The sequence below is a fragment of the Mustela lutreola genome, chromosome 6, assembly GCF_030435805.1.
Source record: "Mustela lutreola isolate mMusLut2 chromosome 6, mMusLut2.pri, whole genome shotgun sequence".
Lineage (NCBI taxonomy): Eukaryota > Metazoa > Chordata > Mammalia > Carnivora > Mustelidae > Mustela > Mustela lutreola.
In genome coordinates this window covers 19,130,423-19,202,511 of record NC_081295.1, presented here as the reverse complement: position 1 = coordinate 19,202,511, position 72,089 = coordinate 19,130,423, and the positions used below count along the sequence as shown (strand labels likewise).

Genomic DNA, 72,089 nt, shown 5'->3' with positions numbered 1-72,089 from the left:
ATTACCTCAAGAACTTTACTAGGCAAATATCATTCTCCACATTTTATAAATTAAAAAAAAAAAATGGGTTTGGGCAGTAACTGAGTACAGAAAGATCATTTACTCTCCCCATTCCATTATTGGGATACTTCTACAAAACAAAATGTAAACATAACTCTCGTTATGCTGTTTCCCCTTCTCTGTTACCCCAAACAAAAATGTATTAAGCTAGCTCTTTTCGTTCTGCTAATAGAGAGAGGTAGTGCTGCAAATAAATCAGACGGTACATATTCAAATGAATGCAGAGCTGTTTTCATGGACACCCACCCATTCCCATCCCCGTTAATTCCACTCACCTAGGGCTTCTTCCAGAAAGTGAGGAAGCATCATGCATGTGCCTGCTGTGTGGGTGACATTTTTCTAAAGATCATGTAAAGCCAAAATTGACATTATTCACTTATCTATATCCTTAACTGCGTAAATACCATTAATTAGACGCCGCCCCCTCCTCCATGCCACCTTATTGAGCTCTTCCTCCACTCCCCCATCCTGAGACATCACCTCCCTTAGGCTTCAGCATGAAATCAAAAAAACATCCCAGCCTGTTGGATTTAATCTTTAGTCTTCTGAAAACTGGGAAACTTCAGCTGCCCTCACCAAACATTTGTTTACTTTATTCATCATTTGCTGGAACATATGTATTGCCTATTATTACTCTTACCCGTCTGTTACCTACTGTTGACGCACTAACAGGTGTCTGTTACTGGTGATCACATACCATATATCATTACTGGTGATATAAGATTATTTGGAGTTTAACAAGGGACATGCCTTAACTCAAAGAATGAATATTAGGCATTAATGAGTGAGCTAGGGGCTACACATTTGGATGGAAGGCCTCCCTGGTTGCCCTCAAATCCTACCTGGAAGCATTGATCTACATGTTATTCCAGCCTGGATCATCCACCTCCACATTCACTGACACCTTCTCAAGCAGGGACTCCTACTGCTACTCTTTCTTCCTTTCAAGATTTCATTTAAGTTTTCATCAGTTCACATACGGTATAGCATTAGTTTCCGGGGAAAACTTTAATGATTCATCACTTGCATATAACATCCAGTGCCCATTTCAAGTGCCCTCTTTAAGGCCTATCACCCATCTGCTCCCTCCCCCCACACCCCCCCCCCCAGCAACCCTCAGCAACCCTATTGTTAAGAGTCTCCTATGGTTTGCCTCCCTCTCCATTTATATCTTATTTTATTTTTCCTTTCCTTCCCCTCTGTTGATCTGTTCCGTTTCTTAAATTCCACATATGAGTGAAATCATATGGTATTTGTCTTTCTCTGACTGACTTTTCTTGCTTAACATAATACACTCTAGTTCTATCCTCATTGTTGCAAAGGGCAAGAATTCATTTTTATGGCTGAATAATATTCCATTATATATGTACATGCGCATGCATGTGTGTGTGTGTGTGTGTGTGTGTGTGTATACAAACCACATCTTGTTTATCCATTCATCGTTGGTGGACATTTGGGCTCATTTCACAGTTTAGCTATGTGAACATTGCTACTATAAACATTGGGGTGCATGTGCTCCCTCGAATCACTATTTTTGAATCCTTCGGCTAAATAGCAGGTAGTGCAGGGTAGTTCAATTCTATTTTCAACTTACTATTTTCAGCATACTGAGTGGCTGCACCAGTTTGCATTCCCACCAAGTGTTCCCCTTTCTCTGCATCCTTACCAACATCAGTTGTTTCTGAGTTGTTCATTTTAGCCATTCTGACTGGTGTGAGGTGACACCTCATTGTAGCTTTGATTTGTATTTCCCTGATGCCAAATGATGTCGAACATTTTTTCATGTGTCTGTTGGCCATCTGTATGTCTTCTTTGGAGAAATTTCTGTCCATGTCTTCAGCCCATTTCTTAACTGAATGTTTTATCTTTTGAATGTTGAGTTTGATAAGTTCTTTACAGATTTTGGATACTAGCCCTTTATCCAATATGTCATTTGAAAATATCTTTTCCCGGGACGCCTGGGTGGCTCAGTTGGTTAAGCAGCTGCCTTCGGCTCAGGTCATGATCCCAGCGTCCTGGGATCGAGTCCCACATCGGGCTCCTTGCTCCGCAGGGAGCCTGCTTCTCCCTCTGACTCTGCCTTCCACTCTGTCTGCCTGTGCTCGCTCTCGCTCGCTCTCTCTCTGACAAATAAATAAATAAAATCTTAAAAAAAAAAAAAAAAAAAAAAAAAAAAAAAAAAAGAAAATATCTTTTCCCGTTCCACTAGTTGTCTTTTAGTTTTCTTGATTGTTTCCTTTGCTGTGCAGGTTTTTAGCTTGATGATGTCCCAAAAGTTCATTTTTGTTTTTGTTTCCCTTATCTACCAAGAAGTTGGTACAACTGAGGTCAAAGAGGTTGCTGCTTGTGTTCTCTAGGATTTTGTTGGATTCCTGTCTTACATTTATGTCTTTCATCCATTTTTAATTTATTTTTGTATGGTGTAAGATAAGAGTCCAGTTTCATTCTTCTGCAGGTGGCTGTCCAATTTTCTCAATACCATTTATTGAGGAACTTTTTCCTACTGGATACTCTTTTCTGCTTTGTTGAAGACTAGTTGACCGTATAGTTGTGGGTCAATTTCTGGGCTCCTTATTCTTTTCCATTGATCTATGTGTCTGTTTTGTGCCAGTGCATCCTGTCTTGATCATTACAGCTTTGGAATACAGATTGAAATCTGGAATTGTGTTGCCACGAGCTTGGTTTTCTTTTTCAACATTCCTTTGGCTAATCAGGGTCTTTTCTTGTTCTATACAAATTTTTAAATTGTTCTAGCTCTGTGAAAAAGGCTGGTCTCATTTTGATAGGGATGCATTGAACTTGAATATTGCTTTGGATAGTATAGACATTTTAACAATATTTGTTCTTGAGAATAGAATGTTTTTCCATTTCTTTGTGTCTTCTTCAATTTTTTTCACAAGTGTTCTATGGTTATCAGAGTACAGATCTTTTGTCTCTTTAGTTAGGTTTATTCCTGGATATCTTGTTGTTTTTGGTGCAATTGTAAATGGGATCGATTATTTGATTTCTCTTTCTGCTGTTTCATTATCAGTGTATAGAAAAGCAACAGACCTCTGTGCATTGATTTAATATCCTGCAATGTTGCTGAATTTCATATCAGCTCTAGCAATTTTTTAGTGGAGGCTTTCAAACCCCTTCTTTTAGAACGATCTTCCCAGTCCACCAGAATGTGGATGTATTTAATTTCTGTTCAATTACAACATGGAAGGTATGATTTTTTTTTTAGTAACAGGACATGCTGAGAGCAAATTTCTGGAAACAGGTCTTCTCCATACTATGTTATTGATGAAACAACTTTCTGTAAATAGTTCTGGGAGTGAAGGGAGAGAGGTGAAGAACAGGTGAAAAAGTAAGACAGTTGTTTCCTTGAATGGAGTCCGTGATGTTGAGTCCACAATATTGAAGGAGAGGCAGATATTAACATACATTCACTAATACTCCTAGAAAGTGATAAATAAAGGAGACAATGGGGAATGGTGCTGAGTGTGAATTAAAAACAGAAGTGTCCCGCCTCAAGGTCATATTTGGAGTTACTGCTCTTCACTCCTTTTTCCGAGGGTGTGGCAGTGGATAACATTAATATGTTTATTTTTTGCATGTCTACATTTTACTAGTCAGCCATCTTCCTCCTAGACTTCATGACCTTCAGTACCATCTACTATGCGGTGGAGTTACAATGGGATCCTGAATGGTTTCTAAACATAACGCTTATGGACCACATGCCTGAGAGTCACCTAGGACATCCATTGAAAATATGGCTTTTCTACTCCACTACAAACACATGAATCACTGGGACTCTAAATCAGCATTTTAACATGTTCTCTAGATGTTTCTAATGAACATCAAAGTTTACAAACTACGCTAAGAACAGCATTAGACTAGAATCACTAAGCCCTCATTTAGTTCATATCTAAAATTAAGAGTTGGATTAAATCTAACATCCATCCCAAATATTTCATGATTCTAGGTTAAACATTTTTATTGTCCTGTGTATTTCTTTTGGATATTTTGTATAATTTTTCTTGGTTTATTTTCCTCCAGTGTTTAATTCTGTGAAGCTTTTATTGCCCCTCAATTAGGATGTCTCTTAACATATGATTATGAAAACAACAGGACAATATGGTTTACTTTGGACATTTGGATAACCTTATATGTAACTGATTTATGGAATAATGGAAGCACACTAGACTCTGATGGAAACATTACTCCTGAAAAATTCATTTGGTTTAAACCCAAAATCATAAATTTTCAGATGCGGAACAGAAGAGGAATTTTTACTTATGCTCTATTTATTACGAATCCAACCCTCTAGGACTTGGACTTTATTTGCCCTTTGTCTAAAATATGGGTTCTAAGCACATAATTAATAAATAAGAGATGTTTTTAAAACAGGTATTTTAAGCCATCTCATCAGAATTAGCTCTGTTCTTGTTAAGCTACGAGACTGTGCATTCCACCAGACAGGATACTCAATTTAAACAATTAAAGGTTTTCCAAATGAGTGTTATTAATTGAGCCATAGCATTACAACAAAGTCCCTTTGCACTTCCTCTTGTCAAACGTATTGAGGATGCAATGCAGAGCTATTTGGCAGGTGGCCACACTGTAAAGCAGCAGGACATACTTGGCAGATTTATAAGTCGCCAGACTTTTGCCATTTGGCTTGCTATCGTGCTTTCTATTTTTTTTCCTCTTTCCTTTTTTTTGTCCTTCCCATAAAAATATGGTGTTTTTTTTTCTCAGCAGAATTATAGTTCATAGATATAATTAGCATCATGTTAATTATCAATAATTAAATCAAAACATGATTTTGCAAAGTTTTTGAAAAGCACACAATTCTTTCAGGAGAATTTTTCTCAAGATCCCATAGGTAAACTTCAACAGGAATATGTGTAGTATTGATCTACAAATATTAATTGTAGATGTCCGTGTTCTAGGCACACACCCCATTTACCTCTAAAACATGTCCATTTTACTTTACATAAATGAAAATCATATAACAATATCTATGAAGGAAACCAAAATTCCTTTTTTTTTCCCTAAAGGAAATCTGAGTTTCAGTGAGTTTGACCTTTTCCATCATTAATATATGTTTTGACTGAATGTGGCTGTATGTTGGCTTCCCAAACTGATTTCTTAAGCCTTCTGCATCATATTTAATAACAAACAAAAGAATAACAAAACTCTGGCCTGAAACCCTCAAGAAGGGTCCCTGCCTTGAGCCCTGTATTTTAAAGGACTCTGCATATTACAAACGGAAAACAAAAGTGCGTAAAGGAAACATTGTCTCTGTCAATCAGGGTGCAGAGCTCAGTTCCAGAACCTGAGCTACGCCTGAAGCCTAAACACCTTCTTTCCTAGCTAACACTATTCAAGCCCTAGGGAAACACTTCATCACATCTTTTGCTCTATATCCTCAAAAGTCTGAAGTGCGCCATGAGAGGTACGCACTGCTTCAAAGTACGGTTCAGGAGCAAACACACTAAGTAAAAAAAAAAGATAAATGATTAATTTACCAACTCCTTCCTCTCAGCATAAATGCAATGAAGTTTTTCATGACAAAATATTATTTCCCAGAAGTGCTGACAGCATCCTTTTATGCTTCTTTTGTGTTCCAGTTTATGGTTTTAAGGTACTTGCAGATTAGGTTACTATACACCAAAGTTGCATGTGGTAACTTTTGCGATAATTTAGCAATATTAAATAATTCCTATTATCCTTATATGTGTATAGATGTAGTCAGATAACATGTCTAAGGCATCATATTGACTCTACATTAGAAGCCAGGTGGCTACTGAATGCTTGAGTATTTTAACAAAAAATATATGTATATAGATATTTAACAAGTTTCAACTAACTTTTTTAAATAAAATTTTTAAAATAAAATTTAAAATATTTAAATAATTTTATTAGTACATTCATATATGTAAATCTTTTAAATGTGTATTTGTCTTTAATTTTAGATAAACAATATTTTAGACACAAAATAAACTTTCTTAAAATCATATATATATACTACTTTTAATACTTTACAATTATTTTATTTTATAACCTGACTATAATGTATTGAATGTATATACTTCTAATTCTTTATATCATTATTACCAATACACAAAAATAACTTAAAATTTTTTATTGTAGTAATATAATTAGAACTGAAATGTTCTGAAATAAATAATATATTTATATTATTACCCATGAAAAAATCTGATTCATAAGTAAAATTCTTAAATATGCACAAAGCTAATTAAATTCAGCTGTCTTTCATATTTTCTTAACTTTCAATATGTAAAAACCAGAGCCTTGCACAAATTCTTCTTTGGCATTAAAATATATTTGAAAAAGTAAGAGCATTGAACAAATTTAATCAAAAGTGTGATACCTCAGTTAATATCTTTTAAATATTTAGACAAACAGTGTATATCTAATATATAATTTTATTCTTGTTCTCCCTTCTCCAATATCAGGGAAGGTCTGTTTAACAATGTAAATGTTTACCGTCTATGGATATGGAGTTTCAAATTAAGACCATCTTGTATAAGTGGAATCCTTATCCATGCTTATTCTTTCATTCAAAATACGTGCATAAACCACATGGAGAAAAATCACAATATATAGTACTAGTCCAATTTATTCCTTTAGTACATGTTTTATGGCAAACACTCATAAATAGCAGACTCGCATTATTCCTAATAGACACAAATACTATTCAAAATCATGAAATTACCCAAAAGTTGGGGCTTAAATATTATTTTCACAATATTTTTATCTAAAAGCCTCTTCTCAGTTAACCTCAGTTCCATTTTAGAAATCTTGGTCTAGGAAAAGTCAGTTAATTGGCTAATGAAACGTTTATTGGCATGTTCAAACTTCATAAGAAACTTTTTCCTCTATGTTATTATGTGTCTTAATTATGCTTGGTCATCTTTTTTAGAGCAATCATAACCCCCAAGGCATTAGGTTAATAAAAATGGATACTTTAAAAGATTGAAAAAATAATAAAAATAAAACACTATCAAATTTTGTCACCTAGAACAGCATTCTTACAAAAATAACCCATCATTTAAAAAAAAAAATGACTGCATTTTCAATGACTTAAGTATCCAATAGTGGATCCGAACAGATATAAATTAATATAGACACAACCACCTGAGTTGGAGAACTGTGAAACAAAGCAATTATTTTCATAAATTAAGAATAAATCCTGACAAACCACAAAGGACCTCAAGTAGCTAAAGCAATCTTAAAAGAGAAGAATAAAACTGGAGGTATCACAATCCCAGATTTCAAGATATACTACACAGGCATAGTAACCAAAACAGTATTGTACCTGCACAAAAATGGATACATAGATCAGTGAAACAGAATAGAAAGCCCGGAAATAAACCCACACTTATATGGTCAATTAATCTCCAACAAAGGTGGCAAGAATATGCAATGGGAAAAAGACACTCTCTTCAAGAAATGGTGCTGGGAAAACTGAACAGCGACATGTGAAAGAATGAAACTGGACCGCTTTCTTACACCAACACAAAAATAAACTCTAAACGGATTAAGGACTTAAATAAGTGAGACCTGAAACCATAAAAAATCCAAAGGAGAACATAGGCAGTAATTTCTCTGACATCAGCTGTAACAACATTTTTCTAAATGTCTCCTGAGGCAAAGGAAATAAAAGTAGAAATAAACTACTGGGACTTGATCAAAATAAAAATCTTCTGCACAATGAAAGAAAAGAATCAACAAAACTAAAAGGTCACCTACTGAATGGGAGAAGGTATTTGAAAATGACATATCTGATAAAGGGTTAGTTTAAAGAATATAAAGAACTTGTACAACTCGGTACCCAATAAACAAAAAATCCCATTATAAAAAGGAGCAGAAGACATAAACAGGCATTTCTGCAAAGAAGACATACAGATAGCCAATAGACATGTGAAAAGATGGTCAACATCATTCGTCATTGGGAAAATGCAAATCAAAACCACAACGAGTTATCACCTCATACCTGTCGTGTGTCTAAAATCAAAAACAAAGAAACAAGTGTTAGTGAGAATGTGGAGCAAAAGGAACCCTGTGCACTGTTGATGGGAATGCAAACTGGTGCAGCCACTGTGGAAATCTTGAGATTCCTCAAAAATTAGAAACAGAATTACCATGTTATCTTGTATTTCAACTACAGGGCATTTACTTGAAGAATACAGAACCTCTAACTCAAAAAGATATATGTACCCCTATGTTTATTATAGCATTATTTACAATAACCAAGTTATGGAAACAGCCAAGTGTCCATTGATAAATGAGCAGGTAAAGAAGAAATGGAATGTATATGTACAATGGAATAGTACTCAGCCATAAACAAAGAGTGAACTCGCCATTTGCAACATGGCTGGATCTAGAGGCATAATGCTGAGTGAAATAAGTCAGTCAGAGAAAGACAAATACCATATGATTTCGCTCATATGTTTCAAATCAAACAAAGAAAAAGAAAACAACCATAAAACAGACTCTTAAATGTAGAGAACAAATTGATAGTTATCAGAGGGAAGGTGTGTGGGAGGTCAGATCAAATAGGTGATAGGGACTTAAGAGAGCATGTATCATGACGAGCTCTGAGTAATGTATAGAATTGTTGAATTACTATATTCTACACCTGAAATTAATATAACACTGTATATTAACTACACTAGAATTAAAAAATTAAAAGAATAAAACATGTGGAAAAAAATCCTAATAAAAATAGAGGTCTCTCAAACCATAAGAGACTATTAATGTCACAAAACAAACTGAGGGTGGCCGGGGGAAGGGAGGTAGGGAGAGAGGGGTGGGGTTATAGACATTGGGAAGGGTATGTGCTATGGTGAGTGCTGTGAAATATATAAACCGATTCACAGACCTGTACCCCTGGGGCTAATAATACATTATATGTTTATAAAAAAATAATTTAAAAATTTTAAAAAATAGAGGTCTTTGAAAGCCATATTTTAAAATGATATTGTGAAAATACCCATAGACTACCGAAAAACAAAGGATGTGATTATTCAACTATATGAAAGAACACACACACACAAACACAAGATAGTGTACAGTTGGTTATTTGAAAATAACCTACAATGATTATTCATTCAATCCAACAAATTATTCTCTTTTTTAAAGAGATTTAAAAATCTTAGACCAAGTTAGTGTAATATTCTTGGATTTTACTTTGCTTTGTATATCACTTCAGCTCATAAGAAAGTAAAAATTTTAGAAGATATTCTCCTCATCTGTTCACAAATGCAATTTTGTTCCGACCTCTCTATTTCAAAACACCCCATGAATATATCTGATGTAGGCAAGAGGTTGGTCACTTCATTTTCTTTATTTGCAAACTCTTTCTTTTCTCTAAATCCTAACATGACTCTGTGACAGTTAGTCACCAGAAAGTACTCTCATTTTGCAATAATCAGATTTACTATCATTGGAAAGAATAGGAAATGATATGAACTAAAAAGAGATTCTATCTTAAACATTTTGGAAAATGAAAGAAAATTTCAAATGACATCTTCAGAGAGCTGGAAAACTAATGTCATGTGTTCATCTTGAAAATTTTGATAAATGTTACATTGTTGAATGAGCATTCTTGATACACTTTATAGTCAACACATAAATAAATGTACTAGAACCTCTTTATCATTATTATTATTTTAAAAATCCTCTTAAATTGACAGCATATAATTTCTATCAATCAAGTAAGTTTTTCCAATACTTATGCATACTTAAATGAACTTTCATGCCATCATTTATTCTTTTTAAAAATTTTTATTTATTTTTAAAATTTCTTTTCAGTGTTCCAGAATTCATTGTTTATGCACCACACCCAGTGCTCCATGCAATATGTGCCCTCTATAATACCCACCACCAGGCTCACCCAACCTCCCAGCTCCCACCCCTTCAAAACCTTCAGATTGTTTTTCAGAGTCCATAGTCTCTCATGGTTCACCTCCCCTTCCAATTTCCCTCAACTCCCTTCTCCTCTCCATCTCCCCTTGTCCTCCATGCTATTTGTTATGCTCCACAAATAAGTGAAACCATATGATAATTGACTCTCTCTGCTTGACTTATTTCACTCAGCATAATCTCTTCCAGTCCCGTCCATGTTGCTACAAAAGTTGGGTATTCATCCTTTCTGATGGAGGCATAATACTCCATAGTATATATGGACCACATCTTCCTTATCCATTTGTCCATTGAAGGGTATCTGGGTTCTTTCCACAGTTTGGTGACCATGGCCATTGCTGCTATGAACATTGGGGTACAGATTGCACTTCTTTTCACTACATCTGTATCTTTGGGGAAATGCAATTGCAGGGTCATAGGGAAGCTCTATTTTTTATTTCTTAAGGAATCTCCACACTGTTTTCCAAAGTGGCTACACCAACTTGCATTCCCACCAACTGTGTAAGAGGGTTCCCCTTTCTCCACATCCTCCCCATCATTTATTCTTATATTTGCTTTGGAAGTTGCTAATTACTGTAATGTACCATAGTTCATTTATATGAGCAGTTAAGTTTAGTTTTATGATGTATACAGATGTGAAGAAAGCTCTTTGTGAAAGATAAGTAAAAAGAAAACTTTTACTTCAGAGTATTAATATTTTTTCTTCAAAAAATTTTAATGAGATTATAGTTTTTAAAATGATTACTGTTTTTCTATACCTATATAATATTTTCTTTCTAAAATAAACACTGGAAATCAGTATGAGGGTGGAATGATAATGACATGTTTTATAGAACAAGATAATGTACAGAAATTGGTGTAACACTGAGAAGTTATATTTTTTGACCGAATCAGAATAATGCTTTGTCAGGATACCTTTTATATTTGCATTTATTTATTTGGCTATATTCAAAGTCCCGATCTACCCACATAGCTCTGCCTATACTGTGTTTGCAATCAGTAAACACTATTCTTTAAACTATCAATTTGCAGATTTTGTAGACTTCTGCTTTCATATCATTTCATTTCATCTCCAAGTTCCTTAGTTGTATTTTTATATTTAACTAAATATTCATAATATTAACATTGAATGGTCTGCAAACTATCTGACCCTGAAAAGATATATTTATGTTACTTCAATATCTGAGTCTCACCTACACACTTATTAGATGAAATTATTGTTCATAAAGAACTAATTATGTTTCTGGGTTTTATCACACATTAACCTTAAAAAAGTGAATAACACACCAGAAAACAGGGCCTTAAATTTTCAGGGTTGTACTGATAATTATAATTTTAAAACCAATGGTTCTACAGAAGAACACTGACCCAGTTTACCTTCAGTGGAAATGCAGTATGGAGGAACACATCCCATTAACCTGAACCACATAAAAAAATCAGGGAAAGTATTCTATTGAGGAGCTGGATATCTTCACTTAAAAACAATATGGCTTAAGTCCCCAGGGAACTAGTAATAACCAACTGCAAAGTTACACTGGCCTCCTTTTCTGCAAAGCAATCTTTGAGAGTACTCATCGATCATACCAGTGTCCACTTCCTCCAGGCACAGAACTCAACTCATCAGAAGGCACCACTACCGGTTGTTGGAGCAGATCCTGCCCACCAGACCTAGTGGTCACTGCACAGAAATTACCTTGTCCCTGTCATCACAGTACATGCTATGTACAGTATATCCCATGTACATCCTATGTACTTCTATGTGTTCTTTGAATGATACATCAGTAATCAAAGAGTCTGGGTTTAACAAGGTCCTGAGATGATTCATTATGCATACTAAAGTAAGAAACACAGAACTAGAGCAGTTTCCTCAAATTATCTGTGGATTTTATTAGTGATTTCTTTACAATCCATATTTTTGTAAACTATAACAAAATTACTAGAATAAGGAAACAAAAGATCCAAAGGCATACAAACTGCTACAAATATGATTTTTTACTGTACACAGACAAAATAGCATTCCATCAAATTTGTAAGGTGTTTGGTGATAATTTTTCAAAAATGTGTGCTATCAAGATTGTCACCCACTTAACTGAAAATTATTTCATTATGCAATCTATCGTAATCTAGAGGAGTTCCAGTTTTTCAAGCTTCTAACTTTTATTTTTGCCTTTCAATTTTATCTGCCATTGGAAAATAGGTTGCCTATTTTCCTCACATACATGCAGGTATTGAGATCATTTAAAAGAGCAAAACAAATAGAAAGATGAGAAAGTCCAGCTAAACAATTCCCATCTTTAAACAGTTGAGAACAAAGTACTTCTGATTTTGCAGATGCCCAGAGAATGTATTTCATATTTTAAACCTTGACAGAAAATTTCATCCTCTTGCCTCAGCATGTAATAATAGTAGTCAATAATCAGTTTCCATATTATCTCATAATAAAGAGAATAATCTCTAATTTAATGCATCAAACTTACATAATTCATAATTTTTACAACATTGCTAGAGGCACTGCTTAGTGCAGCTGTCTTTTTATTTTAATAGCAAGGGCTATTTCTCTTGTTGGAGAAAGCAGAATATTGCTTGATTCTTAACCCAAGCTCCTCAACCTAGATAACTACTCCAGAACATTCTTCTGTCACAGCCAACATCAGAATACATCACACACCATCTGACCACACTCCTGCACCAAAATTAAACCCCAAACCAAATTTGTTGATAATAATCTTCCATAGTCTTATTCCTTTTATATAGTTCAGAGCTAGCATTCATTGTCAGCTAAGTCCAAGAAATTATTCTTCTTATATATCATCATATTCAAATTGCACATGTATGAATAGAACTGCCACATTAATGATATATGTGTATTTGTCAAGTGCCATAAGTGATATGATGCTTGCTAGTTTTGTTTATTCTTTGCATAAGTCTTCCGTAGAACTAAACAGTTCTTGAAAACATCAAACTATAATGTTGTTAGAAACTGATATACAATCTTACTTCTCTGCAGACTTTCCAGTATCTCTAGCAAATCATCTTTGATCCATCCTTCCACTGGTGCGTCAGCATTTGGAAAATTTCTTATTTTTAACAACCCAAAGTACTACTTTACAAAAAGGCTGATAATTACTAATATTTATATATGAAATATGAAACATCTTCCTTTAGCTTTTGAATTTAATAATCTTCTTGTTAGACTCTATTTTCTAAGCCTGTGGTCTATGATTTTTATGTAAATGACTCGAATTTTAATGGTATCTTTATTTACTTCTTTATCCAGAACCTCTTAGCTAATAACCAACTGTGATTTTATTTTATTTTTTAAATTAATTTATTTATTTTCAGCATAACAGTATTCATTATTTTTTTCACCACACCCAGTGCTCCATGCAATCCATGCCCTCTATAATACCCACCACCTGGTACCCCAACCTCCCACCACCCCCCCGCCCTTTCAAAACCCTCAGATTGTTTTTCAGAGTCCATAGTCTCTCATGGTTCACCTCCCCTTCCAATTTCCCTCAACTCCCTTCTCCTCTCCAATTCCCCATGTCCTCCATGCTATTTGTTATGCTCCACAAATAAGTGAAACCATATGATAATTGTGATTTTAATACCCCACCAACAATTATGGTTACAAAATAGATCTTGATGGATGAAGGATCATAATTCCAAGTACAAATGAGTCAAACTCCTTTGTTCTTTATTTTTTTTTAATCATTGTCACCATCATCAGCATTTTTTTTTACTTCTGTATCCATAATTATTAACCAAAAATAATCCCGTGAAATTTATTTTGCCTATATTAATTAGAAATGCAAATAAATAATACATGTTATGTCCACTGTTTAGCTAATAATATTAAGTTATACATTTAATTTGATTAAAAGACAATGATTGGGGGGGCACCTGGGTGGCTCAGTTGGCTAAGTGTCAAACTCTACTTTGGTTCAGGTCATGATCTCAGGGTCACGAGGTGGAGCCCCATGTTGGGATCTGTGCTGGTCTTGGAGCCTGCTAGAAAGTTTCTCTTTCCCTCTCCTTCTGTCCCTTCCCTCTTTTTTCCCTCCCTCTCCATAAATAAATAAATAAATACATACATACATACATACATACATACAATAATGATTGGAAAGTTAGAAGTTATAAGAATAAACAAATGCTTATCTTTTTTATTAACATTTTTTTAATTTTTTTAAATTTATTTGACCGACAGAGATCACAGGTAGGCAGAGAGACAGGCAGAGAGAGAGAAAGGAAAGCAGGCTCCCTGCTGAGCGAGAGCCTGATGTGGGGCTCGATCCCAGGGTCCTGGGATCATGACCTGAGCCAAAAGCAGAGGCTTTAACCCACTGAGCCACCCAGGTGCCCCTCTTATTAACATTTTTGAGTTACAGTTCACCAACCTGAAAATATCACATGTTGTAACAGATTCTTACTGGGCACGATTATCATGCACCTCATGCCACATATGACACCATAGGTTTGACAGTGGTCTCACTGGCTTATCTCATTGAGACAAGTCAGGAGCTTACACAGCACAATGATATTCAGTTGCAGTAAAAGCTGCGAAAGGCTTACTCTCAATTTCTGTAACTATCTCATTGCAGAGCATCAGACAGACCATTTGCAAGCTGGTGCCATTCGGTAAACCATATTTGACTGGCACTGATCCAGTCTGGCTTTCAGTTTTGTTGGATTTATTTCACTAGGGATCTATGGAGCACAGTGTCCTGCTATGAGGTGAAGGTGGTTAGAGCACATAACTCTACTGGAGATGCTAGAAGTCTACGTAAGGCGACAAAGAAATAGATGGTATTTTTGTGTATGTAATTGCACGGGATTTTCCTTAGAGGATCCAGAGATGCAACTAAGTTCAAATTAGAGATCAGGGAAGTTTTCCTAGAGAAGATAATGCCTGAACTACATCTATTAAAAGATGAACGAGTAACAGTGAAATACGGGAAATCTTTCCATGGAGAGAGAACATCTTAAGGAATATTATGGCCTAAGGGTGTGCTGGAGGAAAGGGTTGGAGGAGTGGGGACACAATGAACACTCTGGTGTTTCTGAAGGGTGAAGTAGAAGACAGGTCATGACAAAAGAGGGAACTGCAAGGGCAGGAAGTTCACTTTATTAACCCAGGATCTGGATGCATCATGTCCCATAAGAGATAAAGCAATTTGTTTCCTTCTGTGTGATGTTTCATTTATGAACATATGGGAGGCGGGCACAAAACCAACCCATTTCATTAATATCCAATCTACCATTCAACTCTCAGCCATTGTGCATCAGCTTTTTCTTAATGGTCTTCAAATGTTTCTGTTAGTCCTGTCACCCTAAAGTCTCCTTTGTCACTCTGACCGTGAGTCCTTAATTTCTCAAGCACTAATCATCTACTCAGGTGTTATTCCAGAACGTTGCTTCTGTCCTTCAAACTATGCCCTTCTCTGATCTATTGTCGTATTTATGAGCCAAAAGGATGAAAAGAACAGGTTACACTGACTTTGGATAATTTTATTATGTGTAGGCAGGTAGCATTTAAAAACGAATCCAGAGAACAAATTGAAGGATGCTGGAGGAGGAGTTGGGAATGGGATGGGGATGGACAAAATGGGTGAAGAGGGGTGGGGGTTATGGGCTTCCAGTTATGGAATGAATAAGTCATGGAGATGGAAGTAGAGGGAATGTAGTCAGTGATACTGTAGTAGTGTTGTATGGTGACAGATGGTGGCTACACTTGTGAGCACAGCAGAAGGTATGGAACTGTCAAACCACCATGCCGTACATCTAAAACTAATGTAATATTGTGTGTCAACTGTACCCAAATATTAAAAGAACGAACAAAACTTTAAAAATCACAGAACACTACACCAAAAACTAATGATGTCCTATATGGTGGTGACTAACATAACATTAAATAAAAAGATTCCTTTTTGCATCTGTAAATATGGGAGATATAAGTTGAAAGTTACTAGAAATCAAAATATTGGCTTTCTTTCTATAATTTTCATTCAAATATGCTCTTCGTCCATAATCAGAATCGCTCTATTGTTAGGCTGAATTCCCGTCCTAACTTCCTTTCATAAGCCTGAGAACCTTAAATAGCAGCCAGACTCTTATTTTCTGACTCTCCCTTTATTTTTTTTTCCCTGAATCTCCTTTTAAAATTCACTTTGTCCATGAATCCATCCACTTACTGTGAAAACAATTTGATCACTCTGAAGTGCTATTGATTTGCTTTTACTTTATGTCCTTTTTCCATTTCATCAGTGTAGGAAACTGGATGTTACCCTTTCCAGTTAATTAATGTATTAATCCATGATGTTTCATTACTTAAAGGTGCAAGCATACCTTTTAACACAGTATGTTCCCAGAAGCTATATCAAAAAACAGGTTGTTAGAAAATAGAACCTACTTTTTTTATAGAAATAAATTAAAATCAGGAGATGTGTTTTTTGTTTTAATTTCTTTCATTTGCTTAGGTTTCTCTTTTTTTACTGGGTCTAGCTACTCAGAACAAGAGAAATCAAAAATAAATTTATCTTTAATCTTGTGAATATACTTTGGACAAGTAATACTTTAGAAGCAACGTCTACAATCATTTTTTGAAGATTTTATTTATTTATTATTTGAGAGCAGAGGCAGGAGCAGAGGGAGAGGAACAAGTAGACTCCACGCTCAAGACGGAGCCCAACACGGGGCTCAACATGGGACTCCATCTCACCACTGTGAGATCATGACCTAAGCTGAAATCAAGAGTCCAACGCTTAACTGACTGAGCCACCCAGATACCCCTACAATCATTTAACCTTCCAAGGCAGTTCTCTTCACTGAATAAAACCCATGTAAATGCCCGCTATAAAAAAGATATTGACACATAAAAATACAACTTTATGGACCCATACAGTAGGCTAACTATAACTTATACATTACTTAAATATTCTAAAATAATGTATTTGTTTTCTGATTCAGAATCTGGAATAGCTTCTGGACTGGATTTGGGTATCTTCACCATTTGAGATCATTGTCAGGGAAAGTTTGAATGATAGTCTTCCTTTTGCTTATATAAATATCCTTATCAAAAGAAGACAGTTTTACAGTTGTCCCATAGACCTTGGAACATTCTTAAGGTCCTGAAATAAGTAGTTAGTATTTTTACTGTTGATTTAGTGGACATTGCTTAAAATAAAAAGCCAGTTTTTAAAGTAAGGACAAAGTCAATACTTTCCCTGTTTTATTCCACTCTCTTAGGTAAAGTTTCTCACCTGAAGTCTCTTGATATCTGCAGGGGTGTGCTATGTGCTTTAATAGCTTATTAATATTCTGATTAATAGCCATCAGAAAATTTTAAGTGCTGTTTCCCTATTCATTCTTTGTCACTCTAGCGCCATTTTGAGATTTGTTTGACTATCGTCACTGACCTTAATACTTCATTGGAAAAAAGAAAACTTTATAATTAAGTATTCAATACCCATGCTGTCTTTTCAAAAGAAGCCTTAAAATCACACCCGAAGAATTGTAAAAACAGCACTAAGTAGTGCTAATTTGTGAGTATTTACTTGGGGTTGGGAATGCCAAATAGCAAATAAAAGGCACTGTGAGCTGTGGTGTGAATGTTAATTGGTCAGTAAGAAATGAGAGATGTGGTGAAGTTCAAAGTTGTAGGAAATGACTAACCATAGGCAGCAATCCAGCAAAGTACTGAAAATCACGTGCTCCAAATTCACTCTCTGTGGCCTCCACTACTTCTGCAGAACTGCTTCAGACTTGCCAGCACAAGGGTAGGATAAATCATAAAGGGCAACAATTGCTTGTGTTGTTTCCAAATTGTTTCAATACCTATGCAATAGCTAACCTTTGCTCAGATTCATTAATTATAAAAGCAATTAAATATTTTGAAAAATATATCAGTGGTTTTTATCAACATATATAATGAGTAATTTGACTTTGGATCCTCTGGAATTCTCCCATTTCTCTTAAATTAATTTTGTAATTTGGATTTTTCTAAATTCTCTCTTTACTCTGGGCTTCCTAAAGTGGAAATCATGGTATGTTGTATTGTCTATAGCCTCAGCATCCCCACCAGTGCCTATATAAATAAGGTGCTCAAAAACTGTGTGTGGAATTGCTTTGTTTTAAATACTGCTCCATTCCACAGATACAACTCTTTCTATTCCATAATAGCCCACTCCCTTATTTATTTTATTTATTTAATTTTTTTGGTGTTATTTCCCCCTCCACTCTAAAGATTGCATTGATGAAAGTTAAAAATAACAAAAACCTACACGCTTTGTGTTTGCAAATAAGCTCATGAATGGAGTTCACATCTTTGATCTATTTCTTTTCTTTGTTCACATCTGTTGTCCATTTTAATAAAAATTCTCTTTCAGGGCTTGAACTGCAACTTTGATCTACCACCATGCTTTTGTCTACTGGACCTCAGCATGAGGCATCAGGCTGCAGAGATTTTCACGGGAGGAAAAGATAGAACATAAATCCCCAGTGACCTTCTAAAGAATGGATTTAATATTTTAACCGTACCTTTCTTTAGAGTACGAGGATGTTTCTAGGGTAGGTCAGACACTTAGAACTGTGTTTTGAAGAATTACTTACATTCTGTTCCTTCTCAAGAAAAGGTAATGCTTAAACCAGATATTAAATGTCCGTGTTTAAAAAAACAAAAACAAAAACAAAACAAAACAAAAAAAAAACAACAAAACCTCTGGATTAAGACATCACTGTGATCAGATTACAGAATGATTGCCAAAATTAGTTACTCACACTCATTTGTGACTTCAATACCATACCAAGTTGTGTGGCCTCTATTTTTGTTTGTTTGCATGTGCGTATGAGAACATGAGTTATGAAAAGAGAGAAATTAGTCAATTAGGCATTTAAGCAAAACAATATACTTGTGGTTTTATAAAGGAAATAGCCACCTAACCAGCTAAAACTTTTACTCTCCAAATAATTGTTAAAGCATTGTATAAATATATCTTAGGAAGAGACTCTCATTGTGTGCTTTGGAAAGCTATTTAGACTTGGCCCTCCAGCCCCCAAGCTTGCTGTTCACTTAGAAGATTCTTTTTTGGTTGCATTTCCACCAGGTCCCTTGTGTTTTAATATAATGTAAGCTTATAATTCTCCTTGATAATGTGTCCTTATTAATTTATTTCTAAAACAAGAGAAAATGGCCCCCAAGGTCTTTATTAATTTCTAAGATCTTCTTTCTCATTTATCAAAGAATATTAATTCATTTCAATTCTATCCCAATCTCTTCCTTTAGTATCAAGGGGCAGTCCTAGCAATGTAGTGTTTGTGAGAAACGGAACAGGGGAGGGAAGAAGAGATTTGTAGGTAAATTGAAGAAGCTTTTTCACAGGGGATTACTTTCTTTTTTGAAGGTGTTATGTTCAGGGTTTATGTTGAGAGAAATCTAGAGAAGAAAAACCATCAAATGCTGTGGTCTCACTACATTGCCCAGTATCTTTTAAAGGAACCCTAATGAGATAAGCAGCACTATTTCTCCAACACAAAGCAGGATAGGAAGATACCTCAGTACTGCGCAGTAGAGGAGAATAGAGAAATGAAGTCTCCTCACGACTATTTGCCCTCTTAGACAAGGAAGAATGGACTCCATTAGAGCTCTCTTTGTTGGCTCAACTAGTTACTATTTTAAAGCAGAAAATTCTGTATATAAAGTTGACTTTTTTCTTGATTTTTTCAACTCGAAAGAGGATCATGAAAACCCACATAATTGTAATCATTCCAGTTCAGATTTATTCACATGCTTTGCCTATAACATGGTGCTGCTGTGAACTTTCTGTAGGTTCATTGTGATCTGATCATGTTATCTTTATATGAATAAACATTCTTCTCGCCTTGGCCAGCTGTCTTGCCAATGTGTGCTATTAACTCCTAGAACCATTATATGCAAGTATTGAGGAAAACTCACCTCCGTTGTCAGAAAATCAACTCAAAACATACATCCTATTTAAAAAATATACCTAGAAAGTCTTGTTCTTTTAGGGAATCAATTACAAAAAAAAAAAGAAAGAAAGAAAGCATCAGTTTAGATATATATATATTTTTTACTTTCTATGATCCTAAAAATTGCCTAAATACACACAGTTAGCTCCAAGAAATTGTGAACCTTAATATATCCAATTTGCCAGTAATATCATGCAGTCCACGTGTTTAGGTTTAAGTGTAGCAGTGGTATGTTTCTCCCAGCTGGTATGTATGAATACTTCAAAGTACTTGGCTCTTGACTGATGAAGATTCCATGTCTTATTGATTTGGTTTCTAGAAAAGTAGGGGATTTATTATTTTCTATGAGCTAGTGGCATTTGAGAAACACATGTGTAAAAGACTTGCAAAATTTATATACACAGGCATGTGGGAGCACTTTTATTGATCTCATATGAAGAAGTAGAATCTCCAGGTTCATTTTTTCTGTGGAATAAAGTCATATTATATAACTCTTTCATTTGCTGCCTACAGAATACATGGTAGAAAACTAAAATAAAATATTTGTTTTTAAAGCCAGATGGAAAATTGGGCTGGCTACATAATACAAAGTCTTCTAGAGGCACAGAAAAAAAAGTATAGCAAAGATTTCTATTTTTTGGAAATCATTTTAGAAAGAAAGCAAGGATTTCAATTTTTTTAAAATATTTTCAGAAAGAAAGGAAATTATTTTTTGAGAGATTAGGATTATTGAGTATTTTTTCTTTCTTCCTTTTTGCAAAGGAAAAAGAAAAAGCTTGCCTGAGACAAGACTCTGTGCTGCCAAATGTTAGCTGCTGAAGGCCCACAGTGAGGTCTAAGCAGAGTTCAAGGCTGAAATAAATGTCTAAACACAAGACAAGCATAGTTTCTTTCACCATTGCAATACTCCATGTATTAATCTAGAGTTCTTTTCTGCATTTTTGGTTTCTGTTTTTATAAAAATAAAAACCCTCAGTATAATGAGAGGAATAATTCCTGAAGCCACTAATGTGTTTCTCGGAGTCAGCACAGATTAGTCCCACTGGCACCGTTTCCTTCATTGTGTGTGTTTCCATACTCTCAACCTTAAATCTGCAGACTTTAGAGGTGTTTTTTTTTTTTTTAAATCTCTCAACATGCAGAATAGAAGTTTCATCATTAATTATTTTGTTGCTTGTCTTTAGAAGGCAATATTTTACAATGCAGTCTCCATTCTCAACTATTTTAGAAGGTAACTGTTGCCCAGCCACCAGAGTTTTTGGCATCTTTACCTTTTTGAGTTTACATTATGACTCATAGTCTTTTCATTCATGCTTTCATGGGAAAACTGATTAGTATCCACCGGATCTTTTATTGCAAATCATTTGTGTGTCTGTGGCATCCATGACAATAATGGCTAATATTCATGGAGAGCTTACTATGTACCAGGTGCTCTCCTGTGCTTTATACAAACTTATCTATCTACTGTTAGAGTTAGGTGATCTCATCAGATCAAGGACACTGAGGCACAAATACCTTAGTTAAATAACTTACTTAAGATCACTGAGTTGGCAAATGGTGGAGCCAGAATTCTAATCTAGGACGTCCGGCTTTAGAGCTCTAACATTTAACTAAGACCCTACGAACATGGATCAATCCACTGCTCTTATCATTATCTCCAGCACTAGGTGTTACTGGCCTTGACAAATGATGGAAAGATACACTGAAGCCACCCTAGGGTGGTTGGTGGACCATGCTTTTGGGGAGGCCACTCTCTATACTGACTGACTGACCTAAATCATGTCATTTCTCACATAGGCTGAATATGAAGACTTAGGAGCCAGGAAAAGAAGCATGGGTGGCACTTTTTACACCTGGAAAAGTGACTCACTCCTGGGAAAATTTCAGCTAACAATCCCAAGATAATAGGCTCTGATAGATTAGAGCTGTGTCATCCAAGATGGTAACTAAAATCATATGTGGTTATTTAAATCCATTTTAATTAAATATAAATAAGATTTAAAATTTAGTTCTTCAGACACACCTCATATGCTCAATAGCCACATGTAGCTAGGGGCTACTTGTTGAGTAATAAAGATCCGCTTAATTTGTTGTGGAAATTTCTACCATACAACAGTATGGTAGAAAGTTTCAGATCTAAAGGTAGTTTCAGATAGTTTCAGATCTAAAGGTAAAAGGAACGGAAAGTTTGGCAGTGATGGCTGACACAGGTATCCAGAGGTGGCTGTTCCAAGGACAACTTCTTACCCAGATCCGAGCTGCAGCTGGACTTCAGCTGTCCCTTTACCCCAGTCACTACAGGTCACGGTCTGTTTTCTAAGTCTAATTCTGGAAGCCACCTATATTCCCTCCGAAAAATTTATTTTCCATTTTAGTTAACCACAGTTGTGTTCTATTTGTTCCTGCTAGGACGTTTCCCAATAGAAGTTCCTTTACTTAGCATTTCCTCAAACTGAAAAACCCACCCTTCAGGAAATTGTTGATACTGGGTCATACATAGTAACCGAATTGCTCTTGAATCTCAGAAGGTAATTGCCTAGAAAAAAATACTGGTTTGGGGATAGAATTATGTAGACCTGAGATTGGTGTGGGGTTAATATCTTTCTCTTCTTTGGCCTAGTGAGATTTGGGCCCCAGGTCACTTGGGCAGTGAACTGAACTGTGGCTGCCACAGGAAGAAAACCAGGGGCCATATGGGGTGTGCTTTGTAAGAGCTCCATGATTTGTAGCTTTCAAGGACAAACATATAGCAAAGAATCCCAAGTCTTTGGTAAATCTTGATGAAAGTTATAGCCAGTGCTACAGAGAATTACACAAATATGTTGTTCTATACCTGGGATGGATGATCTGGTAGAACTGTAGCTCCAAAGTAGTAACCATCAATAACAGCCGGCTATATTCAGCAGAGTGGCCCCCTTATAAGAATCATCTAGGTTTAAGCCAGTAGGATGGCAGATCGATAAGAGGACAAGAGTGAAGAGCTGGGCTGGAACAGAGGTCACACATGAAACAACATCCTGGGTGAACGAAAAAAATCAGAAAAGCGTACTACACAATAACAACAACCACCACCACCTAAAACCTCAATTTCTTACAAGGGCTCATATACTCAAAGTCCATATATGGACTCATACGGACTCAAAGTCCAAAGCATAATTTGAGTTTTAATAGAAACATAATCTTACAAATTTTCTGAGCCTGAAAAGGTGATTGGCATCTGAATTATATAAGGAAGGACATTGTTTTGCCATGTGATGTATTCAACAACAGAATGGGCTGACTTGTGTACTAATCAGGTACTTATTAAATCACTAGAAGGACTCAGCTAGAAATAGGATAAACAACTGTCAGCCAAGCTGCGGGAAAGATTTCTGTGCAGGTGGGATTTTAAAAGCTTCCTCTCACCTAAAGGTTTTGTGAACCTTTGACTCTAAACAGAATAGCCTGTAAAAACTAATGTGATTTCTGTTATAAAAGTGACAAAATTTTCCTTAAGACCCAAGGAAAACCAAGAACATCCATTAAAATACTTGGAATTCTGTGGCTAGGCTTTCCAGATTAACTCTCTTAATGCCTGGCATTTTCCATTTTCTTTCTGTTTCCTTTGTGTGTAAAACAAACTATAGTTTTTCATAAGATGGAAGCTATTAAATTGTTTTAGTGGAAAGGTAAATGATTCTTAATACTATTAGGATTTTAATCAGAATATAGTGAACAGATCTTGGGAAATCTTAACCCTGTTTGCTACAAAGATTAAAACATTTCTCTGTAGAAAAACAATCCTATAACTCGTTCTGATTTCTTCAGTGTTCTACATATTTATGTTTCCAAGAACATTTCAGTCAGGGCCTGAGCAACTTGGGGAAATAGAATTATGGCTGAGTTTTCCAGGATATTCACATGTGCGACCAACTCTGTGGATATGCTTGAAATCTGCTTCTGGCCCAGGATCAGATACATACATAAACTCCTCATAAACTTATACCACATTTTCATCCTATCTGCTTCCAAGAGTAATTCTTCACAAATGCTGGAAGCCTGTTTTATGTTTTACTCATTTATTAATGGCCCATATAATCTGTAATTTTTCATACCTTTGGAGACTTCAGGTCTACCTTAATCTTTGCTTATTCTGCTTTTTGTATTTGTTTCTTTTTTAAGCTGCCTATTCTCTCAGCATACACTATAAAGAAATATCAAAATAAAATATCTACATCTACATATTTATTTTTTCTATATTTTCAGTATGGACATTGTTTATATATGGATGTGGTTTGCAAAATAGTAAGTTACCAACCATGTGATATTGCTTGCTTTGCGGTGTACTTTCCTATTTCTATCTGTATGTGATCCTATGCCCTGTGAGTTTTGTACTTTGTTCAACAAGTAGGTTATAAGTAAGTTATAATTGCCCCTTTAGGGCAATTTTAATATATAGTCTGATAATGTCTTAAACATACTAGATATGTGATAATATTTTTATTTTTAAACATAAATATTTTTATATTGAACATGGCAAAAGTCAGCAAAAGGAAAGCATCTGTGAGCAGTCATAATATTAGGTAATGTCCCTTGAGGACTATGGGACAGTCACTTTTAACTGCTTTGCATGAATTAACTTATTTAATCCTCAAAACAATCCTTTCACAAGGGTATTATTATTATTTCTCCTTTACCAACGAGAAAAATGAGGCACAAATAGTTACGTTCGTTGGCACAGTGTCACACAATGCATAAGTGGTGAAGTGAACATTTGAACTCAGATCCTGTGGCTCCAGAGCCCGGACCATGCTGTCTCCAAAGATGGAGAATAAGTTGAAAGACTTGGAAAATACAAGTTTTTCTTCCTTTTCATAAAATCTTCCATTGGGAGGATCAGTCATCAAGATGATAAGGAAATTGGATGTGTACCTTCCCCTCTAACATCAACACCAAACAGGCATCCTCTATTCCAGTACACAAGGAGACAGAATCAAATGGAGGACCACCACCTGCCCTAATTACAGTCTGAAAGGCAGGGAAAAGACATGGGCTGCTGAGCCTTATTTACTTCACTTGAAAGAATGTAGTTCTATATGCCACAAAAAGAAGCACAAATTCCCTCTAACCATTTTTTCCTGGTGATTTTCCAGTGATAAGCATCTTGCCTCAAAACTCCAGTGTTGCTTTATGTTTCTGCCTTAACCTGTGATAAAATTATATTAAGACAAGATTATAGATCAGTCTGGTTTTCCTCCCATACACAGCTCTGTGTGTATCAGAGGCATGCTTACACAGTCATTTATTTATTTAAAAAAACTATTGACTACTGTTCTATGCCAGACACTCTACATGATTGGGGCTATAAAGACAAATAAGACAAAATTCCTGTCCTCATTGAACTCACATTTTCATCAAAGATAGATAATTGACATACAGTTGCATGGGGGCAGGGGGAAACCAGCCTCTCTTAAACAAGTGAAATATATTCTGTTCCTACAAATGTTCATGCATTCATTCAAATGTATATTCATTCAGCAAGCAGCTACAAAAAATATAATATGTAACGGGTGCTGTACAAATGGTAATTTGCTTCTGTAAAACATGTCCCAGAACTGAGCATAACTTCCCAGACATAAGACTATTGTAAAGTAGCACAGAGCTGTTAGTCTACCTGGCTCCAAACCCCAAGGTTAATTTATATTGACTGTACCTGATATTGTGCGGTCATCCCATACTGGGGGATACTATGATAAACACTTCTATAAAATCTATCCCTAGATTTATGTACGTATATTTGCATGAAAGCCTTTTTGGGAATGGCTGGGAGAAACCACTCTCTGGTTGCATATAAGGAATAGTGGTGCTTCTTATAGATACCCAGTTTGCTTTAATAACGTGAATGTTACAACTATTATAAGTGGTTCTCATCCTAGTTCACTGATAGAAAATATAAATCATTATTTAGGGGTCTCTCCTCACCACACCTTATTCTACTGTCCCTGCTGGTCTGCCCAAGCATGAATACCGGACTTCATGTCAGACACATTCTGTGAACATTTCCTCTTATTTTTCTGTACTGACTTTCCCTTTGCTTCAATTTTTATTGATCTTGCACTTATTTTATCTTATAATAATGTATACTCCTTTGTGAATTACTTATATCTTATTGAAAGTGAGATTTGAAGGAGGAGAGATAATTAACTTGATATTTAGCAATATAGACAACAGATGACAATGAGAGAGCAGATTCTTTAACATTCCTTAAATTCGATATTATGCTACCATCACTGCTGACTAAAATGTCACCTGTTTATAGTCTTCTGTCATCAATGTCCTCTACATGCCTGTGTTCTTTAACATTAATTAAACTACCACACACCTAAACTGCATTAAGTTCCTTTGATTTCCCCTTGTGCATGCCCCTCATAGACTCCCTTTTTTTTCCCTGCCCCATTTCCTCTGTCCTTGTCCAGATCCTATGGCTGGATGAAGTCAGTCATTCTTCCAAATATCTCTACAGCAAATTCAGATTGGGGTATCTGTCCCATTTACAGCAATTCCCACAGCGACTGTTTCTATGATATACCTTGTCTCTCCTTTAGGGGACATGGGTTCTATCCTATTATACTTGTGTTCTGAACAGTAAATGCCAATGTCTTGCTTGATCTTACCTCCCTGGCCACAGTATTTGACTAGAAGTACTACGTAACAGCCAGAAAGGCATCTAGTTGCAAGTAACTAAAACTGTTTAACAGTAGCCTAAGCAAACCAAGTTTGCTTTTTTCACGTAACAAGAATGATGGAGGTAGGTAGTGTACATTAATTACAGTGGCTCAAAAAATTAAGACCAATTCCCTTGGAATATCCACATAAATGGCAATTTATGGTCACTAGTTGGCCACTATGGTTCAAGGCATTATATCTGTTCTATCAAGTGGGTCCCTATCAAGTCCAATCCTTTTCATTAAGAGACCCAGTGGCCAGGGCAGGGGTGGGGGCAGGGGAGAGAATCAATGAGTTTTTAGAAACTCCTACGACATGGGAATCTTATCAGAATGAAGTAGGTTTTGAGGATAACTCCAGTGGTGAAAAAAAAAAGTTTGAAAAACAGAGTAAGATTGTAATGTTTAGCTTAAACTAATCATGATCAATCACATGATGCTAGGCCCACTACATCCCTAACAAACTCAGGGTTCTGTTATCAATTAAGAAATTGAAACTAGGTATTGATAGGTAGGTGAGCCCCAAGTTTGTCAGCATTTCATCCCATAGCCTCAGTAATTTTTTCCATGAATGAGCACATGACCCAAACCCAGCCAACAGAGCCCTCACACCAGATATCTAAACTCTCTGGCAAGACAGCTGCCAGTAGTCACAGATTAAGCCTAATAAAGAAATTTGCATGAGAGAAGGAACCTGGCAGAAAGAGAAGTAAAGACAAGAGACAGAGAAAATCCAAATGACATTCAGGGCACTGATCATTATGGAGTCATTGTCAAGGGCAGTTCACATCTACCTTGGCTATAGCAACCAGTCAATTCTCTATTATGTTCGAACTAGGTAATGTTAGATTTCTATCCCTTCCAAACAAAGACTTCCAACTCACCTTCTTTTTTTTTTTTTTAAATTAACATAATGTATTATTTGCTTCAGGGGTACCCTCTCCAATGTCCACAATCTAATCACTCTATCCCTACCCCCCCACCAACCCTCCAGCAACCCTCAGTTTACTTCCTGAGATTAAGAGTCTCTTACAGTTTGTTTGTCTCCCTCTCCAGTCTCATCTTGTTTCATTTTTTTCCCTCCCTTTCCCCCAGGATCCCCTACCCCATCTCTCAAATTCATCATATCAGAGACATCATATGATAATTGTCTTTCTCTGATTGACTTATTTCATATTTGTGCTGCCCAAGCAAGTATGCTGATTGACTTATTTCATTTAACATAATACCCTCTAGTTCTATCTACGTTATTGCAATTGACAAGATTTTTTGGGTGTGATGGCTGCATAGTATTCCAGTGTGTGTGTATGTGTGTGTGTGTGTATGTATCTCACATCTTCTTTATCCATTCATTTGTTTATGGACATCTTAGTTCTTTTCCATAGTTTGGCTATTGTGGACATTGCTGCTATAAACATTCGTGTGCATTGCCCATTTGGATCATTACATTTGTATCTTTGGGGTAAATACCTGATAGTGTGGTTGCTGGGTCATAGGGTAGCTGTATTTTCAACTTTTTGCGGACCCTCCATACTGTTTTCTAGAGTGACTGCACCCTATAGAAATACATATTTCTATGTATAGAAACGCAACTGATTTCTGCACATTGATTTTATATCCTAACACTTTACTGAATTCCTATATGAGTTCTAGCGGTTTTGGAGTGGAATGTTTGGGTTTTCCACATAAATTATCATATCATCTGCAAAGAGTGAGAGTTTGACTTCTTCTTTGCCCATTCAGATGCCTTTTATTTCTTTTTGTTGTCAATTACTGAGGCTAGGACTTCTACCAACTCACCTACTTCTTAAAATGTTTCCCTGCTTCAGTTAGTGTAGTATTGAGCTCTTCGAATTGTTTTTCTCAACCATAAACCCAGTGATGACTCCTATTTAAATAACCTGCCTTAAATACAACTCACCAGTCTATACTTTGGCCATGTCAAACTTTTAATACTCCTAAAACATGCCTTCATTGCCATGATATTGTCTCCTTTATCTGAGATGTCTTTCCCCACATTATCCAACTAGATAACTCCAATTAATTCCTCAGGGCCCAACTCTGCATAACCTGTCTTTACAGCTTCTACTGACCTGTATAGGTACACTCACACCTAAACATGCATATACACACCTGCAAAAAGTCTCACTCCTCCTTTTCTCATCTCCAACAGTCCCTTTTACATGTCTTTATTACAATGTGGGTTCCATTGTAGTATAATTCCTCTCAGCTAAGTGTGAGTCCTGCAAGGGCAGGAACTGAGAAAACTCAACGAGTGTTTAAGTGAAATAAGCAAAATATTTGCACAAGTGGAGGAAGAAAGGAACTCTGAAAATCTTCTGAATTTTTCACCCATTTGGCTTATATTCAATTACATTCCTCAGTGCTTTGAACTATTCTTGAACTATTATTATAGTCACCTCCCATCTTGGAATAACGTTACTGATACTTTATGATTTGAAGACTATGTCTATACATAATGATATGCTTATGTACAATAAACCTGGTATTGTGTCTTAGCTCAGTTTGTCTTAGCTCCATTCTGATGATTGGATTCTATAATTAGAAGCTTTCCTCCCATACTTATGTATGGCTTTAAGAATTATCACTTCTATATTTCTACATCTATTGATAATATGTGGAGCAGGATAGAATTTAGAGTTGTGTTGGACACCCACTAGGACCCTTCTATAAACTTGCCATTGCTCTATGACCAATGGTCGTTGTGCCTAATTATTATTATTTTTTAATTATTGAGGTATAATTCACATGAGCTTCATTTTTTTATCTTACTGTGACTCCATCTAAATAGAGTTTCATCTAAGTCACAGTTCTTAATCCTGTTTTCAAGAAACCAGTAATTTTGGAATGAGATTAAAAATTCATGAATAAATATGCTTATTTTAGAGATGAAGAAACCCAGCTTCAGAAAAACTATGTGACTTGTGAAAGCTTATGGAACTGATAAATGGGAGAATAGGGTCATTTTTCTGATTCTAAATCCAATGCTTGTTTTATTATACAACAACTACCTCAATAGAAACTCTATCAAATGTCCTACTGAAATAAAACACTGTACCTGTAGCATTTTTTTTTAATCTACCACTCAACGAAGCTCATTTAAATAGGAAATGGTGTTTCTTTGGTATGATTTGTTTTCAGTGGAATTTCTGAACAATCATGGTTTCTTTTTCTAGATGTTTACCATCTGTTAATAATCTAGTTTAATCTGCAATGTCTCTTCTGGTTATCCAAGACACCTCTGGTCAGAGTGTTTGCTCAGCTTCTTATAACCTCCAAAACTATTAAGACTTCTGTAGATTTTTCATGCTTGGAAACATTTCTATTCAGGAGTTACATAATCCAAGGAGGTTGAATACGACTAAGGAAAGATCAGTGAACAAGCTGAACAACCGTAATTCTTTTTTTCTTTTTTAATCTGGAAAATATTCTCTTCTCAGCTATTATCATGAGTAGTTTCAACATTACTATATAAAAAGAGGTTACGGACAAAAAACCATTTTGGAAGAGAAGGACTACAGATTTGTCTTGAATTTGTACGCATAGCAAGTTCACTGTTTGTTTTGATTTAGATTTCTATGCATTTGGTATGTTTGGAGGTAATGTTATGGAGATTGGGGTGGGGAACTAAAGCACTGCCCCCAGCTACCTTTGGTGTTGTCACTGGATCCAGGCCAGTTACTTCACATGCCTGAATTCCTATCTCATCCAACTGACATGCTTGCTTTGCAGTTAATAGGACCAAGGACTGAACAGAAGCCTGCTAATTGTCCAGACCACTCATGTCTGGTTGCCAATTGGCAGTTTCCCCTGGAACAGTAGTACATTGCTCAGGGAGAGAAGTCATTGTAGACCAACCTGGGACATTTCCATCCCCCAAGGGGAGCACAGTGGAGGGACTCAAAGATTTTGCCAACCAGAAGTCTGAAGACTTAATTTCTCCAGGGAGGAACAGCCTGCTGTGCAAGCCAATAAAATCACAAACCAAGAAATCCAGACTATAAAAAACCTCTTCATAAAATTCACACTGTGTTGGAGGTAAGGACTAGATCTATCCTTAAATCTCCCCATTTTGACTGCCAATGAAAAGAAGAAGAAGAAGAAGAGGAGGAGGAGGAGGAGGAAGAGGAGGAAGAGGAGGAGGAGAAAGGAGGAGAAAGAGGAAAGAAGAAGGGGGAGGGGAAGGAGAAGAAGAAAGAATAAGAGGAAGAGAAAGGACAGGAGGAAGAAAAGGAGGAGTACCAGTGTTTTACAAGGTAGACTAAATTAATGATCAGTTTTTAATGAGAAGTTCCTTGAGAGCAAATAAACGATATATCCAGCCATGTTATGTATTATACCTCTTGCTCGAGTTTGCCTGTAAGCTATATAATTATTATACATTTTATAGACACACACACACAGAGGCATCTATGACCTTGATTTAGTGAGGAACACAGTGTAAACATAAGAACCCTGTTTCTCAGCTTTCAGGGCAATGGGGCCAAAGATTACCACTCAGTCTAAACCAATCTCCTAAACTTAAAAGCTTAAAGGCATTTCCTTCGTTTGTTATTGTCAGGGCCAACTCTGGGGGCAAGGCCCTTGGCAAGTATTGTTCTGTGTGTCCATTCATAATGAAATCAAGTTAACATAATATTTTGAATGTTGGAATTCCTTTCTCTTGAAAAGAAATAGAGATATAAAAGTCACCCCTAAAATGGGGACAGTGAAGACCTGAGAAGGAGAGAGACTCAGTGCCATGGCTTTGTCTTATTTTGAGTATGTTAGGATGAAGTGAGTAGACTGTGGTTTCATTGTCTACATGTAGATCACAAGTTCTTTGTTGGTAAGCCAATTCCCTTTTGCCTTAGAAGCAGTCTCTCCAACACCAATGTAGGAATGTCCCTAAAATGGTAATTTCGTAATCAAGGGGCACTCCCAGACATGACTTTTAAAACTTATTTAACTATAAAAAAAAAAAAAAAAATGTATTTAAAACTTATTTAAAATAAACAGCTATTTCCATTCGTTCCCAGGACTTAGAAATGACGTTATTTGATTAAATTTATTGGTCGCTAAAAGGAACAGTACACTGCCATTGTTTACTTGTTTCTAATAAAATTTGTAAGTTAATCATTTTAACTTTTTCTTATTTTGTCTTTTATTTCTGAAATTGTTCCTATAGTAAAAGGCTGTCAAACTTATTTATAGAAATAGGTTAAAATATTTTATTTCCTGGATAATTAACTATAAGAATGCTATTAGCCTATGTTGCAGGGAAGCTGTATAAGACAAGACTGTTTTCAGAGGGCGGGGGATTTCCTTACTGTGGAAACTAAAGAGTTAGCATTTAAGACCTTAGAGAAGACTTCCAACTCTCAAAACATCCTTTTTTTTGTCTATCCTATAGGTTTCCCCACAGAGTTAAATACTTGGAAAAACATTTTGCAAAGAAAAATGTGAAATGCTTGTTCATGGGAAATCTTTACTCCACCCAGGAAAAAATAAATGGTACTTAAGAACTACTCTTTAAGAATGAGATGTTTATCGAAATAAGGGAGGCTAATTGTCAAAAATGATGAGAAACAAATGTAGAAAGCTCTGTGTTTGGAACTCTGGCTACATGGAACACTTAAAGAAGTAAATACTGTGTTTCAGAAGAGGAGGCATAGTTTTAGAAGTTGCCAGTTTTTGGAAAAAGCGTTTAAGAGTTAAAAAAAGAACATGGCTGCCAAGAAACATGGAAAAAGAAACAAGGAATACAGGTTTTGAAGTTCACTTCTCTGAAGCATTGGAGCACTGCGCTGATACCAGTTTAGCTTTTTTATAATATTCAGTGATATCCCAGACTAGTCCTGCTGGAGATATGTACTAAAGGGGCTGATATGTGAAAGCTGCTGGAGATAGGAGAAAATTCTCTGAGGAGAGGAGATATAGAGCACTGCTTGTCCAAGTTCTTCATCTTTCCAAGGGTTTGCTATTAATTTCCACAGCATCTAGAATAGGGCTTCTCAAATTTGGCACTATTGACATTTGGGGAGAGAAATTTTTTACTTAGAGAAGACTGTCCTATAGATTGTAGGATGTTCAGCAGCAAACTGCAACCTTGGCCTCTATGTACGATATGCCAGTAGCAGCCCCCACCAAAGGGTGATGACCAAAAAGATCTCTCCCTGAAGAGGGAAAGAACTTAGGAAATTGCTACTGATTAAAATTTGCCATTCTAGAGGATAAAACATTGATTAGGATTCTCAGACAAACTCTGCATTGTGCATTTGCAAATCCATTCAGCAAAGATGCAAATTTCATGAGAACTAAATAACCCTTGTCCCCACCGGAAAAAGGTCAGTAAGTTGAGGATCCCTCTACTGTTGTCAGGTAATAAGGATTGCTTCTGGTGCTTCCACAGATTTTGTTCCTGGCTGCGTTGTTTGCCACTTGTGCGGCCAAGAACTTGTTTGACCTTTCTAAGCCTCGGTTTTCCTCATTGCAAGATGGAGTCAGTACCTACCTCAAAGGATTGTTGTAAGGAGCAAAGAAGAAACCTATCTTTATACTGCAGTTGGAAGTCACTTAGTAAATCAGAGTCTGTTATTAAATGGCACAATACATATTCCGATTCAGCGAAGCAGGTCTGCCTTTTTTTTTTTTTTTAACCACTAACTCAATCACCATTGACAGATCTCATTAACTGGAACAAGTTTAAATAATCATACAGGAAGACCTACAAGTAATTAGAGTTCTTTCCAGCTTGTATTTCAACTTGTCTTTAGTCATCATCTTTTTGGATACCTCTTAGTCACTTGTTGCTGTGCCATCAGCCCACAGTTTTTGTTTTCAGTGGGAGTGGCCAGTAAAATAATCAACATCGACCTCACTGCAGTTTGACAAACCACAGAGTTGTTTCCATAAACACACCGTGTGCTGAGCTGTGTGCATTGAGGAACGGGTGAATGTTGACCAAGAATAGCCTACTTGGCTACTTGGCTACTGGGACCCCCCTACTTGGGGGTCCACCCAGTCATAAAGCAGTCACAGTATTCCCCTGCCATCATGGAGGGACTCTGATGGCTCAAAGTTTTCCTTGAAACAGAAATATACCACCCACAGGAGAGAGGATGAGAAGGACTCACGGCAGGTGGGAGCAGACAATGATTTAAGTGACAAAAAGAAACAGGCACAGCTGAGGATGGCTCTTACTCATTTTTGCTGAAATTTTTCCAAGGACCATATTGCTCGGGATAGTGCAAGGGGACCTCTGATGTTATAAAAAACAAAATATTATTCTTTACAAATGCTTTCCAAAGGGATTAGGATGTTTATGACACTTGAAGAAAAGTTAAGCCCGTGTAAATTCCAGCCCAGCATGGAGAAGCGATCAAGTTTACAACCTGTGGTCTGTACGTAGGGCAAGCATGCCAAATAGCCCCCCCAAGAGTGTCATTATCTCATTATCTGGAGAGCTCTTTGGGGGATTCTACAAGGGAAAGACGATTCCTCCACCTCTATTTGGGAGGATCTCTGCTTTAACCACCTATGCAATCTCAGGAAGCCTCCCCAGGAAGATGTCTCGGGTCTTGACCTTGGTGTGACCAGGTAAAGCCAGAAGCAACTGCTATTGTCACTCCCTTTCCGGCCTCATCTCCAGCTCCATAAGTTGGTGCCTACTCATTTCTATGGACAAGACTTCCATAGGAACAAGAAACAAAAGTACAACCCACACCACCTTAGGCCAAAGACAAATGTATTGACTCAATGAAAGAAAGGACTGACTCAAAAAAAAAAAAAAAAAAAAAAAAAAAGACTCTCAATCAAATGAGAGAGTGCAAGCCCAAATTCCTACAGCACAGTGTGAGCGAAGGGTGAGCAGTTCTCAGAAGGAGACTGCTGTTCTGGCCACACATAACTGAAGAGGTCTACCCCTACATTCAGTCACTTCCCACAGGTCATCTTGACGTACAGCAGTATCAATGCTTTGCATCAGGCCCACTTCCTGTTTTTATAATAATTAAAGTTTTATTGCATACAGCCAGGAGCATTCATTTCCGTATGATCTATGGCTATTTCTGCCCTGCAACAGCAGAATGAAGGAATTGCTACAAAGACTCTGGTGCCGACATCTACTGCCCAACTCTTGGCAGAAAAAAAATGTGCTCATTCCTGCTTTACATAATTCTTTCAGAGATTATCTAGATTTAAAATCTGGCTTAAGTAAATCCAAAACAGTTACAGGTTTGACAAGACTTTCTTGTCTTGATATGTTTTCTTTGAAAGAAAATTGGTTATGTATTTATTCCTATACTTAGCCTGAGGCATTTATACCCCCTTTTTAAAGGTTAAAAACATGAGGCAATATATTTATATTTTAAAACTTGTCTTGCGTTATGTAGGTTTGATAATTTATGAACCCCAAATAACTGGGTTTGCCATCATCCTAAATGTTTAAGAACCACACGTATTGTTGTTATGATTCCCTACTTCAACTGTTTTGTCCTCTTTAATAAACCAACTGATTTTGAATGATAAACAGATAAAAATCCTTTCATATATTTAAATCTCTTTCAAAGTCCACAAAGTCTGAGTGAGATTGATGGAAACAAATGCTTTTATTCTTGCTGATTTAATTATTGCTGATTAAAATAATCTTACTTTTCCGAGGCTTGACTCAGACACCTTGGGACTTGTCTACAACTCAAGATATTAAAAAAGACTGGTGCTAAACATTCTGTAAGGGACTTCCTTTCAGCCTTCGTTTTCTCTCTGTAATTGCTAAAATTGCCTGGTAATCGAACTGGACTATTAGTTCATAGGAAAGCTCTTGTGGGTTTCCTAATGAGCTAGATAGGCCATGCCCTATTTCCTCTGACTTGTCCTCAGATTCTACTACTTAATGAGAAAACAGGGAAGTAAAACATACAAAATAAAATTATAAAATAAAATATATTAAATGACATAGGAAGAACATTCTACCCTTTTTTGCCTCTAAAAATTTTCTTGAAGGTGCCTGGCTGGTTCAGTCAGTAGGCCATGCTTTTCTTGATCACAGGATTGTAAGTTCAAGCCCCACATTGGGTGTAGAGATTACTTATAAAATAAAATCTTAAATATTTCCTAAACTCTAGTTTCGGTTATTAATGATTTTTATGCAATGGTAAAAATTTAAGGTAAATAAAATGCATTTTATTGCAAAAACAACCAATCAATGAACAAAACATTTGTTGAGGGCTTGCATTATTCAAGCAAATCCCTGTCTGAGCAGTGATGATTATAAGAATGTCTAAGACAATATCATCCCTCAACAATCTTCCAATCTAGGAGGAAGATGAACAGACAGACACAGTCAACTCACACTTCGAAAAATTGGGGTTTTGATGGAGGAAAGGGAAAGTGCTATGGGAACATAATGTAGAGAACAATTAATACCAAATAGGAAGGAGGCAAGGTGTCTAGAAAATTTTTCCCAGAGAACATGCTCTGGAATTCACTCTTAAAACATCTAATATGTGTGAAAGGGTGCAGATGAGGGCTCAGGTTTACTGTATTTTGAGGAGAGATAATGCCATGAACAAAAACAAAGAGATGTATGTACCTCTTTTAATCACTTCCCTTATTGCACTGAAATTACATGTTCATGGGTCTGCCTTTCTCATCAAATTTTAAGCTCCTAAGAAGGTACCACATCTTCTTCGTCACCTGTGTTACCAGAGCATCACAGGGAGATGCCCCTTGAATTTAGCAATGAATGGGTCACATGATCCAATCTCTATCTTATATAACTTATTTCAGTTGTAATTCAAGTTTTCTAAAATCAAACTTCAAAAAACTCTGAATTTTAACCTCTGCCTAAGTCTTATCAGTTTATCAGGACTCTATATTTATCCTCTATATTTATCCTAATATAAAAAAATATATATTATATATATTATATATATATAATAATATAAATAATAATATAAAAATATATCCTATATTTTTCCTAATCTACCAGTTGGGAATGGGGGTAGGGTACGGGGCCAGGGAAGAAGAACAATATATCATAGAGATCAGGATAAACTAGACACATATCAAGACAACATATAACTTATCTCTATGTTGGACCCAAGAGATAATTAATTTGGCTTCATTTCTTTTCTCTAAAAAGAAAGAGAAATAATTGTGATTTCCATATGCTCAGTACTAACATAGAAATTTCTAAAACTGTATCCCAAGAACCTATTTCTCCTGTGAGCTCTTCTAAAAGTATTCTGTAGTTGAATGCATTTTGGGAATGTTGGTACTATCGTCCTCTCCTGGCCAGTTACAGGGCATATCAATATATTAAAGTCTAAACTAAGTCCTACAGTAAACAAGTCTGTTTAGTTATTTATTTCAACATCCTTCAAAATTATTTGACCACAGACATCTTCCCCATGATACTGGCATCTATCAAGATACTTTACAAACTCAGATCTAAAGAGGACATTCTTGGTTCCCCACAGTCATTCTACCACCCACCTCACAAATATTCTGGCCCTTATATATATCTTACTGCATAAGTAGACATTGTAGAAAAGTAATGTTCTTGATTGTTCATTTGTTTATTTTGTTTTGTTTTTTGGCTCTGGATAGTTGTTGTACTAAGTCATATGTCCTGTTTTCTTAAGCATGACTTAAATAGCCTTCCTTCCATTAATATGGAGCATTTTTTTAACCAAAGCAAAGTAATTAAGGCCCATGTTATTTTAAGGCTTATAGTTTTCTCTCTCTTTTTTAAATCTGCACTATTTGGGTTTATGTATTTATTTTTAATGCAAAGATAAATAAAAGTTCCAGGAAAATCTCCTTAGCGACTCACACCACCCATGGCTATCTGGGCTCCTCATTTCTACCCCCTGCCACTCTCCCTGAAACTGACCCAACAGTGTTATCATTTGTCATTCAACACCAGCTAATGTGTCTGTGTGACGTTCAGTCCCTCGTTCATCAGTGCTGCACTTTTTACTTATTTTGCTTTCCTTATTATCCATTAGTCGCAGCCTGAGGATATTTTCATCTTGCAAAAAAATACGTGTACTAATGATGCCTCTCATCTTGCGTTGTGAAACTAGAGAACATAGAAATATCTCTTTCATAAGCTCAAAACTCTAGTTTAAAAAGTATTAGAAAGCTTTTGTAAACAGTACTAAAAGACAAAAGTAGATTAGCAAAAAATACACAAATACATTTTTGAAAATTGGAAAATATTTTCACCTTCCCCTTCCCTGCTAGTGTCCCACACCAGATTCTAAGTTCTTCGACGCTGAAAGAATGTCCAACTTATCTTTTTACCCCCAAGGCTTAGTGTTGTGTCTTGCACATAGTAAGCTCCCCAATATTATTTAACTGAACTGAATTTATGTCTACAAATAGTTAATTTTTCCAGCGGAAATTGTTTCCAACAACACCTGGCTTTTTGAAGAGTAATGAATTCTAGTTTCATATCAAATTTCTGAGTCTTTATAGAGCAGACTCTGAGTAAATCAGCAGGAAAAACAAACAAACAGACAAACAAAAAAGTGGCCCAATGTTCTGAAATTCAAACCATTCCTTATACTTAAATACCCAAGGGAAAACACAGTGTATTTTACATTCACGTTAGAAATTCTCTCAGTTTGATGAATTACATTTTGATTATCCAGAATTTACAACTGGGTGTTATCTTGCTCTTCTCAGCTTTAGGGTAAAGGGGAAGGAAGGGGAGGAGAAAGAGAAAAGAAATGGGGGGAGAGGGAAGAAAGGAGAAAGAAAGGAAGGAGGGAGGAAATGACCAAACCAAGGAACAAAGGAACGAAGGAAGAAAAAGAGGATGCTGTTATTAGGATGGTTGTCTATTTCAAACAACTTGGACAGTTTGTTCAGCTTGTATCAGTCTTCCTCAAGCTTCATATTATACTGTCACCTTCAAAAGGGAAGATTTTGATGAGGAACTTACCTTTTGCCATCAATCCATTATCAATAGAATTCAATAGTGAATAAATTAAGTAAAAAAAGAATATCAGTGAATTTTTAAAACCTTTCACTTATTTTCCCTCTGCATTTAATTCTAATGAAATTTTTGCAAGCTTGTCTTATACAAGCAAGAAAGATCCACGCCAGACATTTGCTCACAGCCTGAATACTCGAGTATGGGGCTAACTGCTTCTGCCCAGGCTCTTTTCAGTTGAACTTCTGTCCTATGTGCCAAGGGAAGGTACAAAACTCCCATTATTTCTCTCTAACCAATTATGATAAAACCATCCTTTGCATGGTACTCCATGATCTTATTTTGCTTCCACATGGCAAAAACATACCATTTATTTATGTAATAAGACCACTCCCATTATTTTCCTCACTACTATGTAACAGTGAGTACTCAGCACTTTTATGGTATCCAACCAAAATTTCAATGTCTTAAATAGTTTAAGAATGTTTCTGTCATTAAAACTGACAAAAGAAATTCATCTCAATGGCTATCTTGAGACAAGGGCTGTTTTGACATTAAACTGGATAAGCGACATTAGAATTAAATATTACCTCAACATCGATACAATAAGAACACAAATAGAGATCCCAAGTCTATCTACACAGCAGTCTCCAGGAGATTTGGCCCACAATACATATACCTTGTTTAATTCAATGAACTGAAAATGCAAAATAAGAAATAGAAATTGCACACACTGAAGAAAACATCAGAATGTTTCAATTTTTTTAAAAAATGCTGTTATAGATTTTTCTCAAAAATTGAATTTACTTTTAAAATAACAATCCTTAGATATTTTTGGACATTTCAATTATCAAAGAAACTCTTGATTAAACTGGTTTTATTTTCTAAGGTAGAAATGGTAGAAACTTTTTTTGGCTTATTTTGAAAAGTTTGTATAAAATTAGTTTTTAATTAAAGGCGGTTTTCCCCTTAAAATATTGTTTAATTTGAAATTTTAGTTTACCAATACTCTCCAATTGCCAAGAATTTTGTTTTGCTTTTTCCCCTATTGGGATTCACTTGCCAAGACTTGTAATTCAGTTTCTAAGTAGTAAAATCATCCATCTAAGACCTGATAACAAGGGAGTTCATTGTAACACTTGGAACATTTCTATAATTATTTTGTACTTCTCCCAACAGTTGTTTTTTTTTTTCTTTTCATAAGTTTGTAACTAATAGGATTCCTTTATTTACTTACTTACTTACTTACTTATTTCTCTCTCTCTCTTTCTTTCTTTCTCTCTCTCTTTTTGTGTGTGCATATGTGACTAGAACTTTTCCTCTAAGTCACGTTCCTTTATATTGCTGACCATTTGTGCTTTTTTTCCACGTTGGGTTTTTCACTTGACAGTATAATCATTTTTTCAGGTTATATCACTTTATCTAAACATCCCATCATTCAAAATGTCTATGTCCATAAAGAATTGAAAGTAGAACAAAATATCGATGTGCAGTAAAAGAACTAGGCGAGTATTTGGAATCTGGTTTCTCTTTGCAGAAAAAGCAAGTTTACTTTCCAGAACACCACCCAGATAGTATCAAATCACATTAACTAACCATATGGACCTATTCCAGAAAACCAATTTCAGAAGCACTAGGTTTTCTGACTTTGAACAAGATAATGTCATTTCTATTGACATGATTTACTAAAATTAAAATTTAATGCAGCCTGAACTATGGTTATTACTCATAACCACCCAGCGTTATCTCACATTATGAGATCTAGCGTAATTTCTGTTTTTCTCTGATATGACCAACTTTCCTTTTTGGCATGTTAATTTATGTGAAATGGTACATTTAGAAATAAATATGAAAGTATCCTTGAGGCATGAAAAATTTGCTCCTCTTGAAGAGTTTCTGGTTTAGTAGTGCTTAGTTGGTTTGTTTTCTTTTTATTCCCAGAGCTAACACAAATCAGCAGCTTGTAATGCCTTAATTGCAACGAAGACCAAAAAGTCAATGCCAATAATACCAATAAAACAACTTGAAGAAAATCGTTAAGTACTAGGCTAGCTGTCAATGGTGATGATAACCATAGTAATGACATGTTATACCCCTACAATGTCTTTCCTCTGAGCATCTAAGAGGACTTTATTGATAAATACTTTGATTTTATCCAAATAAATCTGCTTTTTCATTTATATGCACTTCTGTAAATTTGCTTCAAACATCAGCATTAATCAAAAAACGCAGAATCCCTCATTTTTAACATTTCAACCATTTATACACTTAGCTTAAAGAATACCTGTGCACTTTTTGATGTTCTAGAAACAGCTTGCTTCCTGAGAATTGATTACAGGTATTATCAGAGTTAAACATCTATTAGTGTAAGAGGTACCAGAATGAATATAGATATTTACATCTCTTTTCTAGGTCAGGAATAGAAATTCTAATGACCTAGAAAAGCAAATAAATGCACACACACACACAAACTCCTTGTGTTTAATGGTGGTCTGACATATTGTAAGATATCCTGTATGTGAAAATACTCTAGGAGTGATATTTCTTCCTTTATGCTGCGTGACCTTTCCAGGATTGCTGTTGTGGTGTTCCCCTGATAGAAAAGGGAAGCCTTGCCCAAGAGATACATTTGGCTCTGTGATGAAGACATTAAGTTTACTAATAGTCTTCTGATAAAATATATACTCCGGCTCCCAGGTTCACCCATGAGCAACCCAAAACATTTGGCTTGGTCATCGAGGCTATGTTACATAAACAACAATAAACCCCATTCCCCAGTAGAATTATCGAAAGGACTAAAAGAGTTAAAGATTGAGGAAGTGCCTAACATGATGCCAGGCATTCATGACTGCTTAGGAGCCAAGGGAACAATCCCACTGAAAATTAAATTAAAACCAAACCAAACCAAACAAAATAGAAAACATACTGAAATAGAAATATAAATAAATAGAAAATTCAATTACTGTCTTACATCCAGGTCTTTTAACCTGGGGTCCAGAAATGGCCACCTCTCCAGACAGGTTTCAGGTGATTTATAAGTACAGTTGGAGGCAAAGATGTACATGGAAATTCTTCTAGTATATGTCCCTCTCATCAGAGACTCCGAAGAGTCCCTGACCCAACAGAGTTTAGAAACCACTGCCTTACAGTGATAATAGGGTTGTCAATAGCAGTGACAGCATGACAGAAAAATCCTTTGCCTCCTTCCCTACCCACCATGCCGTCACAAATTCACTAAAGGGAAAAAAAAAAAAAAAAAAAAAAAAACCAGGTTTGCACATTACAATATTTGCGAATTTAGTGTCTGGTGCAGATCATTTCCTGATGATTTTATTGGTAAAGGAAGGTGTGAAGCCCATGGGCCCTGTACCACTATTCTTCTATTACCTGGGCACACAGTTCTCTTTCTTCTTTTCCTCCTTCTTAGGCTTCATATCTATAAATCCCCTGTCACTAATTTCTGGATAAAAAGAAGTTAAAATGTTGATGTGTAACTAGATGGAGAGGCACAGTGTTTGTCAATCCCAGTCACTAAGGTCTGTGGAGCAGCTCAGAGTTTTAAAGTACTTACTGTGAGTTAGGGTATAATTCATTCTTATTTTATAGATCAGAAAATGGGGCTCTGAGTTGTTAAATGACTTCTCCAGTTTAAGTCAGCTGCTGCAGGATTGAGCCAGGGCCCAAGCCTACAAAGACCTGACTCAAAACCCTAGATTCCATCTACTGAGATTGTTGTTCCTAAAGGCACACAACCTGGCTCTCTTTTCCCACAATACTCCATTAAAAAAAAAAAAAGCAGCATTCCAAAATCAAATGCATCTCAATTAATATGGCTCTGCATTGGAAGATACAGGAAATCTGAAAGACAACAACAGCAAAAGCAAACAAACAAACAAAAAAAACCAACTGTTTAACTTTCTTACCCCAGACACGACCAGAAGACCCAGGATAGAGCAAAAATACCCAATGATGCCAAACTACAACAAGCTGTGTCTTTGAAAGTAAACCTCAGGATGGAGAATTGGGGCAGGAAGCAACTCTTTATTCCATTTTCCCTAACAACCTTCCCAAAACAGGTATTTTGAATAAAACAGCCATCAAAAGGTGAAGTTTTCTGTTATCTACCTGCTTTAGTTTATCAGTTTTCAGGCAACCCTGCCCCTTCCTTGGGGTCAATCCTCTCCCTACTGTTGATCTTCCCAAGGCTGTTTTTCTACTACAACCATGTATGTAATATTTTTGCTAAATCAATCTTTCTAAAATACAAGCCAGGCAACATTAGTTCCCCACTCAAAAAGGCATTGCTGATGGTGACCCTACTACACAATACTCTCGAGAGCTTCTATCATCGGGACTCAAGTCACCTCTTCAATGTTGTCTTTCTATCCCGCTACATGGAAGATGACAAATATATGGCACATTCATCATCATGTACCCTCCAAGCACAAGTATTCATTCAACAACTACTTGTTGAATCCCTACCAGGCGCGTGGACTCTGTTCAGCTGCAGGAAGATCATAAGCATGTGGTTCCTGACCTCACAGAGCTCATGACTAAGTGGAGAAGACAGGCAATAAGCAAGAAACTAAAAGAACTGTGATAAGCAGTCTAAGGAAATAAAATTGCTGCTGAATATAGAAATGAGGATGGGGCTTGTGGAAGGCAGGAAATGATCTACTTAAATAAGGTAGTTGGGGAAGACATAGCTGAAGATGCAAGGTTCGAATTAAAGGAAGTCATCACTGCAAAAGAGCATTCCAGATGTCGGGGCCAGCATGTGTGAAGAGCCTGAGGTGGGAAGAGCTTGTAGATCTGGAAAGAGGCTTTTCTGAATGGAGACCAAGGGACCAGGACCGTAACCTCCAAAAAGGCAGTCTACGTCATGGAGGTCCTTTGACCCATGAAGAGAATTAGTTGTTTTATCCAGTGTAATGGAAAACCAACAAATTGTTTCAGGCAGAGAAGTGCCACAACCTGATTAATATATATATTATATATATATATATATATATATATATGTATATATATATATATATATATATATTTTAAATCAGGAAGACATCGATAATGAAGATAAGCCTCCTCCTTCAAAGGGAACTTGACAATAGTAATTATGCTAAAAAGCAAAAGTAGTAAATTATAGGGGAAGAAAAAGAGAGGCCGTTGTACAAATATGTGTTTACTTCAGATTTTTTGCTAACAAAAAATAAGACTAGAAAATTTCAGAAGATCCATTTTAGGGTTGGACGAACTTAAAGTCTATCCATCCTGGAAGTAGGATCTGGCATATTCTGTATGAAAACAAGGTGAAAGTCAGAGCTTTTAGTCACTTCAACTCTTTGGGCCCACAGCCATTGTAGGAGTCTGGGGGTAGGGGCAGAAATAGACCATAAATACATTATACAGAATATATTACCCACTAAGCTTAGCCTTTATTTCAGAGCATAAAAACACATAGTATTCCTAAGTATACTCCACATCTAAAATTAGCTAACATCTAAGAAAAGTCAGAACTCCTGAAATACCAAAAAGAGCAAGTCCACAGCATTCCCACTAATTTTGAGTAAGACCTGCCAGAGCTAGGATCCAGTCTTTTTTGTATGTTTACAGCCTGTCTCACATTAGATAATTTTTTTTCTTTTTCAATCCGATGTAATTTTTTTTTTTTTTTTTTAACAAAAATGTGGAGTAAACCCGAGGCCAAGATTGTGGAAATCGATTTTAAACAAATGTGTTACAGAAGCAAGCTAACCCCTAGGCAGGAGGCAGCATGGCCACCTGAAGAGTCAGGTCCTGTTATCAGACCACAAAGACCTTTTGAGGTTGCAATCGACAGCTTCCAATTGGGCCTGAATGGTCCTATCACTGAACACACAGCACGAGGTGCCTAAACCATTTGCAAGACTGCTGTGTGGGCCGATGTCAGCCTCCCTGGCCTTGCTGCCTGGATTCTACACGCTTTTTACTGTTTACCCTCTAGTTCCTGTGGCTCTAAATCAATATCTTCTTTTTTGTTACTGAAGCTTCCCTTAAAAACAGAGGAGCAAGATTCAAAAGAGAAAGTGTGCGAAAGCATGCTGTTTCTGCATCTCGACAGGCTCTCGCTCCCCCTTAGAACACCCACCCAGGAGGTGGCTGTGAATGATAGGAACTGTGGAAACTGAAAAGCCAGTCTGCTGACAGCACCTGACAGGAATTCCAAAACCCACGAATCCCAAGCCCCCAGCTTATCCTTTGTTGACTCTTCCCCCGGCCAGTTCCAACTCGGCCCGGTGTCCCTGCAGCCGAGTTTCCAGACCTGTCCCTGAGGGACTCACATGCAATACAGGGACGAAGCTGTGTTTCTGGGGCTTTCTTCCTAATGCTAACAGAGGCTGTCACCCTGACTTAACTTCTTTAACCTCTCTTTTATCAAATTCTCAGGTAGCCATAGCAATTCCAAACTGCAGCCAACTGAGTCAGACGATATCACCAATTAGCTTGTGCAGTCATTCCAGTATTGAAAGAAATGATGTCCTGTCAGGTACAGTAGGCTGTTTGGAGCCGCCTCACAAAGCTTGATCAACAGTCTGGAGTCCGCATCGCTGCGATGTAAAATACCACCCTGGTGTATGGTATTTGGGGTAAAAGATCACCGCCACCACCACCCCCAACACAGTTGGCTCAGAATCATGCTCAGTGCCTACTGGAGGCAGAAGTCATTCAAGTGACACTCTGAGGAAATCCATTTGAAACTTGATTCCACATTTTTATGATATGGTAAAGGATTTTCTCTAGCTTTTACATATTTGTATTCCTTTCAATTCTGTCCTCTTTGCCTGAGACACCAAGTGGCTCCGCGTTGCCCAGGGAGCTTGAGGTGGCCACTGCCATACCCACTGCTTCAGAGCAGGCAGTAGGAGGAGAAGCGTTCTTCCCAGAGCAATGCTGCTGCTGCTCCAAGGTATAAAAACCACAAAACACCCTCAGGGACTTTCGTCCTTAGGAAACCACAGAAAGATGGGATAAACAAAATCATGGAAATGCAATGTTATCAAGAGCTAATGGGATTAGAAAAACAGATACCTTAAGTAATCAAAATAAATTAATTTTAAAATGTCCTTTGTTGAAAACTGTTCAGCCCGTGTTTTAAGAATATAATAATTTAGGGGAGCCTGGGTGGTTCAGTCATTAAGCGTCTGCCTTTGGCGCCGGTCATGATCCCAGGGTCCTGGGCTCAAGCCCCGTACAGGCAGGCCTCCCTCCTCAGGGGGAAGCCTGCTTCTTCCTCTCCCTCTGCCCCTGCTTGTGTTCCCTCTCTCACTCTTTCTCTGTCAAATAAAATTTTTAGAAAGAAAATCTTAAAAAAATTATTATAATAACATTTCTTTTGTAACAATACCTGGCAAAATATAAGCTTTATATTTCCAAAATTCTTTACCTGGAGCCAGGCTACTGAGACTGAATCCCTTTCAGTAGTCACTTTTAAGTTGTTAGTTAAGGCAACAAAATTCATTATATCTGCGTTTCTTCTATAAACTGGAGCCGGGGGGGGGGTAATTTTAAGAATCTCATAGTACTGATGGAAAGGTTAAATAAGTTAATGTACGTAGAAAGCTACTACATGGCCCACAATAGGAAGAGCCAATAATTTTCAGATGTTATTCTTATTACTCTCATTGTTATTTGTCACTGTCAACATCATCTTTGTCTTCATCATCTGCATCTTCTCAGTGAATTCCCACAATAGAACAGTAAGGAGCTGTGGGCAATGTGTTCTACTATATAAATATAAGAAACTAAGTCCCTTAAAGAATGAATGAATGAATGTTTAAGAATTTACATTTTTTTCAATTTTTTTCAGTGTTCCAAGATTCATTGTTTATGCACCACACTTAGTGCTCCATGCCATACGTGCACTCCTTGGTACCCCCCACCAGACTCACCCAACCCCCCAGGCCCCTCCCTCCAAAGCCCTCCATTTGTTTCTCAGAGTCCACAGTCTCTCATGGTTTGTCTCACCCTCTGATTCCCCCCAGCTCACTTCTCTCCATCTCCCCATGTCCTCCGTGTTACTCCTTATGCTCCACAAGTAAGTAAAACCATATGATAACTGACTCTCTCTGCTTGACTTATTTCACTCAGCAGAATCTCCTCCAGTACCATCCATATTAATACAAAGGTTGGGTATTCATCCTTTCTGATGGAGGCATAATACTCCATAGTGTATATGGACCACATCTTCCTTATCCATTCGTCCGTTGAAGGGCATCTTGGTTCTTTTCACAGTTTGGCGATTGTGGCCATTGCTGCTATGAACACTGGGGTACAGATGGCCCTTCTTTTCATTCCATCTGTATCTTTGATGTAACTACCCAGCAGTGCAATTGTAGGGTCATAGGGTAGCTCTATTTTTAATTTCTTGAGGAAACTCCACACTGTTTTCCAAAGCGGCTGCGCCAACTTGCATTCCTACCAACAGTGTAAGAGGGTTCCCCTTTCTCCACATCCTCTCCAACACTTGTTGTTTACTATCTTGTAGACTTAGGTCATTCTAACTGGTGTAAGGTGTTATCTCAATGTGGTTTTGATTTGAATCTCCCTGATGGCTAATGATGATGAACATTTTTTTCATGTGTCTGTTAGCCATTTGTATGTCTTCTTTGGAGAAGTGTTTGTTCATGTCTTCTGCCCATTTTTTGAATTTATGTATTTTTTAAAAATAAGATTTTCCAACAAATTATAGCAGAGTCATGACTGGAATTCTGAGCTCTTTCCACTGACAACATCAGAACTTGCTGCACAGAGTGATACCAATATCACTTCAGTGTTGGGTTCACTATACCCTTGTAGCATTTTCTTAAGTCATTGGTTACAAATTCCACATCCCCTGCTCAGTGTCTATTTTCTCCTCACATTCTCTTGAGGGCATTGGGTGTTAGGCTTTAGGATAGCCTGTAATGTCTCCTGACCCCTAGATACTACTCCATAGTTCTTTTACTCATACTCACCTCTTTTAAATTACAATGCACTTGATACACAGATAAATTTCTCTCTATTTTCTGGGGACAACGTCTTCATCCTCCTCCTCTCTTCCTCTTCCTCCTTTTCCTTCTCCTCTTCCTCCTCCGTCTTCTTTCTCTTCCTCCCCATCTTCCTCTTTTTCCTCTCTTTTCCTTCTTCCCTCCAACTTTCTCTACATTTCTTTTCCATCAAGTATTCCTCTTTTCTAAAGTACTTTCAAATTATTTCTTTTTTTTTTTTAACTTTAAACAAGAAAAGACCTTCCCTTTCATATCAAATCTTTACTTTCCATTGTGACTTTTCATTAGTGGTCCCCAATCTCTCTCCACTCACTCCCATATCCTATAATCTAGCACATATGTTTGCCAAGCTTATTGGGATTTCTTGCTTCAAAGTCACCAGGAAACAGCTTATTATTGTATTTGATACCATTTTTTCAGCCCTAAATCCCTTCATCTCTCAAGCAGTGACACCAGAGGCCCCATATCTAGCTGCACACTCTTCCTTAGCACTCACTGCATCTATGCCATCCTCACACTTCTCTGTCTCCACCAATAGTTGTCTTTATTTCCTCACCTGACTTTTTTTTTTCAATTAAAAAAAAACATGTTAGAAAGATCTGTCTTCAAGCCCTATTCACTCTGCCTCCTTTATTTACTTACCTGTATTATGGATCTGTAGTTAAACTCTGTCTTCTCACTAAAACCTGTTCACCTCCCAATGATTTCCTTATTTCTTATCCTGATCCTGGGTAACTCTCAAGAGATTGGAAGTAAAAATGACCTGGGGTTAAATCTGAGCTCTTCCATTTACTATGTCATTCAGGAGAAGATCTTAACTTCTCAGAACTTTGGCACACCATCCATAAAATGAGGCTTTGGATGAGGAAATTAAAAGTACATACAGTGCCATCCTGTAAAGGGGATCATGAGAAGTGACCTCCTACCCACTCTTGACTCCCAGCCTACCACACACACACATCTCTTCTTCACTTAGGCATTCCAGCACTGAAATCAGCACTATACTGGAGTCCTTCTCCAGTCGGGTCTCCCATACTTAGCCTATCAAGTCCACCTGTTTTAGTGCCTCCTTTCTGTGGGTTTTCTTTCCACCTCCAGAGCACATCCTTCATTGCTCACTGCTCGCTTATCACCACAGCCTTCTCCCCAGTTTCACTGCCTCCAATTTCTCCTAGCCTTCAATCCACCCTGGACAATGGCACTCGATTAATATTCCAACCCATTGTTCAAAACAATTACTTTCCCAAGGCAACCTAGCTAATAAGTAAGACACAGATTTAAGTGCAATGTATCTATTCCTGAGTCCATACTCATAGCTAGAAGCCTCTACCATCTCCATGTCAGTGTTTGGTCCTAAAATTCAACATCCTTCATAATCTGACCCTCACTACCTTTCCATGCATCCCTTCCAACACACCTAAACACAAGTGTTTGATTTACTTTCACTTCCTAACATAAGTTTTCTTTATCCTTTAGGTTTTTTTCAACTATGAGCCACAAAATGCTAACTCAAGCCTTTAAATAGTTATGGGATTTATTATCTCGTGTAACAAGCCTAGAGGTAGAATATTTCCTGAAGTATTTAATATCACACCTTAACATTAAATCTAAGACCAGATTCCCTCCATCTTCCTTCTACTTTGCTACATTCAATATGATCTCATATGAGCTCCCTTTGTGGTTGCAAGATGGTACCACAGCTCTAGAAAGTATGTACAGTTAGAACAACATCCAATGAAAGAAAGGAGAGTAGCTCCACTGGACGCCATAATTTGAGTGAAGAATCTTTTCCCAAACCCCACCTTTCCCACCACAACCTCCTTTGACATCTCATTGGTCAGAGCTTTAACCCTATCACTGCACAATTTGTAAGCAAAGCATTATGAAGCCGGACAGATTCAGCAGCTTCCAACATTTTTGAGAGATGACCACAGCGAAAACTACATTGTACACACCAACTCACTACTTGCATAAACACATTTCATAATGCATATATAAAATGCAAATGGAAGTTTAATAAAATAAAATTCATCCTTATTGTGTGACACATTCAGATACTCTTTCTTCTATTTTATTCTCTATACTTCTCTATTCCATTAATTAAAAAAAAAAAAAAACACTAAGTTGAACTCCCTAATAGACTACTACCTGCACTTTGAAGAACACTAGCTTATATTGAGAATTTACTCAAGTATTATTGGAGAGCGGTGAACTCAAGAATATTGTCAGGTCAATATAGTCAAATGGGAAATGACTACTTTAAAGACAGCTAATAATTTCTCATTTTTGTGTGTCTTAGATTATATATTCATCATCCACCCATATATATGACACCCATCCCTCAACATTCATTTGCTAAAATAGGAATGTTTCAAACTTGGGATATTTCGACTTGCTGCCGGAAAGGCTGGAGTTTTTATTTACAATTAAAAAAAAAAAAAAAAAACTGACATTCCTCAGTAGTTTGTAAATCACAGAAAATAAATCAAGTATTTTTTTTTTTTAATTTCAAGATCTTGTTTCTTTTGATGATACAAGTGGGGTAAAAGGTCATGGGAGTTCAATTAATTTACTTTAAAATGCTCCTTTTAAATGATGTCCAAAGAATAAATCACCAAAGATTAATCAAGAAAAACTAAGTCTCTCCCTCGTGTTTGGAATGTCTCAGGATATGAGGACAGCTGGCCACATCTCTGTTCTTCCTTCTCCTGATTCATCTTGTTCATGATCCCAGGGAGAGGTCACCCTGGGGCCCTAAATAATATAAGCTTGCACACAGAGACTGCCACTTTCTTCCTGCAAGGACCATACCCTTAAGAACCTTGCTGTGCTCAGCAAGGGCTTTCAAGAAACCGGGCTTTGTACCCAGTCCTGCCTTTCACCCACTGAGTCTGTCTCTTCACAGGCCTGTGATCATTTTTTTTTTTTTTAATTTTTACAGTGACACATTGGTGTACCCAATGTGCCTGAGCATCCGATAGGTAGGACGGATGGTGCAAGGCTGCAAGGAACCCCACACAAATAAGCCATAGTGCCTGTTCTTAAGTGACTTGGATTCTAATGCAAGATATAGTCCTGCAAACAGTTATTTAAACAGAAATTTAATAGCGGAGGTTTCCAAAAAAGGACAATGACTAATACTTGGCGAGATCCCACTAAGTTCCAGATACTGAGTGCTAGACCATTTATGGGAATGACCCCCATCAAACAGCCATCACTCTCTTGCAGTAGCATCATCTATTTTGCAGATGAGGAAACTGAGGCCAGAGGGCCCCAGTAACTTTTACAATGGGACATACTTAGTAAGCAGTAGAGCCCAAGAGCTGAAGGAAATCCTTTAGACTCCAAAGTTTATTGTTCTCTCTGTCGTTTTCTGCGCGTCTACAGGCAAAGGAAAATTTTCCCCAGATGAACAGAAGACATATTTGAAATATGCCTTTGAAAAAGAAGGATGTGCTCCCCAATGGTAGGGGGGACGAGCAGGGTGCTGGGTGTAGATGGCAGTCCTTTGATGAGTTGTGCAGGCTGACAAGGGTAGGCCGGGTTCAGGGGAAGCTAAACGGTACAGTTTTGTTGCCACGTGAGGTGTGCTTAGAGGAACAAAAGAAGGCAAATCTAGAAAAGGGGCTAAATTCCAATTCCCTCAGTTTTTATAGTTCAGTAGAGATTTCCAAAGGAGGAAGTCCCTTCTGCAGTTTGCCTATTGGATTGTAAGTCGCGGCAGGGGAGCTCGGGTCATTCTGGAAGGACATGAACAGAGGCCACCCTTTCAGAGCAGGAACCAGATAGATGTTCTGATCCTTCATGACCCTCCCAGTGAAGGTCAGTGCTTTGCAGCAAGGAGGTCTGCAGTTTACCCCAAATGAATGAATAACAGACAAACAATTAGGGTTTCCTGCTCTCTTGCCATGTTGCTTAAGAAATGGGTCAGGGTGAGTTGCTGGACAGTGAGTAGAGGGACAGGGACCGACAGAGCTGAGCTCAGGACAAGCTTAACTTTTCCCTCTGTACCTGCCTCCAGATGAGCGAACTAAACAGCATGGCTGTTTGTTGGTTCAAATATCATCTCTTCTCCAGTTATGCAGAAATAATGTGCCAGAGGGCAGAAAGCATCCAAGACGAAACACACAAAAGGTAGAAGAGGCAAATGTGCTAAAGGATTTGCAACGGGATCTCCATAGGCAATAACCCCATGGTTCGTACTACCAGACCTCCAAGCCACATTTTTTTAGACATCATTCTGGTATTTTCCTTTAGCTGAAGGAAGAAACCAACCGAAAACTCTAACTGCAGGCTACTTACTGCCATGTGAGTTAGGTGACAGGGAGGTGACAATGGGGTGGCAACTTAGCTCTACATTCTCGGTGTAGCTTTGTGCAAAAGCTCAGCTTCAAAGGCTTCACAGTTTGTTAATATATAAATTCCTAGAAGGAAGAGAATGAAATATGTAGCAGAACTGTTTTGCAAGATTAGTTCGCTTGGCCTTACAGCCAGATAAAAATGGGCCCCTTTGAAGCCACAGCCACGGCCTGAGCAAGGGAAGCCAAAGCTGTGACAGTGGGGAGGTGAGATGGAGAGAAGGTCATACTTAGAGACGCACCCGCTTCTGATACAGTGAAGGCTTTGAGTTCTTAATAAATGGTCGGGAGTTACAGTTACACTAAACAGGAAGCTGTTGGTGCCAGTTATTTTTAATGCTGGATGATACCTCCCATCAGCTTTTATAGGCTAATCACAGGGCAGTAGGAAGGTGTGCTGGCCACATTTAAAGTAGCAGAGGTCAGCTGGGAAATCCGAGTGTTATCCAATAATTAGTAAACATGGTGTCTTTGGACGTGTCACAAGGTCTGTGACTCTGGTATCATGAAGAGGACAACTCTTCAGATGCACCATATTGAGTATCTGGGGTTTCACCCTGCAGCCCTGTCCTTTTAAGGAAACGTGAAATCTGGAAGAGCAACGTAAGAGCCAGTAGGTGACCCTTCTACTGAATTATCATGTGATCACCACTGTCTCACGCTTAGCGGCAGAGAAGTGAAATATCAGTTTCAACCTGCAGTGAGGAAAAGCATTCATTTTGTAAAAGCCAGAGTCTTTGTGGATTTTAAGGTGAATGTATATTAATTTATCAAAATACAATGTATATTAACTGCCACATATGTTCATAAAACATAATGAGATATTATCATTAACATCAAAAAAAAAAAGAAACAAATATTAAAAAGAGTTTTGAAACCAAAAAATCCAGTGTCAGAGTCTAAGTGCACCAATGTGGTCAATAAATAGTTATTCCTTCTCTAGCCTCTCATTTTCTCATATAATCTTAAACATGATTTTGATCTTTAAGCTGCAGACCTACACTAAGCTTTGGGAAACACAGCATAAGAGACAGCCTCTCCCCACCTCTGTCTGTCACTCTCTCTTTTTCTCTCCACTTCATAACTACATACACAAATGCATTCCCAGGTACAATTAAAATTAAACATAAGAAAGCCAATTCTTGAAAAACCTAAATTCCTTTTTTTAATTAACGTATAATGTATTATTTGCCCCAGGGGTACTGATGTGTAAATCATCAGGTTTACACATTTCACATATTCACCATGGCACATCCCCTCCTCAATGTCCATAATCCCACCCCCCATCCCTCCCTCATGACCCCCAGCAACCCTCATTTTATTGCATGAGATTAAGAGTCTCTTATGGTTTATCTCCCTCTCAATCCCATCTTGTTTCATTTTTTCCCTCCTATGCCCCATGATCCCCTGCCCTGCCTCTCAAAATCCTCATATCAGAGAGATCATATGATAATTGTCTTTCTCTGATTGATTTACTTCACTCAGCATAATACCCTCTAGTTCTATCCATGTCATTGCAAATAGCAAGATTTCATTTTTTGATGGCTGCATAATATTCCATTGTATATATACACCACATCTTCTTTATCCATTCATCTGTTGATAGACATCTCGGTTCTTTCCATAGTTTGGCTATTGTGGACATTCCTGCTCTAAACATTCGGGTGCACGTGTCCCTTCAGATCACTACATTTGTATCTTTAGGGTAAACACCCAGTAGTACGATTGCTGGGCCATAGGGTAGCTCTATTTGCAGCTTTTTGAGGAACCTCCATACTGTTTTCCAGATTGGCTGCACCAGCTTGCATACCCATCAACAGTGTAGGAGGGTTCTCCTTTCTCTGCATCCTCGCCAACATCTGTCATTTCCTGACTTGTTAATTCTAAACATTCTGACTGGTGTGAGGTGTTATCTCACTGTGGTTTTAAAAAAAATCTAAATTCTATAATGAAGAATTTGATAAAATGCTTCTAAATTATGCCCATACAAAAATGTTTGTGTTTTTTTTTTATTTTGTTTTGTTTCTAGATAGGAAAATTGCAGGATATTTATTGACTATTGGAAGAAATTTACTATTCTTCATTTGTAAATCCAGGAATGATAGACTGAGGCATTTAATGAGACTCTTTCTACCATCATTAACCTGATTTGCCAAATCTTCACTGGTCTGTCCTAGGCTGTGTCTAAGTGAAGAAATCCTGTAGCTATGATGGGATGATCTTTTGACTTTGGTAAAAATAAAATGAGATGAAATTTTTTTCTTGTAAGTTGAGTTCCCCTGATGCCTCATTGCAATGACTTGCTTCTGGACTGTGGTTTCCAGGTAATCACTCTTAACAGAAAGACGGTAAAAGTAGAAACAGAGGACACTGTTGAAGGCTTTGTAGTGTTTGAACTTCAAAAAGGAAACTATTCTAGATGAATTGGTGGATCTGCCTTTCTTCGAAGGTGAGGAAACTCCAGCCCCAGACACTTAAGAGGTGTTGCCCATAGACATGATCAGTAGCAAATCCAGCAATTCTAGTTAAGTGGGCACGTATGGTAATGAGTACTAGGTGTTATACTCAACTAATGAATCATCAAATACTACATCAAAAACTAATGATGTACTACTACATGCTGGCTAATTGAACATAATAATAATAATAATAATAATAATAATAAAAAAATTATTCAGTATCACATGAAAAAAAAAAAAAGAACCCAACTTTTCTGCTTCACAATTCAAGGTTCTGTCACTTATGTCACTATGAGGCAGAAAAACAAAGTAGAATTTGTCATTGTAAAATAATGAAATGCTCACTTGAAAAAGGTAAAGAGCTTTTCAATAGGGCAGATATACATCACTGTGTCAGGAATCAGGCACCATGCTAGCGGGGAGCTTCTCTGACTGTCTTGAAGCTGTTGCCCACACATCCCCACCTCTGCCCTCTGGTGCTGCTCTTCCTCCCCTCTGCAGTGCTGTTTCTCCATTCTTTACATACTCACACATGGTTTTGTAGTCATATGTTTGCAAGCCTATTTTCTCCACTAGGTGGTAAATTCATCAAGGATATAATAGTTTAAAAAATAAGTTTGTTAAATGAATAGTGAATAAAGAAAAATATATATATATATATTTCTGTTTCAAAACAACAAGGAACATAATGAAGTCTAAATATTATGCTATAACGTATGTTAAATTCTTCATAGAGGGCATTTAACCTTGTCAAGTTACATGTTAGTAGCTCAATGACATCTATTGAATATGTACTCACTCTTCTCCTGGAGCTGTCAAAAAGTGTTAGAATCCTTCCACGTGTTAATGGTTTCACTTTTAGCATTCATTGATTAAGAAGAGATAAATGGATGGATGGGTTTTCAGAGGCTCTACTTCACCACTCTACAATCTCCCAAGGGACCCTAGCCCACACATTGGAAATCTCATGAAGCTTAGATGGTTCTAATACCTAAAAAGAGACTTCGATCCATCATGAAAGTCATTACAAAGGAGCAAAGCACCCACAACATGAGCAAAGTGCAAAGGTCTGAGAGCAAGAGGGAAAGAGACAGGAGAGGGAAAAAAAAAGAAGGTCTCCATTGCTTCTTACTTCAAAATATCCCCACCAATTCATAGGTTATTGCCAGTATGTAGCTATTTCACTGCCTTCAACCCCTTTGTCACAAAAAGACTCCATGTTCCTAGGCTGCATGAGAGAGAACACATACACACTCACTTATGCACACACACACACACTCATACATATTCATATGCACGTGTTCACACACACCCACCCCAGAGCTCCAGAGGCTACATCAAAGAAAAATAGACAATCTCTGATTATGTTTCATATAAGCCTGTAGAATTCCAAGTAGATTTCTAGGACTCCTTTATTTTTTTTAACCTATTTTATTAGCCAAGACTGTTCTAGTTTCAAGTGATGGAAATCTAACCTGAATGGTTTAGACAAGAAAGTAAACAAAGGGAGATGTAAAGAATGTTTTGGCTTATTGAAAAGCTCAAGGGCAGAGTAGCTTCATGCAAGGCTGGATCCTGGAACTGAAAAAAAAAGTCACCAAGACTCAGTTTTTGCCTACCGCTGGTTTTCTCCGAAGTGGGAATTACTGTCAACAAGGCTCGCTCCTCACGATGTAAAGAAGGTGAGCTAAAGCTCGAGATAATAACTACAGCAGAAAGTGACATTCTTTTTCCCAGTGGTTCCCACAAAATCCCATGACTGGCAACAGGTTGATGTGTTCTACGTCTGATCCACTCCCTGTGGCCAAGAAGGTAAGAGGTGTTGATGGAACAGGTATGGTTTCCATGTGGGATGAACAGCCATTCTGTTTTGCTTGAGACTAAGTCCAGTGTCCAGAAAACCCTTGTGTAAATCAAGATGGTTGGTCTCCCAGTTTTCATGGAACACTAAGGATGGGATTATTTCCAAACTATGGGTGTTGAAAGTGTGCATAAGAGCAAGGGGGTGAGTGTTAGGCTGGGAAATGCTCCCTACACCTACATATGAACACTAGAGCCGTGCTGAGCAATACAGTGCCTGAAAGCGCCCGCTGGTCACTTGACATGTGGCAGTCTACATTCTAGTCAAAAGTAGGTCTGAACTGAGATGTCCATTAAGAGTAAAATGTACACTGGATTTTAAAAACTTAGTATAAGAGAAAGAATGCAAGGTATCTTATTAGTAATTTTTTAAATTAATACTATTAGTTTACTTGTCGAAAGGGCAATGCTCTAGAGATGCTGAGTTAAATAAAATACACTTTTTAAAAAAAATTTTAACATGGCTATTAGAAAATTTTAAATTATGCACGTGTCTCACATTGTATTTCTGTTGCTTGGCCGTGCTATAAGTTTCTTAACAAGGTAATACTATATTTATGTCACGGATACGTGGTGACGTATTTAAAAAGATGCTTTGAGTGTATGGCATCCTTTTTTTAAAGATTGATTTATTTATCTGAGAGAGAGACAGCACGCAAGTGGGGGGAGGTACTGAGGGACAGGGAGAAAGAGAAGGTGAAATCAAGAGTCAGCCACCTAACTGACTGAGCCATCTGGGTGTCCCTGAACGTATGGCATCTTTAATAACAAATGAAACATTAGAGAACATCAGGCCCACAAACAGTGAGAGAAGAAAAACACCAAATTCAAGACCAACTTATTCATTTACCCCTTCCTCTCCTCATCTGTACCAGGATCAGCCTTAAGTAGAGGGACTTCATACCCAAATGAAAAAGAGGCCTGTCCTTCAAGAGCCCAGAAACCAGAATGGAAAGGACTGGGGGAAAAAATTATAATTCAAAATAATGTTGTCCGTAATATGAAAAACTCTTGTGTCCGTGATTTAGCTGTTGATGTAATTAATTCTATCATCCAAGTAAGTTTTGTGTATTTAATCCACAGACTGCATTTTCTCCTTTTCTTACATGCCAGGTTCCTTGAGACTAGGAAGAATGCACTAATAAGCTGCATACAACAATTGCTTTGGTTTAGAGCTCCCTTTTTACTTGATGATCAAATTCTTCTCCCTCTCTTAGTTATTCTTACCAGAAGCAGGTTAGCTCCGTGAAAGCTAATGGGCCTAGGTTCCAAATATTGCCAATGTTCCTCACCAACTCCTTTTACGACTGGAAGTGGTTAACTACTCTGTGCTTCATTTTCCGCCAACAGCATTGAGGAACCAGATCCTAAGTGACTCTTCAAGCCCCACTCTTTGAAAACAGACACACACACACACACCCCTTTGCTTGCAATTTAGCTTATTATTGTTAATCATCTGAAAATACCAAACGCTTACTAACACTCCAACTTACTGCAATTGGACTCCCTCAATGTAACTATTTTCAGTCGCAGGGAGGGCTCTGCATACTAGCAATCTGGTTCCCTCTAAACATCCTTGAGAATGTTTATTTGAAAAGATTACCTTGTTTTCCTTCTGGATTAAGTCATGGTCACTGCAGAGAGAGGTGATCTGGAAAGATGACAAGCAGTTTTTGATAGTTCCTCAAACACTGCCCTTGTTAAATGAATAAACCCACAGAAAAACAAAATGTCTTCTAGCCCACACACGTTAGAGACATTTTTCAAACACCTAGATTAGAGAAGATAGGTATTACAAATAACATATTTGTTGGAGAGAGTGAAGAAATCACAAACTTGCTTGGATAAACACTATTAAATGCATACTTAACCAGTGGATTGCGACAGTTCCCCTCTGGCCCTCACTGACAAGCTTGACTCCAGCTGTAAATTCGGTTGCAAAACTTCCTTGTCAGAGAACTCACCCTGTTAAGAGGACTCAACCCTGGCTTTGAATCTGCAAGGACAGAAAAATCAATGTGACAGCAAAGCAGTTGTTTGTGTCAGACCTAACCAAGGAGAGAAACGGTTTTAAATTAATCATGATTTAGGGATGCTAGTGAGAGGGTGCAAAGGCACATTCCTTTGGAGTCTCTGTGAAAAGGGAAAAAAAAGAGCCTGGAGCTCTCTGCTGAGGCTACCCACAGATCCTGCCCTTCTGTTATAAACAGAATTCAGTGTTTACGGTGGGAGTTGATCTTGTGTAAACAGATAAAATGCAACCAAATCTACTACGAGCTTTTAGTTGAATAATTATGCACAGTATCTCTCCATGTGTGGGGTAAATAAATGAAAGTTTCATCTTCTCTCCTAGAACCTGTGAGCTGAGTTCCATAAAGCTGGGAAGATTATAGATGGTATGTTAAATTTTGATTCCCCACAAGAGCAAAAGGCTGGTGTGAGCCTCTTATCTCGAGAGAGTTCAAGCATCACCTTCTAGAAGTGCCTTTGTCCATTCTTCACCTACCTTGGACAACCAGAGCATCCAAATAAGAAAAAGCATTTTGTGCTTGGCTCAATACTCAGCGCTCTCAAAGCTGTTACAGACCTGCTGAGGTTCTGTTCAACTGCTACCATCAGATGGCACCTGTGAGGCAGTAAAATTCCTAATGGTGGAGGTGAGCTCTACCTCAGCCATCAATCTCTGTTGGCTAAACAAAAGTTTCAATTAAGAGATGTCTGCCTCCATTGCTGATTTAAGTAGTTGGGTCTCCATTGGAGAGAAAGACATCCTGGTCAGCTGACTTCAGACTGACTTTGTTCCTGTACCAGGAACCACATCTCGTTAACTCAACAAGTATCAGCCCATCCAGGCTGAATTAGGAAAAACGGATTCCCCTCTAATGAACTGCTGACCATGGCTACGGGCAAGCGTGGAGATTCAGTGATGGAGAGAGGCAGTGTCCGGGTTTGAGACATGTTCAGAGATAGAAAGCAACTTGGTCTTTTGTCCTTCGGGTAAACCTCAGTCTGGCATTAGAGGCCAAGTCAGTGAACCAGATTCATTTGTTTCCGTAGCGCTCGCCAACTAACGGGACCAGGATTTTGCAGGGCTTTAGAAAATCACTGGTCTCGGCTGATTGCCCACAGTTTGTCATGATGATACAGCAGTTCTTCCTCAGTTCTTGACTCTGTAAATGGAGATACAAGCACTGAAGACCAAGAGTGTCAGAGCCTATTTTAAAAATGTTCCTTTGGCCTCGTCTTATAGTGTCATCTCCATCATCATAAAACTATCACGGGGCACAAGAAGTTCCATCAAGCACTATAGCAGAAAATGGTGGCAAAGCTGGTCCTGCCCACGAGGGCTTATGACAGAAACCACAGAGCACTTCATCTATGTGAATGTAATCAGTACATATAAACAGAATACAAATGCCAAATCTGTAGAAAGGAGAAAATACCAGAATCTATCTAAAATAGAGTTGTAGGGAGGAATAATATAAATAAATATATTTATTGTTTTAATCAGTGAAATTTTGAAATTGAATCCAGGATATGGAAAAGAAAAGGTTTGCACAATTATGCTGTATCTTACCATCAGTAGTCCTGAAGCTGAACTAGAGACATGGCCAGCTAACAAAACACAGCTGCTTTTGTGATAAACTCTTTCAGGCCCCACTGGGTATCAAGCAGCTTTCAAAAATAAAACCATTCTATTTTTTTTTATATATACAGAAGAATTAGAGCCATCAGGGAAGTCTTCTTTGAACATCAACAGCAATCTTCTTATGTACCAAGGGAAATCACTACGAAAGTTTGTGGGCACTCCCTCTCTAGAGATCTCGACCAATGGGATAACTTTTCAACTGTTTTGTGTGGCTTTCTCTGAAAGCAGATAATAGGCAAAGAAATCCTTTCAAACCCCTCTTTAGTTTTCTCATTCATGGGTTATTTTCCAGTCATCCCATCCACTGGCCTTTTCTGCATCCTGCAGTCAACTTTTGAGAAAGGACAATCAGAGAGGATGAGGCAAATAGGGCCAGGGCGCATGACAGGATAGTAACAAGAGAACAGTTAACAAATAGTCAACCCTTTATATAGTCTAAGGGATACTCAGTACTGTACTTGAATTTTCAAAAGAAGCAAAAAAAAAAAAAAAAAAATGCTGCAATCTACCTATGTAGAACAAATCAGCAGCCAACTTTATAAAGAACTTTCCATGTGCCAAGTCCTATCCGGAACATTTTACATGAATGATCCTATTCAACCTAACAGCAACTCTGAAATAGACATCGTATTGCTCCCCTTTTACAGAGGACAACAGAGAGTTTAGGAAAGATTGTCCTACACAAACTAATAGGACTAGGATATGTTGGAACGACTGTGTGTGGATTCTAGAGATCAGAAATCTGAAATCAGTCTCAGTGAGCTAAAATCAAAGGGTCAGCTGAACTGGCCCCTTCTGGAGGCTCTAGGGGAGAATCTGTTTCTTTGTCTTTTCCAGGATGGATGCTATTCTCATTCCTTGGCTTATGGCCCTGCATCACATCATCTTTTCTCTCCTTGCCCAGCGTCACAATGACTTTTTTATCAGATTGCTTTCTCCTTCTCTCCTACAAGGACAATTGTGATTACATTTAGATTATGTTCTACCCAGATAATCCAGGATAATCTTTCCATGTCGGATCTTCAAGTGAATTACATCTACAAAATCACTTTTACCATACAGAGGTAACATGTTACAGAGGTAACATGGGTAGATTCCAGGGATTAGAACCTGGCTATCCCTGGAGGCGGCTATCCAGCCCACCACAATGAGAATTCAAACTATCTTTCACTCTCTTAAACACTATATCATATGATGATGAGTAATTCTTAACAAATTGAGTGACGGATCTGCAGCAAGTGGGTAGATATCTCTTATAAACAAAAAAGGTTAAATTAAGTTATTTGTATGGATCATAGCACAATATAATGGCAAGAGACCTAGACTTACAGTCAGGAAATGGAGTTCTTAACATTTAATTACTCATGCAAGCTTGGACCAAGCCCTACGTCTCTTGGAATCGGGGACCATAAAGAGGTCTCAACGTGTGCCAACTCTGATCACATCTCTTCAAGCTTCAATGGGAAATGTTGAACACAGTTATTAGTGCCTGCCCTACTTAATCCTTGGAGTTCCTCTGAACCCTAAGCTTTATATGATCAATGATGTATGAATTATCAATTGCTGCCTAACAAATTGTCCTCAAGTGTAGTGGTTTTAAACAGCAAACATTTATTATCTAAAAGTTTTGATGGGTCTGGTATTTGGGGTGGCTTAGCTGGTGACTCAGGGGGCTGGAGTCAGGATTCCTGCTAGGGCTGCAACCATCAGAAGGCTTGCCCAGGGCTAAAGAGTTTGCCTCCAAGATGGCTCACTCATATGACCGTTCCCAGGAGGCCTAAGTTTCTTGCCACATGAGGCAATCCACAGGCTACTTGAGTGTCCTTAAGACATAGTGATTGATTTTCTCTAGAGCAAATAAACCAAGAGAGAAGAAGAGAGATGCCCCAATATATTTTATGACCTTGTTTTAGAAATGGCATACCATTATTCCCTCTATGTTCTGTTGGTTACACAGATCTACACTAATTCCGTGAAAGTGAGGATTATACCAGGTCAGGGATACCAGGAGGTGGGGCTAAGGCCATGAAAGTTAATGACCTATGGTGGACTCTTGTTTCCACAATGGGACATTCATGTTCATGTCTATCTAGAGGCCCCAAGAGTATGTGGAAACCCATATTACATAATACTGTGTGATGGTTGAGTGGCTTTGTGGCTTTGAGAAGGGTATTAACATCATAAAACATATTTTTAAGAAGATAGCTCTGATGGCAAAGCAGAGGGTGAACTAATGTGTGCCCCTACTGCCTGCCGGATGCTCCAGGCTATAATAAAAATGTTTAGCCTGGCCTTGCAAATTTCACGTGTCCCAAACCTCTTCTGTCCATGTGTTTTGTTTCTAGCCACTGTGACATTCTCATCATATCCTGAACGAGAAAGTCTCTCCAGACCATGCCTTAAATAGCCTTCCTAGCTCAAATGCTGTACTCTCCATGAATCCTTCCCCTCATTCTGAGACAGAGCAAGCATCTCTTTCTAGCATTTTCATAGCACTTTATTCACCTCTCTGTTAACAGTATTTATCACACTTTCTTTTCAATAATCTGATTATGTTTCCCCAAATATTGGGTGTATTCCTTAAGGGCAAGGACCGAGACTTTATACTATGGTTAGGATAGCAGAGCAATCAAAAAATGTTTTTTGACTTAATGAATAGCCTCATTTCAATAAATCATATTTCTAATACACTCAATGAACACCAGCTAAGTGATAGGAATTGTTCTAGGTCCTAAGTCACACAATAATGGTCAGTATGGGTAAGGCGCTACCCTCAGAGAGAGGATCCACCGAGGGTAGTGTTGGCGGTAAGTGTGCCCTTGTACCCTTTCTGCCCCATTGCCTTTTCAATTTTCCTACCTCATCTTGCCTTTTCCAGTTTTTCCTTCCCTTCGACTCTTTCCTAAGCATGCCACTGCTCATACGGGCATTGTTTGGTCTCTCTGACAAATATCATGGCCAAAGAATTCGCTACTCCAGGGCACATGGCCAGGGCCAGGTTATGATGTCTATATTGCTGGCAAAGCCCTGTATATATGAAAATCTGTTCCTCTTACTCAACTAATACTTAAGGGGGAAAAAGAAGAAGAAGAAGAAGAAGAAGAAGCATAAAGCAAGCTGCTTATGTCTGTATGGCTCAATATTTTTTTTCATCTATTCCTATCTTTACTACCTCAAGTTAGTTGAAGGCTAAAAATTCTTCTCTTTTAAAATGTTGGTTGGAGTAGTATCCATTGTATCCATGATCATATAGAATATAAGATCCATGACTGCAGAAAAAGTTGTCTGTTCTTTTCCTTCTAAATTCATAGTTCCTTGAATGTTGTCTGGCACATAGTGTGTGTTCACTGAATATGTGTTAAATGTGTTCCTCGAAGCCATGATTTCTTATCTTGCTATGTTTATAAATGTCCTGTACTCTTTCTCAGTACAAATGGCTAGGTGGCCTCAGTCAAAGCATTTAGTCTGAAGTTCCTTTCCTATAAAACAGGGACATCAAGCTACCTCTCTTACACAAAGATGTTTCGAGTATTAGAGAAAATACTTGTAAAGCACATAATTCAGTGTCTTTCTAGAATCTAAACTGAGTGAATGGTTTGATGCTGAATCTGGAATCTTTCTTATTCCTCTGAACATATAGGTTTGAGAAATGCTTATCTCTGATTATCTCTAATCCACTAAGTAGATTGGCCTTCTTATAGTCAGACTCTTGATTACTTTTGAAACACAGCATATATTAAATCAATATTTATTAAGTACTTATAATAATAACACTGTAGTTACGCTAGGCACTAGCAATACAAAGAAAAACTAAAATACAGCCCTTTATCTAAAGAATTTTACTCTTGGATAAGGAGAATAGACAATATAATTAAAAATGACAGAATAGGGGTGCCTGGGTGGCTCAGTGGGTTAAGCTGTTGCCTTCGGCTCAGGTCATGATCTCAAGGTCCTGGGAGCCTGCTTCCCTCTCTCTCTCTCTGCCTGCCTCTCAGTCTACTTGTGATTTCTCTCTGTCAAATAAATAAATAAAATCTTTAAAAAAAAAAAAAGACAGAATAACATGAGATGTGCTAAGACTAAAATAAGCATTTAGGAAGAGCACCCAATACAGCCTGGGCTAAAGGGAGGGTAGGAAATGTTTTCCAGAGGATCTTAGTTACCAAGGAGTTAGACAGAAGGAGAAGTACTTACCCAGAGAGGGAAAGGAAGGCAGGATGTTGTTCTGAGTGGACAGAGCAAACTGAGCAAAAACAGAGAAAGCAGAAATGTCATGATCAATTAAGAGAGTACAGGAGAGGGGTGCCTGGGTGGCTCGGTTGGTTAAGCCAACTCTCAGCACCAGAAGAGTGAGTCCACATAGGGCTCTGTGCTCAGTCTGAGTCTGCTGGAGATTCTCTCTTTCCCTCACCCTCTGACCCTCCCCTCACTTGTGTATGGTCTCTCACCCTGTCTCAAGTAAATAAATACATCTTTAAAAAAAAAAGAGAGAGAGAGAGAGAGAGAGAAAGAGAGAGAGAGAGAGTAGGACATAATGTTTTGATTAGGACATAGAATGAGACACAAAATCAGGTCAAGGGTGAAAGCTGTAAGGTGATCACAGAAGTCAGATCTGACTTTATAATGTCTTTGTATGATTTCGTATGTCATACTGTGGGTTTTGGATTATGTTCTTATGGTGTATGGGGAGCCCATGGATAGTTTCAAGCTGATGAACCAATAAATTGGACTTCACCAAAATTTAGAATATTTTCACCTCCTCGAAGTTACAAACACGGGCACTTCATTTTTGAAAATAAAAAAGCAAGCCACAGACCGAAAGAAAATACTTGCAAATTATGTGTTTGGATAAGGACTTATACCCAGAATATGTAAAGAACACTTACAACTCAGTAATAAGAAGACAAATATCCCAATTTAAAAATGGGCAAAAGATTTTGAGCCATGTCACCAAAGAAGACACGCAAAGAGTTGATTAAACACATGAAAAGATGTTAAACATCATTTGTCAATATGAAAATGCAAGTTAAAACCATAATGACATGCTCTTTTACATATACAAGCATCATTATAATCAAAAAGGCAAACAATATCAAATACTGGCGATAATGTCGAGGAATGAGAACCTTCATATATTGCTGGTGGGAATGTAAAATGGCACAGATACTTTGGAAAACATTTGATAGTTTCTTAAAAATTTAAACATAAATTTATGTTTATGTTTACTATATAATAAAACAATTCAATTCTCAGGACCCTATGCAAGAAATATGAAAGCAAATGTCCATAGAAAGATGTATAAATGTGTGTTCATAGTAGCCTTATTCATAATGGCCAAAAACTGAAAGCAATTTAAATGTTTGGAGTACTTGGGTGGCTCAGTTGCTTAAGCATCTGCCTTTGGCTCAGGTCATGATCTCTGGGTCCTGAGGTCGAGCCCCACCTCGGGCTCCCTGCTCAGTGGTCAGTCCGCTTCTCCATGCTCTTCCCCATGCTCTTTCCCATTCTCTTTCAAATAAATAAATAAAATCTTAGAAAAAAATAAATGTTCATCAACTGATAAGTGGAGTTTTAAATGTGACATACCCATAAAATGGAATATTATTTAGCAATCAAGAGCTAATACAACTGATACATTCTACAAATAGATGAATCCCAAAAAAGAAGACACATGGGGAATATTATTGTATAACTCACTTATATGAAATGTCCAGAAAAAGAAAATCTGTAGAGAGAAAATGCAAATCCATGTTTGCTTGGAGTTAAAGGTAGAAGCCAGATGACCTACATAAGTGCACAAGGGAAATTTTAAGGGTAATAGAAATGTTTTAAAACTGAAATATAGTAATGGTTACATTGTTATATAAATTAACAAAAATCTTTGAATTCTATACTTGCAATAGGTGAATGTTACCATATGAAAACTGTACTTCCACAAAGTGTTTTTTTAAAACAATTCATTACATTAGAAGGTATATGGTCATAATCTACTTCATAAGCAAGAGGTCTGCTTATTATAAAGATATCCTCAGCATTTAAAGACTCTGACCTATTTTTTAGTTACTTTTCATCTGGACCCAATCAAAGTAATAGAAAGTTGATTTAGTTAGATTCCCCTAAACATGAGCACATCTTAAACATGGAGGTTAAAAAAAAAAAAAAAAAAAGCGAGTCAGCTCTCACATGACCCAAATTTGTTGGCCCATCTCTAAAAATGAATCACAGAGGCAGCTTCTTCCTTGCTTATGAAAATGTTTGAGGAACAACTATGTGCTTGCTGTAGCATAATTGACCACAGTAATTATAGTGCATGCAAATTTATGTTGCATTTATAAGACTGCTGGATTTGGTAGTGGGAGATGGGGGGAGTCAGTGCTTGAAATCTAAGTCTCTAATCCACAAAAAGACATGCCTTTTTTTTTTTTTTTTGGGCCCAAACTGGCAATTATGGGTTGTAGAAGTATTTGTGCTTGTTCAGATGTTCCATAACCAAGAATTTGAAGATGTCCATTTTCTAAGTAAATCCAGTACTGAGGAGGGAAAGTATTAAATTGTCAGATCCTAGGGCTGTATCTATTTTTACAATTCACCATATTACTTGCAACAGAGTAAAGACAAGCTCATCTTTTAAGAGAGAACAATTCTGTCCAGAATTTATTTAAGAGAAAGGTATGATTCGGATTCTTAGAGGAAAAAAATATCCCACTTATAATTTGAACTGTATCACTAAATCATTAATGATGGTCTCAGAGCAGCTGTTAGCTTACATATGGGTCATCAATTTGATTTCAAACAATAATAGTAGCACAAAGATCTCATGAGTTCCCTCAGAGCAACAGAGTGATCACATCTCTTAAGCAATTGTTACTTAAACTGATAATTTTGTCATTTGGTCAAAATCAATAAGACACCAAAGCCATTATTTCAACCTAGATAAGGATCACAGGATCATAAAAAAGACATTTACTCTACTGGGCTTCATCTATACATTATGATATCAAGGCTAAGAAGACTAACTTTCAAGTCTGTTATCCTGCAATCATTTTGAGACAAAATCATTTCAAGTCAGCTTATTTGATAGATTATTACAGTGAAAGCAAAAAGTCCTTACATATGATAACTTCCTATATGCCAGATATTTAACTTTATTTCTGTTCTTCCTGCTTGGATGTTCTTTACCTACCAGGTAGATAAAGAACATAAAGAAAAGAGAAATGTTTAACCATTGGTCTAGATCGCCTAGTAGCTTATGCCCATTATGCCTGGTAATGTTGGAAGAGGAGAATTTTGTTTCTTAAATAGTGATGAAAAGAGACATGAGAATATCAAAGTCCCTCATATCTGTCCTTTTCCTCCAATCCAGCATAGCACTGAGCAACCAAAGGAGATTGGTTCACATTTTAAATGGCAAAACTCCAAACTCTTATAAAATCTGTCAGAACCAGAACCTGCGTTCAGCTACTATCTCATCCCATCTGCCATTGCTCCTATTGGCACTGAAACATTCAGACCTACACATGACCCGGAACCAGTTACTGTTCAGGCAGGAAGTACATCAAAGGCACTTGGCTGAATTAAGCTTTGCTTTTCAAGGCTTAACCCATGGCACCATTACCTTCTCTTCTGTCAGACTCAGTACTGTACCTACATGGACTTCTGTGTGGAGTCTTTTCAATAATCTGAAGCTCATTGGCTTGAAACACTTTGAATCCTTGTCACAACATGGATTTTTAATGCTTTCCTGATGTATTTAGACCTCTGACCTCTCACCTTTTCTAGTCTCTCAGAGCTCTACATCTCTGTACTATTTCCTCATACCTGGCATGTGCCCAGTGACCCCGTATCCTGTGGCTGTCGCCAGACATATCCTAGCCATGCCACCGAGGAACAGGAACCCCTGGCACTGTATTGAATTGTCGCATTGCACCATGGCCTGTTATGCAGCCAGCTGTAATGTGGTAACATGAGTCTTTAAACCTAAATTCCTAAGTCCCCCTTTCTCAATATAACAAACATTTTTTTTTTTAAACCTACTCTCTGCGAGGTATTCTGTGAAAATTACTACCTACCCATAGTTCCCCAAATTCACACCACTCTCCACTCATATTCTAAGATTTTTCTGGTTTTAAATTGGACCTAAGGAAGAGTTAGCTGTGAGGGAAACAGCTGACCCTGAATGCTTTATTCTCTGAAGCATGAACCCAAAGTTTTTCTCTGATTTACGAATCATAGTCATGATGACAATATCCTTTGAAGTTATTTTTCTTGAAATGTTAGTAAGAGACATTTTTCTATCCTCCTCACAGGGGTTTTGTGTAAATTAATGCTGCTTCTGGAGTACTTCAAGGGAAGTATAAATGCACAAAGTATACCAGAGTCTCTCTCCATGATGTTTATTTCCAAGACATCAAGACAGCATTGTCTAATAGAAATAGAATGTGAGCTACGTACGTAATTTTTAATTTTCTAGTGGCACCATTTAGGAAAGTAAAAAGAAACACATGGGAAGTAAATTTTGATAATATATGTTTATCTAGTCCTTTTTATCCAAAATATTATTTCCACTGTCTTTACAATTTCATGTGTATTTTACACTTACAGCACATCTCTGTTCTGAGGAACCACATTGCCAGTGCTCAGTAGTCACATGTGGCTAATGGCTGTCACATGAAACAGCACAGGTCCAGATGATCAGTTAGTGAAAGCCATCCAGAATAGAACTACAGACTTAGAAAAATTCTTTTGAATTTTCAGCTTTTGAAAATGACTGAAACTTGCCCAATGGCCCTGATATTGGATTTTGCTTAAAGGCAAGCTATAAATCAGAAATTGTGTTTTTGACTGGCCAAAGCTTACAAAATTACAAAATTGAAAAATGTGGTCCAATGACTTGCTTAGATCTTGTCTAAATGTAAAAGGCTTCCCATTACAAGTCGAGCTGGGAGAATTGAAGGTGTCACAGTTAATCAGGTAAGGATGTTGATGTTAAACAATTCCACCTTTTGAACTGAGCTCTCTCAAAGGCAGCAAGTGAGTTATGATGAGAATCTCTGTATCAGCATCAGAAACAAGGCTATTCAAGTTAGACTCCATCCTTTGCCTATCTTGTGATATGTCTAGTGGCACTGTGCCATTGGAAGGTCAGAGACACAGACATGGAGCCTGAAGGACTGGTCTACAATCCCATGATAATTAAATTTGAAGACATGAAGTTACTGACCCTGAAAAGAGAAGTCTCCCTCCATTGAGAAAGAGTATCTAGTCTCTTTGTGTGTGAGAATGTTTTGCTTCAATGTAAACAAACTAAGGGTTGAAAAATGAGGTGCAAAAATACCCTGTTTGGGATAAACAACAAATCAGTTAGAATACGATTTTCCTGGAATGTGTTGTGAATTCCAAAGGCAGGCTCACACTTGTCAAAGAACAGGCAATTCTTCTGATGGACATAATAACCTCAAGACTTACTTGGATACATTCATACATTAAGTTCCACAAATCCAAATCTGTGTTTACATTTTTCATTTTTTTAATATATCCAGATATTTTCTGGACTTTAATTAAGGAAAATAGCAGGCGTAGCAATTATTTGTTGCAAAGAACAACTCAGTTCTGAAGACCATTAGAACCAACCTTCTTTGTCAGCTTCACTTTCTAGGACCCCTGATACCCATTTTGTTTTTCTTTTTACAACACCAGAAATTCAACACATTAACTAAAGAAATAAACATTTCCCAGACTATTTGAGTAACTTAGCACATTTACTGGGGGGTATGATTGATTAAGCTACTAAATATCCAGCCAGGTAGAAATGTATCCCCTGTTCCTGATATTTCTATCTGGAAAAGGTTTCATTCATGTTATCCTTTGAGTTTCTTGCAGGGCTGAGACTAGGGCAAGCCTAGACAGTCACTCATCTCGGCAAGTGCCAAAAAACTCAATAATTAAAAAATAACATTTTTAATGAAAAAATTTTAAAAACCAAAATGAATGCCAAAAAAGGCACCTATAATAAACAAAATACCAAAATTTTACACCAAGACAGACTATGACCCTGCCCCCACCCCAGTTCCAGCCCTGTTCAGTTCTCTGCTTGGGAGGAAGAGTGAGTGCTCTGTCTGTGAATTTGAGAGAAGGAAATGTGCAGGCTCTTCCTTCAAAATCTACCAGGCTGCCCTGCTTCCCTAGGATGGCAGTGTTAGCCTGTGGGCCCCCGTGAGTGAGGGCCTGCTGCTGGCCAGAGCTGTCAGGGACTCTGAAGTATTGGCAGGATTCACATGCTTGCTGCTGTACCAGTGAGGCCCCAGATCCTAAAGATGCCCACTGTGCCCAACCATGTGGTCCTCTCAAATCTGTTCACATGGTAGCAGCGGACTCCTTCAAGTCCGTATCCACCTTTGCTGTATTCTATTGGTTAGACACCAGCCATGTTCAAGAGGAAGAGATCGTATAGGGCATAGATCACTGAGGGTCACCCTCAGACGTCTCTGCTATGTTCTAGAGAAACCAAAAAGAGGTTCAGTGAAGTTTAAAAGCCCACTTAGGTCATATGACAAGTAAACAGACAGCTCTAGGATTAAGGTCTCCTCTGCCTGAAGTTCCACAGATGTCCCACTAAGCCGGTATTTTCTAAAATATCTTCTATAGAACCCCAATTCTATAAGATGATGTTTGAGGTATTTCCAGAAGGAGAGGTTGGTATTCAAATAAGTTTAGAGAATGCTGGAATCACTGAAGTTAAGCAGAGTTTTTAAAACAAAGAATTCTAGGACTTTTATTGCAAATCTCAGGAAAGACAGGAAGGTTGCAGCCTTCCTAAATTAGAGCTGGAAAATTTTTGTGCATAAAACAACCACAGTAATAATAGCTAACAACCACTGAGCACATTCCATGTTGCAGGTACTGTAAACACAGTAGTGAGACAGTCATGCTGGAGGGGTTGCCAGAGCTGTGTGTGTGTGTCTGTCTGTCTGTGTCTGTGTGTGCCACACACTCACACTCAAATGTGTAGTTCAAAGGTAAAACTTGGGTGATGCAGCTTCTCCCTCTCCCCCTACTTCCAAACTTCTCATTTCCCATCAATGTCTGCAACAAAGGAGTCTAGAAGACACAGTGCAAGTTTTAAAAAGGATGAAAAGAGTGAGCTTAAAGTCAAGAGAACAGACTACCCCACACATCTTCCAACAGATGTTCTGTCATTTAAACAACTACTAAATTCAGATCCAAATTTCTTGATTCCAAGTCCAGTGTTTTGCTGTGATGTGGCATTGTAGGCTCAAAAAAAGAAAAGGCTGGTGTGTGCCAATCACACATTTTCTAGCAATATTAATATCTAAAAATTTATCTAGTACTCAATGGGATAGACCAGAACCTGCAGCTTGATGGTATTTCCCCCAAGTTACCAAAACCACTTTATTTTTTCATTGTGTTATAGTCTCTGCCTTTCTTCCTGACTTCCTTCCCCGGGTTATCCATTCCTTGAGATCTGCTTTCTTGAAGGAAGGATCAAGGATGTTGCTCACAGGCAGCCAGGAAGTGGCTGTCACCCTCCATCAAAGGTCAGCATAGAACGACAGCCAGCGTCATGGGAAGGGGCCCCTTAGCAATGAAGCAAGACCATGCATTTCTCCAAGGCCGTGTGACAACCCCAAATCTTCCAGAGCCAAACAAGAGTAAATATTCCAGGAATGGCTTTGTGGTTGATTGTACTGTTCCCACAAGGTCTGAAGGGAATTTCAAGGAACCTGCCCACTTCTTTCTGCCTGTCTACATAAAAACGATGAATCTAATCCTTTGTTTCTTCATTTCTGCATTAAGACCAATGTCAAAAGGAGAACAGAATTGAGCAGTTAGGAGAATTGCCAATGGAATACACTGATATTTAACCAATTATTGAATAAAACTTAGTATTTAATACTACACATATGCAAAATTACTTTTAGCTTTTCTGAAAACAGACAAGGAAGTTCTCAGAAAACTCCAAGAAATAATCTTTCACAGACCTGAAGGGTGTCTGATAGCTGTTTATAACGTTAATGTGATCCTTTTTTTATAATTGTTTTTATTTGTCTCAAAATCTCCTTGCCCTAGATCTTATTTTCTTTAG

At 37.5% G+C, this 72,089-nt stretch overlaps 1 long non-coding RNA gene across 1 annotated transcript; it reads right to left on the bottom strand.

Moving 5' to 3' along the window:
• Positions 1 to 19,815: 19,815 nt before the first annotated feature.
• Positions 19,816 to 58,140, bottom strand: LOC131833095 (uncharacterized). The gene is made up of 3 exons (XR_009354319.1): positions 57,941 to 58,140; positions 22,823 to 22,975; positions 19,816 to 20,304 (listed from the first exon to the last, which is right to left on the bottom strand). It is a non-coding gene; the product is annotated as an uncharacterized LOC131833095 (long non-coding RNA).
• Between the last annotated feature and the right edge of the window lie 13,949 nt (positions 58,141 to 72,089).